Source organism: Carassius auratus, chromosome 7 (assembly GCF_003368295.1).
Source record: "Carassius auratus strain Wakin chromosome 7, ASM336829v1, whole genome shotgun sequence".
Lineage (NCBI taxonomy): Eukaryota > Metazoa > Chordata > Actinopteri > Cypriniformes > Cyprinidae > Carassius > Carassius auratus.
In genome coordinates this window covers 13,149,073-13,217,898 of record NC_039249.1, presented here as the reverse complement: position 1 = coordinate 13,217,898, position 68,826 = coordinate 13,149,073, and the positions used below count along the sequence as shown (strand labels likewise).

Below are 68,826 nucleotides of genomic sequence, written 5' to 3'. Positions count from 1 at the left end.
GCCGTTCAGACGGAGATCGCATTTCAAAAGATCAGATACGTATCGGATTCAGGACCACATACCCAAGTGGCCTGGGTCACATTTGAAAAGATCGGATCTGTGTCATTCAGACTGTCATGAAAAGATCAGATACAAGTATCATAGGGGCAAAAAAATCGGAATTGGGTTAAAGAGCTGCTGGAGTCATGAATATTAATCAGGTTGTGTGCGTTCGCTCGAACTGATTTGCTGAAATCAAAACAGGGATGATAATAGGTGAGTGCAAGCCAATGAGATTGCCGTTTGTGCATTAGTTCCACCCACTACCGAAAATCCGGCAGTTCTTAAAACTGGAGAGTTCCAAAGGAACGCCGTTATTTTGACAGGAAACTACAACAAAGGATATAATTTACATGTAGCTGCTCTTGCTGCTCTCACCAAAGCGATGGCGAGTTGTGCGCCTTCACACTAGAGTTTACGGTAGTCAAATACAGGTGCGCTGCACATCCATTGAAATGAACTGAAAACTATCACAGATCGTTTGACTGAGATTGAAACTCTGAAGCGTTAAGTCGGTGTGTTCGCCGAGTGAAAACATATCTGTGCTAAACTTATACTTAGCCTCCAACTCACACACTGGCAAGAAAAATCTGAGAATTTATTAGCCATTGGCTAATATAAGATCTCTTTAAGTCGCCCAGAGTGAAGATTTAGTCGCATATGCGAGTGACTAACACACAATGTAGAAGATTGTGAACTCCTCAAATGATGACAGATCTTTCATTTTCGGGTGAACCATCCCTCTATTTGGTCGTTTATGCTGCTCCTGACCACAAGATGGCGCAGTTGATTGATGTGTAAAGTCTGGAACACAGAACACAACATTAAGCCCCCTTTCCCATGCTCTTCCCAAAAACATGGGAAACAATCAATCATTGTCAAATCACATACCATAAAAAACCTTCAATAATATCATTATCTCTTTGAGTCAACAAAATAGCAAATGTAGAGATAGGAAATATCCACCATATACTGACTCAGGCCAAAACTCACTGCAATTAATCATTCCCTCATTGAGAGTATCCCTCATTGAAACATTGCTATATAAGTCCTTTTTTTCAGTCAGTGTCAAAGTATTTTGATTTTGTTATGGCTAAGAGCGGTTTAAGACTCACTCCATGCTCCAGATGATACATGGTGTCTTGAGTCATTCTGGCTTGACTTGAGCAATACATTTAGAAAGAGGAACAGTTTTTGAGCCATGGTGCCCACAGAACTAAAATGACAGGGACACTTGTGTCTGTGCCTATGTGTATGTGTTTTGTCTGTCCAATCATATTTACATGTTTGCAATCACCTCTATGTAACTGTGTGGTTTTACATTGTTATTGGTCATTCATTCACATAGAAATACACTATTACATTGCAGAAGCTATAAGAATTCAGTCTTGAGTGTCATGAGACTCTTAGTCATCCAAAGTCAAACATATCTAAGCTATTGGTGTAGTAATCCAGATGATTGTTTGTGCAGAATTTTTAAGTGAGGATTTAGCACATGACAAGCAGCCCATGAGACACCATCATAATATTGTGTCATATGAATATATTTCAATAAATATAAACATGGCTCAATTCGTTTTGTGTCAACCAACTCAAAAAGTGATTTATAATATTTTATTAAATATTTTATCACTCATGAAACTAATCAGGGGAACTAACTAAAATGACCCATATGATGACACAAGCCTTTGACCGGTTACATCCTGACACCATGTTAGTGTCAGTATATAAGGTCAGCTCAAACAATGCAGCTAATATAAAGCATTATGTTTTTCCTCAGTAGACAAGTAAGTTTTTAGACACTTATATTTTTCAATATAAGGGCCTTTCACACAGCTTAGATCCATAAATAAATGTACAGTACTAAAGTACTTGGGCGAATTTGAACAAACTATTTCCTAGTACCATTTAAAGGGTTGTATTTGCACCAACAGTGTGTACTAGGATGTGATGTAAGCTGGTCGACAGCGATGCCATTTATATGAGACATTCAACAATGTTAACAAAAGGAGGATGAAGGACACTGTGTTTTTGTTGTGTCTCACAGGTTTCACAATAATGGACATGTAATGATGTATAAATAAAGCGATTGAAAGAATGGAAAGAAGGAATCTCCAGCGACAACTGGCAGTGCTAGATTTGCTACAAGTGCCTGCACTTCAGCGTACGCCCAATTTATCGTTGTTCTTCATACTTGTAAAATAAGTTGACACAATGTTTACAGTAGGTTACACAGTGTTTTAAACCATGGCAGATGGGGGCGTTTTCGAACGCATTTGACCAATCAATGTCTGCGTGCGTCACGGTTAGTACCAGTTAAGCTGGTTAGACCCTGCTCTAGAGTAGGAACTAATTTGGTTCTCGAAAAAGGCAGTCCGGTACTAAAATCACACGAAAACGCACAAAAGTGGGTAGTTCCACAATTAGTTCTGGTACTATGAAGGTTCCAACGGTGCGAAAGACCCTATAGCTTCAGTCTGAATGAATTTAAGTTGAGTCTCATACAAAGATTTCATACAGCTTGTTAATCTGTAAAACAATGAAATAAATCGTACTAGTTTGTTTCCTCTGAATTTTTTCAATGTAACTCCAGTAGTAGAGAAATGGTTTGAAGTGTTGTACGAATGGTTTCCAATGCTCACCTTAGATCAGTGTGGTTAGTTGGATGTCCTGTTGAGTCAACATGACATCACTTCCACATCCATTTTACTTCTTTATTGTGACTGTTCCCAAGTAAATAGACACATAAAGAGGTGTGTGTGTGTGTTAGTGTGTGTGTGTGGGCACAATTGCATAGTGAAAACTTTTAATGCTAGTGTTTGGATAGAAAGTTTGAAATGGGGAATAGGTGACATTAGCCAAAAATGACATTAAATGGGGCCAGTTGTGATTTCATGATGTTGTAAAATGTATGTGGTCTTCAGTTTCTGTCTGTGACAGAGGTGGAGTGGTGTTCATCTCAGTTTCCAGTTGGCTTTCCTCAAAAGAGGACAACCATGTAGATTATCTGGTTGTTGTAAGGTATGTTGTCTATATGATTGTTTTTCTTTTTAGAAAGAACAGCTGCAACATACTGTATAGGTGTACTACTGTACAACTTCAGGAGAGGTTGCTTAGCCCCCAAAAAACTCTGTATTTACTGTATACTGTTTTTTTTTTAAAGAAACAGTTTCATCATCTCTGACACTATTACTTAATTCACTGACTCTCATACAAATTTTACATTTGCTGTTGTTAGCAGGATATGACTGGCCATTTTTAAAATGTATACCAAGACCAAAACTATAGCTCTTGCCATTTCCACATTTCCTGTTAGAATGTGCTGTATTTGTGCAAACCAATTTTAACACAAACACACACAAGGATCTTATCAGGTATTAAACTGGATGTAAGCAAATGTCTGAAGCAGGAGGATTTAGTCTACAGATTTTCTGCAGTTTCTATGGGCCTTTCCCTTTTCACTGCCATAAAGTGATCCATGGCTCTTTCTGCCTGAAATTGTACTGCTCTACAGCATTAATCCATTCAACTCACTGCTAATTTCAGCCCAGACTCCATTCCTACCACTCATAGTGTGGTTCTGTAGTAATGAACAACAAAAGTGTTTTTTGTACAGTATGTCTGTGTCTACAGTGTATTCTGAAGATTTTTTCTATCACATCCTACAGTGGCCACTGGTTAGTATGTTGGTCTAGGTGTCTGTTAGTGCAGGTGTGACCACTTGAGCTGGACCCAGGGAGGAAGTATTGAACCTTACAGGAAGTCTGCTTTGTTAAGATAAAAACATGAAGCCACCCTCAGGTCAACCGCCCCCTCCACAACAAGTACATGGACACAAATTCAAACACACCTTACTGTTTGATGTGGTTAATTTTGCACACCAAAACCACAGAGATAAAGAGCAGGTAATTTTATATATCCACTGTGTTTGAAACCCTCCGCTTCTGTATATTTAATTTAATTCAAATTTACCTGTTGACCTTTCCAAAGACATATTTGAGAATACAAAAAGACTTATAAATGAATAAATGGAGATCCCCTTGAAGAATATACACTATATTTAAATAATATTGGGACACATGACCATTACACCAACAGGGCTTTTAATGACGTTGCATTCTAAACAAATTAATATGGAGTTGGTCCCCACTTTGAATCTAAAACAGCTTCCACTATTCCAGGAAGGCGTTTCTACACAATTTTAGAGTGTTTCTGTGGAAATTTTTGTCCAATCTATTTATTCAGCAAAGCATTTGAGGTAAGGCTCTGATGTTGTACGAGAATGTCTGTCTCACAATATTTTTCCTAATTTTTGTTATATAATTTATTTAGGTGTTCGATGCGGGCCAGTCAAATTCTTTCACACCAAATTCACTGAAATGTGTACTGGAACACGTTTGAATAGTAAAGGGCCTTCCACAAACTGTTCCCAAAAAGTTGGAAGCATAGCATTGTCAAAAATATCTTTGTATGCTGAAGCATTTAGATTTCCCTTCACTGGATGTAAGGGGCCTAGCCCAACCCCTGGAAAACAGGCCTGTTCTGTTATCTCTCCATCACCAAACTTTACATTTGCCACAATGCAGTCAGGCAAGTAATGATCCTGGCATCCACCAAACCCAGACTCACCCATTTCCACTGCTCCAGAGTCCAGTAGCATGTGCTTTATCCCACTTGGCATTGTATTTGGCGATGTGAAACTTGCATGCAGCTGCACAGTTTCTGTGCTGATATTAATGCCAGTGGAAGTTTGGAACCTTTCAGCTATTGACTCTGCAGGACGTTGGTGGCGCATTCTATGACTATACAGTATGTGGCCTTCCACTTCCACTCTGAGACGGGATGAAATTTCATGAACTGACATATGGCAAAGGTGGCATCCTATCACAAAACCACAGATAAACTCACTGATCTCTTCAGACTGACTCTTTATACATGTCTGTAAATGCAAACAGCTTAGCTAGGTGCTTGATTTTCTGTGGCAGTGGATCTAATTGAATCACCTCAATTCAGTAATTAAGAGCTGGGTCCCACTTTTGTCAATATAGTGCACCTTTTTTAGGAGTATCTTATTTTTGAATGCACTTCTCTTTTCGAATGGGCAAATCCCCTGTAGTCATATTTGCTGTATGATGAATTAGTTGAACTATTTTTAAAAAGAGCTTAGTCACTATTAAGATAGAAAATATTTGCTACAAAGGTTGCACCAAAATTAAACTTATCATGAAAGCACTAGTGGTCGACCAATATTGGATTTTTAACACCCGATGCCGATATGTTGGAAAGCAGGGGGGCCGATAACCGATATAAAGCTATGTGTGTGTGTGTGTGTGTGTGTGTATAATTTTTTATTCATATTTAACAAATTTGAAATCATTTGACAATGGATTAAAAAAATAAATGTGTAAAATAACTATACTTATACTTTACAAGTTTAAAGCATTCAAAAAGCATGGACCGACTGTCACACAGAGAACAAGTGATCATGCTGGATAAAAATTTACATTTTACAAGATCTCACAGCTGGATTCGACTAAGTTTGCAAGGTTTGTGAAATTAAATATTCATTAGTCATTCAAAGATTTGTTTAAATGAAATGCATGTGTATTTGCTTAATGCTGATGGCAAACGAGAAAGTATCATAATGTTTGCCTTTCTCTTGCTTATAATATAAAATAAATCATTATAATACTTTTTGTATACATTAATTCCTTTGTTTAACCATTTTATCTGATTATTGGACAGACTTCTATCCATATTAAACAGAACTGTTAACACTGACAGTAAACGAAAGAGTGTGAGCACTGTGTGCGCTAAGGCGCTGCCGCTCTTAGTGCCATCAAAATAAAAGTTTAGTGCGCCATCAAAATAACACATGGGCCAAGCAGAAAAATTTATCGGCAGATGCCGATATTTGAAAAATGCCAAATATCGGCCGATATTTCGGCCTTGGCAATATAGTGGCCGAAAACTAGAAATCACCATGAAAAAAAGGCTTTAAATGTAATTCAGATTATCCTCTTTAAAAGATATAAGCTGTTTTTTTTTTTTATGTAGATAGCATTTGAACATTTATTTACTCTTGATTTAATTTGTATGATTCATATGAACTGAATGATAATGGTTGACTATGTATATGTGTGTTTATAAATATCTATAAATAGTTATTTGACCGTAATCTGTTGGTGGATTGTTTGTTCTGTAGTCAAAGTAAGTGGAAAATGAGGAATTGGGAATAAGAAGTGAGAGGTTTGGATGTTCCCCTGCTGGCCTGGTCCGAGGCCTGGTTTGTGTCATTGTGAAAGACAAGGAGGCCACCAAAACCTCCTCTTACTTGCAGACAGGAAATAAAGGCTACTCTGTGGCAGGTCCACTGCATGGTGTTAGTAATATTTTACATTCCCAACAGGTGCTCCCTTTTCGAGAAAGTTTTTAGAGATCTGAGAATTTGTGTTCCTAGGCATACGTACCCACAACACATATATAAATCTGACCTATGGCACAGACGGTTTGATATGCCTACTTTCAGTTCTGTGAATTCAGTGAGGCTGGGCCCAAAAAACAAATACCCTTAAAAATTGAAAGCTCATTTTGTTGCAGTAATTAAATTAAAAGAAAAGAAAATAGCTGAGAAAATCTGGAGAAGAACCTCAAGGTGCTAGACTGCATGCAGAATTAGAGAAGTTTCAAGTTCCCCAAAGAATTCTGTGATTTAAAAGACTTTCCTTGAAATTTCTATGCAGTCGGACCCAAACAAGTAATAAGTAGTAGCCAAAAATCTTGTGAACTTTTCTGAGTTTTTGTAATTATTGTCTACAGCACTGTCTTTTACATTTTGACATTAAAAGGAGGAGAATAGAGGAAGTGTTTTCCCTTATAACCTCATGGGCAAAATAATATATTACATTAAAAATATTTTATCCAAAGTGCTTATAATTGTAAAGAATCTCATAATTGTTTTGATTTTGATATTTATATAACATAACACACTATATGACCTCAATCAGAAAACGAAGTTTTAGGTACTTTAATTTGAAAGTAATATTTCAGTCTCCCACATTTTAAATACAATTCCCCAAATGAAGCTAATCATTTATTTAGTCAGTTAAAAACAAGGTTGTTGGGCATTATAAAAGCTTAAATTATTACTGAACTTGAATTAACAAATTGTGAATAGTACTGTATGATTAAGATGACAGATCTCACAACGGCTTTTTATACAGCTTCTTGATGTCAACATGAGCATGTGGACATCAATCTGGTGAAACTTCAGGCAAGGCCGGTCATTATTTAACAACATGCACTTTTGCAATCCACCACACAGCTTCCTGTTTTTCTTAATATACTGTGTGGTCATAAGAACCGATGAAGCTGAACTGGTCTGCCCTGTAAGAGAGAACAAGGTGCCTGGGGTCATCCTGGTCTTTCAAACCTTTTACATTTTGTCACCATTGTGAATATTATTTTAAAAGAACAACAAGGCTTGGATTTATTAAACCATAAAAAATATATCATTGCTTGTGTTTCAGTAAAAACACACATTTGTAACTCTCATTCAGGTACGCTGAATATGTGCTTCAGTTCTGCAGTCTGGATGCACACCATACAGCACAGCTGTCACAATACTTGCACAGCTAGGGAAAATCTCACCAAGGAACCTCAGTAAAGATGAGTCTTAAGCCAACGTTTTAAGTGCTTTGCCCTAGAAGCCTTGATAATTATTAAAATATTGTAATTTATTTTTGTTGTGGACAATTACTATGACCTGTCTGTTCCATCAGATTTTCAGCTTGCAATGTTCGTCAGTCAACTAAAACATTGGTTCAAGAAAGAAAATTTACATAGTCTCAAACTAAAGCTCCTTGTGGTAACTAAATGTTCTTATGGTTAGCTGCTTAAACTTAAGAAAATATGACACAAGCATAAATGTACAGACACAGGACAGCAGACAGATGTGTGAATAAAGTGTTATTAACACCCATGGTGCAGTATGGGTGCTGCATACAAGAACTGCAGTGTTTCCTGCACTACTGGTGTGTAATGTCTTTATTGTTATAACTGTACACACACACAGTTCTTCTGAAATCTACTGGAATCCTAGCCTGTCACTCGCTTGAAAAAGCTTTTGGATCACTGACTGGTTTTCATGTAGTCTCTGTTTGAAATTTCACAGAATATGTTAATAAGAATTAAATCTGGAGATTGAACAGGCCTCTCAAGGACGTTCTACGAGCAATGCCTGGAGCATAGTCTGAAGCTTAATGATCATTGGATTTTACAGTATTCATACCAGACTTTGCCAAAATATTCTGATGCTTCAAAGAATTCATGATGACCACTTCCTGCAACAGCAAAGAACCTAAGACTGGTCCACCTCAATGTTTGACTGAGTTCTTTTGCTAATAAGCATTTTTTCTTCAGTGCCCACAAATATTTTCTGGTACAACATAAGGCTGTGTCTCGGAAATCTTCATGTAGCTTTAGACTTACTATTTAAATTCTGTAGCATTTATGAGAGCTCTTGAATTCAGCACATTCATGGGTTACATACATGTATATGTAACAACTCTAGCTAATTCAGTTTTGTAAATGCAACACTTTTGTTTTTGCCCCAATTTTTCATAAGCTGAATTCAAAGATCTATGACTATTTCTATGTACACAAAAGGTCTATTTCTTTCAAATATTGTTTGCAAATCTGTCTAAATCTGTGTTAGTGAGCACTTCTCCTTTGGCGAGATAATCAATCCACCTCACAGGTGTGGCATTTCCAGATGCTAAATAGACAGCATGATTAATGCACAGGTTTGCCTTTGGCTGGCCACAATAATAGGGCACTCAAAAATGTGCAGTTTTATCACACAGCACAATACCACGGATATTGCAATTTTTGAGGGAGTATGCAATTGGCATGCTGACTGCAGGAATGTCCACATGAGCTGTTGCTTGTGAATTGAATGTTCATTTCTCTACCATAAGCCATCTCCAAAGGTTTTTCAGAGAATTTGTCAGTACATCCAACCGGCCTCACAGCTGCACACCATGTGTAACCACACCAGCTCAGGACCTCCACATCCAGCATCTTCACCTCCAAGATCGCCTGAGACCAGCCACTGAGACAGCTGCTGCAACAATCGGTTTGCAGAACCAAAGAATTTCTGCAAAACTGTCAGAAACCATCTCAGGGAAGCTCATTTGCATGCTTGTCGTTCTCATCAGGGTCTCAACCTGACTGTAGTTCATCGTCATAACCAACTTGAGTGGGCAAATGCTCACATCTGATGGCTTCTGGCACTTTGGAGAGGTGTTCTTTTCACCGACGAAATCCCAGTTTTCACTGTAAAGGCAGATGGCAGACAGTGAGTATGGCGTCGTGTGGGTGAGAGGTTTGCTGATATCACCATTGTGGATCGAGTGGCTCATGGTGGCGGTGGTGTTATGGTAAGGACAGGCATATGTTATGGACAATGAACACATGTGCATTTTATTGATGGCATTTTGAATGCACAGACATACCGTGACGAGATCCTGAGGCCCATTGTTGTGCCATTCATCCACAACCATCACCTCATGTTACAGCATGATAATGCAGCCCCATGTTGCAACGATCTGTACACAATTCCTGGAAGCTGAAAAGATCCCAGTTTTTGCATGGCCAGCATACTCACCGGACATGTCACCCATTGCGCATGTTTGGGATGTTCTGGATCGGTGTAAACAGTATACCCCGGACCCCCAATACAGTAAAACTGCAAAACTGCAAAAATCTATCTATCCATTTATCCATCCATTCATCCATCCATCGATCCATCGATCCATATATATATATATATATATATATATATCTATATCTATCTGAAAAACTATGCTCGTGTACATATATATATATATATATATATATATATATATATATATATATATATATATATATATATATATATATGTACACGAGCATAGTTTTTCAGATAGATATAGATATATATATATATATAACAGAATTCAAACCTCTGAGATCAAAAGTTCATTCTTCTCGCATATGCAAATGATACAAGTTGGTTAGGTAGTTATACTTCTGTGTAGACGTCTGCTTCACTCAGTGACTTTAAGGCCTCTAAAGGTCCTCATCAAGCCATTCACTTGCATTTACAGGAACTGAATCTGACAGAAGCCTCCTACTTCTGCTTTTCTCTCTGACACCCAGAGTGGGTTGCTTTATTTGTGTGGGTCTGTGTGAGGGTGTTGTTCAACCAAACAACAGGTTTGGTTAAAGTCAAGACATGCAAGACCTTTACCAGCCAACAAGAAACTCAAACAAATGGTGAGATTATTACTCATAAGAAGGGACTCATTATCTACCACTGATAACACTATGCTCCTTTTGCTGACTCTGAAACCATTTACAGTTCTCCATTCTCCATCTCCGGTTAATTGTTGTATTTCAAATTAAGGGACTTGCCTGGATATTTCTGTAACTGTTGCACACATGATATGTCTAGCATTGAATGCACAAAGGAATTATATTGCGTTTTAAAGGTCATAATCTACAACCATCACCGAGAAGGACGCAAAAAATCTCTTATTTCAGATCACTGAAATTGAGAAGTGAAATTTCTCTCACTTTCTACCTGCTTTTTTTCAGTCAGGAATATAATAGTGTCTTACATAAGCATGTTTCCAGAAGAAATAATAGTCTGTAATAGTATATAATAGTAATAGTAATAATATAATAATATAATATAATAGTCTGTAAATAATAGTCATCATTTGTCATCTTCACATTATTCCGAACCTGTCTGGCTTTCTTTATTTCTTCTGTGGAACACAAAGGAATCACATAGGTTTTGAACAGTGTGAAAGTGAATTTTTGTTTATGGGTAAACCCAAATACTATTACACTTAAACTCCATTGGTCAGGTTAGCGTTTTTAAATAAGCAAAACTTTTTTCAGCAGCCGGTGACACTATGCTGGGAAGGGTGTACAGGTTTAAGCAACACATTCGCAGCTTTCCCACAGTTGCGCCATGCTAAGACTGGCAGGGAGAATGAAGCAAGAGCTAAAGGAGCTGACGCTGAGTGGATGAGGAAAGGCAGTGTGGGTGGAACAGGGCACTAGAGCTAAACATAGTCAAATGCCTCAAACACTAATGAAGAGCCACCAACAAATTGGAGAATGAGCCAGATTATTTACATTTTTGTTACGTGAAAAACAAAAAGTCCATTTTGAAATATTTGTGGAAAATGCAAAGCCCGATCATATCCAAATTTGAATAAATCCAATCACAAGAAAACATCTGTGGGGCTCTGAATATAAAATTGGAAAATATGGCAATGTTTTCATAAAAAAAAAGTAATAATAATAATACATTTTCACACATGCATTAAACATTTGTGTGCACCTCTTGAAATAGCGCTGGAAAAAAATAGACTGGCAATGTAGCTGCGACACATGCAGCGTGTATTAATATATGAAGAAAACAGCAAAAGTCATCAGTTTTAGCCGGGTGTGCAGGCAGCTGTGCATCGCACCAGGGCCGCAGTAAGCTCTGTGGTTTGGACAGCTTGAATCGTGGTGAAACGAAGCAAATACAGTAGCAGTTTGAAAATAATTAAACTTTATTTAGAAGTACAGCGATAGGCTGAACGCAAGATTCCCAAAAGTGTTTAGTGCTTGCTAAACAGATGAAAGAAATTTTTGCAATAAGTGTTTGTACTGGTAAGTATGCAAAAAGTAATTTAACAAAAAGGGCACCGCCTGCAACGATATTCTAAAGTTAATATACAAATAAAAAACTAATGCTGATTTGCAGGAACAAAAATGTCTAAAATGGAAATTCTGCAATCACCGTTCCAAAACATTTTTTTTTACCCATGAAACACATCTGTGACCTTTTTAACAGTGAAACACAAAGATGAGGAATGATGATTGTAAATATGAAGCTTCAAAAGCACTTTGAAGTTCTATACTTCTAGTTACATCATACAAATCTTATCATACTTCTGAAGTCATATGCATACTTTTTTCAAATTCAGCCCAGAAATGAATTCATTAAGCATTCCAATATTGAACTGGCCGTTTATTCTGATGTGCATGCAAGAACTTCTTACATGCAAACCTAAGTGGTTCTCTAGCATCCAGAGTCTATTACATGAATTGTAATGTCTGAAAGTGAGTTAAACAAAAATAAATTATTAGAATAAAGTTAAATGTCAGTCAGAATTAATATGCAGTGCTCACTTGGTAACACTTTACAATAAGGTTCCAGATGTGAACATTAGACAAGTCATTAGGTATCACTGACCAACAATGAACAGTTCTTAATAAATATCATTTTATTTATTAGGTTATTGTAATTCATTCATATATTTAGTTATATTTATGGAAATGTGTATTGCATGTCTTAATGTATTAAATGCTGCAAATCCATGTTAGCTATTGCATACCTAATGTTATACAGAATCTTATTTTAAATTTTTGCACTCCATTTATTTAATTATTCAAATCAATTCATAAATGTATTTGTCAGTAACCTGACGAAAGGTTAAATCTTTGACCAAAGGCAACCAAGAAACTACCACTTTTTTTTTTTTGGAGGCAAAACGTGTGCAATAATTATAATATGTGCAAGTGTCTGTGTGATAACAGCATATCAGTAATAATCTTATGGGTCACCACAAGCAAGTTGACAGGATGATCATGTTTGCATCTAGACAATGATTAGCAACAATTTCTCATTTTTTGTATAGACACATACAATATAAATTTAGAGACGCAAGTTATGGCAAAACATAGTTGGATAATCACCTATGGGTTATGGGTTAATAACATAATTTTTCTCCTAATATTTTTTTTTCCTAATAATGCCATCTAATATTATACTAGTATCTCAATTTGTTGTAAAACAGAAATTGAATCAGTAAATGAATCATACAGAGATACTATTGTACATAAAATCTTATATTTAAAGGGCCCAAAGCTATGCTTTGGAGTTAAAAAGTATCCCATATATAGAAAGAAGAAGTGTGCGTGCAAACACTCACCAAGATAAAAGCAAAAAAAGTACAATCTTTTGTTATGTATGACATTTTTATCTTTATCTTCATGCTGCAGCTTAGCTTTGTGATAAGTTTGACATAGTAGATGAGGAGACTAAGCGGTATTTCATACAATGCACTATATTCCAAATCACTGAACATTTTCGATTATTTCAAAGCATTCACTGTAGACTACAGTAGACCAACTGCCTATATGTGCAACTTTCTCTTCCGTAAGTGATTTTAATGATATTGTTAATTGTATGACCAGGAGAAAGGCAGACAGAAGGTTTGAGACAGGTGGAAGGTTTGATAAAAATAGAAGATGTTTCATCATTGTCATTCAGGATGTTGTATCTTCTGTCTCAGCATGTGATGCAGATAGGAAATGCAATACCATCAGCCATCTTATCTGTTACCTTAGGTCCTCAAAGAAGCCCCGACTCCGAGATGTTAACATCAGTTTTTCCTAGTTTATTCATGAATCTGTTCATTTAATTTGAAGTCTATTGGGTAGGCTTAATTTTTGTTTGTGATATATTTGTCCTCAGATTTGCCTTATTTACTCACGGTTTCACCTGACAAAAATCATCTATCCTCTAAAAAAATAGGAAGCCTTTTTTTAATTGAGAAAAGTCTGGAAAGTTTTTACATAAAACATTACATTTCCAAAAATGGCACCAATTTTAGTGTATTTTCATCCCGCATTAAGGACTTTCTATAGAACAACAAGCACCATGGAGGTGGACAGGAAGAAGAGCGGTCAGCTGAGCTGTCTCTGATTGGCCACTGGGGGAGGTGACACTTTACGCCTATTTTGACTGCAAAGATAAAATCCCCACCTGCCATTACCCTAAAATCAGGAACCTCCAGCAAATACGCACACACTTACCCACACACCCCCAAAATAAAGAAGTAACAAACAGAAACTCTGTCCCTTTTCTACGGCCACTGCCAGGGTAGGTTGCCCTCTGCAGTGTATCTCTGGTTGGCTTCTTTTTTGGGCCTTTGGATACCTTTGAGGCCCCCCGCGTGATAAGGTGCGTGAGTTAGATCATTGGTTTCATTTGGTAAGAGGAAATTTAGTAGAGTTGAGCAATGGTACGAGGACAGTTTTGAAAGCCCTTGAGAAAGCATCAGAGTTGCAGATCGCGTGTCAGGCGGCAAGGAACCCATGCTGCATCCGTACAGAATGGAGGGGTACATCATCCCACCAGTGAGTATTTTTTATTCATATAATGTAATATAAATGATCCTAATATGCTGCCTCCGCTGTTAATACGTAGTTGCATACATAATGCACTTTTTGTTATATTTCTGTCATCGTGTCAAACGGCACTCCAAGTACTTCGTGGACATACACTACCGAATAAACAGCTTGATCTTTTGTCTTTTTTGTAATATTTGTTTGACATCCATCAGTCTTTTATATCGTTAGGATGTTTTGTACATTTTTTTTTGGTGTGGTTTATTTAGTTATTTATTTATTTTTTACAAATGTTAAATGTAATTGTGCCAACCACTTCAAATCAGTCTGTTGAGATTCATTTTTCTCGTATTGGATCTAAACATCTTGTGAAGTGGATCAATAAGAGACCCTTTGACAGTTTAGTTAATTCATCTGGGTTTGGATATTACCGACTGCTAATCAACAAATGCCTTTAAGTATAGCTAACATGCAGTGATATGTTTGTTGTAACAGGCTATGAATAATGAAAAAATAAAGTGTTCTCCAAACTGTATAATAATCATAATTTCTACATAGAAAGAAGAGAGTAGAGAAAGAGTAACCTGGACTGGCTGGATGTCACAGACACCGTCTGTACAAAAAGATTACTGGGCAGTTTTAACCAAAGATGTGAGGCTTTTCCAATATGGTACAGTGTATTAATATTTTGATACTGGCTCCAGTCATTCAGACTGCTAACCCTTCGTCTCTTATTTATTTGCTTAGCAGCAAACAGAGGAAATGTTTGAAGCAGAGATGTATCGACCACCAATGGAGTATCAGTATATCATTGATGACAGTCAGAATGGTGAGTTTGCATTTTATCCATTATTTCTTGTAACTGAAGATATACACACAGTCAAAAGGTGGTGTTTGTGTGTGTGTGTGTGTGTGTGTGTTTTACTCAGAAAATCTAATAACATTCCACAAAAGGATTCTGTTAATTGATATAAAGTAATGAAACTAAGTTATTATCCACAGTAAGACTAAGAAAATGCCCGTTTTTATTAAAATAATAATAATAATAATAATAAATAGTAATAATAATGGTGTTGATAGCTGTTGTCTCTGAGCCTTCACTCTTGCCCATTCACTTCCCAATGTTATTATTATAATCAGGTATGTGATACCAAAATAAAAGTCATTCAGAAATAATCAATCAAATAATCATAATCATAATCATCAAACAATGGTCAAAATGAAAAACCCATAAATCGGATTTTATCATCTAAAAATTGGTCAGTAAATTTAATAAACCAACAATTAATGTAACTGGATTAACACCTGTATTTAAACAGAAAATTTTAAACACAATTTTTTTTTTCCATTTAGATTTTTCCCCTTTAACACCAGTTAAGCAAAGTGCTTTGACTAAATGCCCTGCATTTTTAAAGATGTCTTCTTATATAAAATCAGTTTCATAGACATCACTTACACACTTGAGTGTTATAACACCTTAAGAGGCCCATGTAAACAGTATCTTGTTATATTAAGCTAACGGATCAAAATCACACCCAGGGGCAGCTGGGACTGAACTGTAAGGGGACGTTAGGAGAGCGAGCGAGTGGAACCGGGCGAGTGACCTAGCACAAAGCAGGAAACAGATGCCTCTTTCTGACAGACAAGAAAACTACAGACGTAGAACGACAAATATCCCCAAGGGCTTCTGTCCAAAATGAGACAATATAGCAATTAAGCTATGTAGGCGTCTAAAATAGCGTGATAAACAGTAGCAACAGTTTCTGACTTTCAGGATGAGGGTGGGTATTGCGTTTCGGTATTGTATAGGACTGTGAGAATCGTTTTTGATACAGTTTATCGTGACCTTTGGTTAGACCTTAGTGTTATTTAGTCTGTTATTTCGTCAGACAACTATATGCCGATTTTGGAAGAAGTTAAATGACAGGGAAACCGAAAACAGCTCTGAGTTTCATTATATAGCAGTAAAGAAGTGCCGTGTAAATTTTCCTTTTCTTTTTCGCATGACTTGTCAAACCATTTATGTATCAGCTATTTTCTGTTAATTAGAGGAATGTACACATATTTCTCCAGAGAATGCAATAAATGTCAAATACAGCTTGACTACAACATTTATGAATATAAATTTCGTGAAATAAGATTGCTTGCAGTGGTGATGTGGGGAAAATGATTGAAAATGAAAACACAGTCAAGTGACAGATGCACAAAAACCTTCTGTGGATTATTTTCTGTTTCTATATGATGAGACTTCAAACAGATAAATAAAAAAATCTAACCGTTAAATACAAATGGCAATAAAAAAAAAACATGCTTGAGGCTATTCAAAAACTAAAGGAAATGGTGGTGTGAACAGGAAACAGGGCGACACTCGAAGTCCCAGGGCTTACAGTGAGAAAGTAAATGTAATTTCTTGCATGCGATTGAATTGACAGACAGAATAACGTGACATGGTTGATTTATCAGTTGCTGGTATTAGTTTACACAAAGAGCATGTGACGCATTGTCATATTACTTTTGCGTGTTAAAAGATGCTTTCTGCTGACCCTCCATTTCAACTTCACTGTCCTTGTCTAGATCACGCTTGGGATTATAATACACATCATGTCCATCCAGTGGATTTCGAGAACCTGCCAGAGAGTCACTTCACAGAGCTACAGAGCGTACAGCCACTACATGCATCGAATGTGCATCGCTTCCCAGACGTTGAGTCGGGCCATTTTATCGATCCAGGCATGACTGGGCATCACCTGACTCTGCCCCCTCCACAGGTGAGACCCTCATTATCTATTAAACACCTGCTAATAAATACCACATCACTCTCATGCCTAATTGCCAACACTTTCTTCCATGTTTTGATGTCCTTACACAAATTTTGTGAGAGCTCCGGTCACATTATAACGGATAAGAGTAACTATTTTGTTGAATACAGTGCAGGAGACATTTAAGAAAAGAGAAATCTTGCTTGTATTTCTATAAAACTGGGTTTAATAACTTTTATCTGGTGCTACGTGACACAAGTGGGTGTTGATGCTGGTTAGGAGGTTGTTGAAAGCATCTGTGCCCAAGCTATTGCTCAACTAAGCCTTATCCTGACCAAAACTCAACACTGTCACCATAACTGCAGTCTGCACACATTTATCAACTGCCATTATGCAGAAAAGCCCCACTTACACAAACAAAACCACTCTTTATTGTGACACTAGCATACAAGCGCACAAATATTACAGCTTGAAGACAGTTAGAACGGGGCTTTGCACACTCACAAACAGACAAAATGCATGATATTAGCATTTATGTTGAAACCATAAGGGATATTAAACCTTTATTAGTTTGTTTTAAGCAGTTAATTAGAAAATAGCTACATTATGGAAACCTTCTGCACTGGCTTTGATGAAAAAAAATAAAATAAAAAAAATAAATAAAAAACATGGTCTGCTTGCTTGACCTTTTGGTGTAGTTTTTGCTGATATTTGAACAAAAAAAAGGATATATGTGTATATTGACTGCTCTGTGGGTGGAAAATCAAAGAGAACCTCTTGAAAGAGATAATTAAAGATCTCTTTTGCATAACGCAGTGATTGATTTCCCTTCCTTTGGTTGGACTTCTTCTTAAAGGCAAACTCTAACCATAAAGTCTATCGCAAAAAAAATAAGCTTTTCTTTTGTAGATGTCCTTGTAGGATGAAACAGAGATCTGTCCTTGTCAGAATGATGTACTGCCCATCATACAAACTCAGAGACATTGGAAGCTGCATGAAACTTAGAAAAAAAAAAAGTCCTGGATTTTAGCTAATTTTATAATAACTTTCAAAATAATAATTTGGATGTTTCGAAAGAAGTCTCTCCTGCTCACCAAGGCTGCATTTATTTAATCAAAACTAGAGTAAAACATTAATTCTGTGAAGTATTATTAAAAATTATAAAATTTTAAATAACTATTTTTTTTATTTTATTATATATTTTTTTCTATGATGGCAAAGCTGAATTTGCAGCAGACATTACTTCAGTCATCAATGTCACATGATCCTTTTAGAAATCATTCTTATATGCTGATTTAGTGCTTCAGAAACATTTTTTTTTATTATCAATGTTGAAATTTTTTTTTCTTCTTAGAACTCTTTAATGAATAAAAAGTTCAAATAAAATATATATCTTTGTAACAAAATGAAGGTTTTAATAACACAAAAACCATAAACACAACATAAAGAAAGAATCATCCTTTTGAACGTTAGTGTAACATTACCTTACCCAAATTGGTAATTGGTACATATTTTCTTGGCCATAAATAGTGTAAACCTTGACTGCAGTAATTTACCATATTAATCATAGTTCTGCCACAATTTAAGTTATTAAAGTTATAAAGTACTATGCAATCTCATTCAAACAGTGTAAACCATTTTTTTAAATTATTATTTTGATGTGAGCCTAATGCCAAGCAACCACATTTTTAATGCCAAACCATAAAAATAAGTGTTATTTTTTCCCGGAAACTGCAGTTACTATGGTAATTTCTAAAGGGGCTGTTCTGTGAATTCAGCAGCAGTTGTTCTGTAGATAAGTTATTTACACCTCAAACCCTAAGCAACGACAGCTTTTTTGCATTTAAGCCTTGTATGTACAAATATAACTATCTTGAGAAGAGCAATGCTGCTTTCTTGTCTGAGTAGATGCGTATCACTGTATCACACTGAAAAGTGTTAACTACAGATGCAAGTATTATATACATTCTAAAAACAGGCACGTCTGTAAGGGTTTAAATGCACAACAGCTACCATCTGACTTCTAGGCCCAGCACAAAATAAGAGTGTATGACTTTTGTCTTAGTAAACTCCTAATTTACTGTTTATTAATAGTTAGTAAGGTGGTTGTTAAGTTTAGGTATTGGGTAATTAGTTAACAATAGGCATGCTAATAAACAATTAATATTGAGAATTAACTAAGGTGTTACCAACATTTCCAAAATAGTATGACGATCATGTGTTTGTGAGGACGCTCTCTTCAGACTTTTCAACTGTCATGTCGCAAGAAATTGCCACCCCAGCACTGTGTGTGCAATCGCATGAGACGGCTATGATCCTTGACACTTTGGGTTTCTGTAAGGGCTTTTTTACAGTGAAGCGGTTTAACCGACTAACAACTGCTGTTAACAAACAAACACAAAATATTCTGTAGCTTTAAGTTTCACTGCACTGTTTTATCGGCAATATATAAAAACGTAATGTTCCTCTTTCTTAATGTTGAACAAGGCTGAAATCTCCAGATGACACATTTCGAACCACCTGATCGCACAGACATGCTTTCCTCGTGTATAGGGAATTCCCCTCGTTAAAATAAGGCTTTTTAAATGGTTCTTGCCATATAGAGATTGTGTTTGCTATATTGTTCTGGAGAGAAGTCTGTTAACAATGTACTGGTCATTTTTGGCCAGGATGTACATTTCAAGATTTTCATTATCTTCAGATGAGCATTTTGATTCCTGGGTACCAGTATGATAAATAGTTATATAATTGAATTGAATTAGTTGATTCTAATTGGAACCTTTATTTGTTTTTTTTCTATGTGTTCACTGACAATTATGTACTTTATGTCTTCACAGATGACATATTTGCCACGGCCATCCGTGTGTTACCCTCACAGTGTACAGCCGTCTCCTCTCCAGCGCAGCTCGGATGACGATGACCCCGGCAGTCGCAGTCCTCCATTAGAGGTGTCTGATGAGGAGTGTATGAGAGACCACATCACATCAACAACAGGAGGAGAGCACGGTAAGGACAAAAGCCGAGACCAATCTCACCTCATAAGGACATGTGGATCTTCTAGAATCTAGATGTAGGTGCTCATTTCCTTTGTTCTTCAAGGTAACAAGAAGAAAATTCGCTTGTATCAGTTCCTGCTGGACCTTCTGCGAAATGGTGACATGAAGGACAGCATCTGGTGGGTTGACCGAGAAAAAGGAACATTCCAGTTCTCTTCCAAGCACAAAGAGGCTTTAGCACACCGCTGGGGCGTACAGAAGGGTAACCGCAAGAAGATGACCTACCAGAAGATGGCAAGGGCGCTGAGAAACTATGGCAAGACGGGAGAAGTCAGGAAGATCAAGAAAAAACTCACCTACCAGTTCAGTGGAGAGGTACTTGGGAAGAGCCATACAGAAAGGAAGATTTACATGTAAACATTGGCCTATCAATAAAAAAAGCAAGACAGAGGGAGAAAAAACTTGGAGAAAACAAGAGAGAACCTTTTTCCTCTATGAAAAGGGCAAATGGACCAGAACTCTTACCATAGTTATGACCCTATGGTTTGAAAGTCGACGATGATATTTTTCCTTCCTTTTTTTACTATTCACCTTTGCATTAATTAAGTAACTTTAAGTCCTTTAAATTTCAGTAGCTTTTGTGATGCAGGACCAACTTTTTCACGTCTGTGTAGTGTGTACATATGGAGAAAGGACACATTTAAAGAGCAGATACATTGACCAAAATGGGTAGTTTTTATAAATTAGACAAAAAGCTATTCTCGAGTTAAAGACAGTTGCAAACTTCACCACCACGCATGATGGAAAAAAAAATCACAAAAATACAAAAAGCAGAAGTGAAAACCAATGACACAGGCTCACACAGCACGGAAAACTCTGTCACGTCTGGGTAACACACACACACACACACACACACACACACACAGAGACAGATTCTATGCTCATGTTTGTACAGTCTTTATCTCAGCATTACATTCCATCTGAGGAAAATGAAAAATCTTTATAGAACCATGACGAATAAACATTAATTGTGAATAGAAAAAGTGAGTTTGCTGTAAACCATTTGTTCAAAAGGCTGTTTCATATTTCAGGGTAATTTCTGGGCCATGCAATGACTCATTGCAATTCTTTAAATATAACCTTAAAAATAACAAGAATCAGAGCCTAAGAGCTGTGGGGAAATCTTAGCGAACAGAACAGACCCAATGCATAAAAAAATATTTCAAATGACCTTTTTACAATAATTGACACACATTTTCAACTCTATGCTAATGAGTGTTTGCAAGGATTGAACAAAATGTTCAACTCTATGCTAAGAACATATTTACACTTACGTATCTAGGGCCAGGTGGAGTGAAAATTAATAGTTCTGTATCAAATGGATGATTAATTACTTGGATATATGTAAAACCAAGTCAGCATACTGTTGTTGCCAAATTAATTTTAATGGTATTCTCACCAAACACATGAACTTTCAGGTCGCACACCTTCATCAGACATCCTTTGGGATCAACAGTATGCCAATTTTGTTTTAAACTTAATCCAATTTCATGGTTTTCTGTTATTATTACTTTTTTATTCTATTAAAAATTCCTGAATATTAATGTGCCATATCGGTTATTTTTGGATGTGCATGCTTTTCTGCACTTGGATTAAGTTTAAAACAATATAAATACAATACCCGTAAACCAAATATGAAAACCTTCTCGAAAAACTATTAGTGAAAATCCAGCTTGTCAGCAGCAGTGTAAACCGCACCCCTTACACAGAACACCTCAGCTGAAAGCAAAACAACCCCTGAGCGCCCCCTGTCAGCAACAACACTGAACTGCTGAAACGATATTTGAAGTGCCCCATTATGGATTTTTGAAAATGACCTTCCATGCAGTGTGTGAATTAAAACATCCTGTTAAGTTTAAACCATGTATAAAGTTATTGTCTCTCAAAATAAAGAGTTGGCTCTGAATCATTGAAACGAATCGGTTTTAAAATGAATCCCAAGCCATTTCATGTTGACATCAGCATGAAATATTGCATATTGCCAGCCAACTTGTTGGTCCTTTCGTGCTGGTCAATGAAAATGCTAATTCATTCTTTGCCACTAGGTGCTGCTTTTGGAGCGGTAAAAATAGCGGTTTCCCTGGTAACTCTGTACAGAAAGCAGCACTGCACTCACAAACACTGCTTTATCAGGCATTACAGGCAAGAGGAGATTAAAATAAGACCAATCACGGCAGATTAGCATCGCGGAAAGGAGGGGTTTGGAAAAATGAATCATTGAGCAAATCACTGGGGAGTCGTTGAACAAGTAAGGTAAAGATAAATGCATATTATAAGACAATGAAAGTGTTTTTTGACCTTGCATGTTATTAGGAACCAAAATATGAATCTTCCATTACCCATAATAGGGGCACTTTGATAATGTTTATTTGCCTAAATAGTGGTTACTATGGGATGGTGGGGTCCATATTCCTGGACTCACAGATCCATTCTTTGATTTCTTTACCCTTAGGGTTCATCTGATGAGCATACAAGCACACTCTACATTAAAAGTCCTTTTTACAGAATGCAAAACAGGTTTAATAAATCCAATCAGGAGGTCTTCTGTAAGCTGCTGGAGGGCTTGACAAGAGGAACATACCACTGTGGGTAAAGAGGTTGAACATGATTATCATTTGGTTTAAGTTACGCAGTCAAAAAAAAAAAGTATAATAAAAAAAAAAATAATAATAATAATAATAATAATAATAATAATATTATATATATATATATATATATATATATATATATATATATATATATATATATATATATATATATATATATATATATATATTAAATAATAATTCTGCTGAAATTCAACAATGGTATGTATACCTCTTCTGTCATCCCTGCTGTCCTCCTTCCCTCTGTGTTGAATGGAGGCTTCAAAAACCCTTTGAAATGCAACTTCACCAATTCATGGAACATTTTTAAGGAATCCTAAAGTATATTGAGGGAGGGAAAAACAGCTTTCAAGCTAGGAACTAGACTTAAGACTTTCTTGCTTGGAAACAGATTTTATGATGAAATACTTCACATTCACAGTCATATATTTACATTAATGGTACTGTTACATATATTTTTTTTTTATTATGTCGTTAGATCTCTTACCCATCCTTCTTTTGAGCAGATGTATGTGAACCATCTCAGCCCTGCAGCCACATGTGTGATCTCATCTGCATAAATGACCTCCAGCACCTTGACTGAGCTTGTGTCTCCCTGAGCAGCGAAGCGGGACAGAGTCTGGGGGTGCACATCTAAACCTCTGTGAAAAACCATGCGCAGATACAATTAAATAGATATTTTCAGATACATACATGAAAATAACAGAATTTGACAGACACGATATGTGTTTTACCTGGCCTCGTGGACCATGTGCACTATAGCTAGCCTTGCCAAAAGGTCATGAGACGTATCTGTTGCCGATTGCCACAAACCTTTTTCCAAAGAAAAAAAGACTAATAATGAATCTCTAACATCACCCATGTTGACACAAAGAGACAAACACATGAAAACACTGACCGTTGTGCACTGGTAAAGCACCAAAGAAGCTGCCGAGCTCCATAATCCTTTGCTCTAGTAACTGATAATGCTGCAGATGTCAAATGATTCAAAGTTACTAAGTTAGCTTTTAGCCTAAATAAATAAAAGGTGTAAACATGTAGACAGACCTTGGCTTCATCTCCTGCTACCTTGACAAAGTCATCAAAGAACTGGCGAGGCAATGGCTCACCATTGCTCAATCTGAATGTGGAGAATCTTGCGATCACATCCCAGGACAGGTCTATTGCCCATTGCTCTATATTAGCAAGAGAGTGCAGTAAAGCAATCCTACTCGCCTGTTGAAACATTTTTTCCTAATTACACTCTAGCTTTCTACTGAAGAACATAAACTAGTGTCTGACTAAAACAAAAGTTTACCAGTGTGCCACCCTTGCCCCGTTTAATTTTTCCAGGCTCCACAACAGTCAGATTGTCTTTTCTGTTGGGCTGCGCGGGGGGGCTGGCCTCCCCAGTTTCTCTTATTTTCCCGCTGCCCCAGTTCTCTTGCACTATCTTGGTCAATGAAACCTACACAATACAGAAAAACCAACAAGCAGTAGTTGTATGACGATTTATTTTGGCCAATCAGAAAGTGTGATGTGGCGAATGATACTGTTTAGTCAATCACTACACGTTGAAGGACATTTCCAAACCTTTTCCTGTGGGTCTGCCGTGTGGAGGATTTTGGTGGCCCACATGCAAAGTGTGTTTTCTGAGGAAGTTATTTCCACAGGCAAACTATCTGCAAAGAATACAGCACAAGCATGCATTGTGTACCATAACATGTCATACAATTCATATTTTTGTATTCTGTCATTGCTTACCTTGATGAGTTATTTTTGTCACTGGGATGGGACAAATGGACAGTGTGCTCTGGGTATTTATATACACTTTTCCATCCAATACACGGACATCATACACTTGGTTCTGGTGATAATAATATGAGACACATCAAGATTTCTAGCAGTTTGATCACTGTAAGCTAAATGTATAGATCACACAGTTATGAAAAGACAGCATGAGTAAATGACAGATTTGTATTTTTTTGGATGAACTATTCCTTTAACCTGGACCATCATAGAACTTGCCTGCAGTCCAGTGGAAGAGGAGCCAGTTTCAAGGCTGAAATCAAAGTAATGCCATGGGCAAATCAGTGCCAGTTTCCCATTGCCCAGATCCTCAATATCACCCTGCTCAAGTGGGCCCCCTGTTAAGCAATGGATCATTATATTCAGATATTAAAACAATTCTTTCATTGTGCTGTATTACAGTTACACAATATTTTCACCCCAAACCCATAATTAACTTACATCACTGTTTTGTCAGAAAATGCTTTTAAACGTACATGCATTTAAAAAAAATCTGGATAAATAAATTCAATTACAGATACAGTAAATATAAAACAATATGTCTAATGTATCACTAATGTTTCATCTAGGAAGTGGAAGTTACATCAAACCATCTAGAAAGAGGTTTCTCTCAGGCTGATCATACACAGGGCAACTGATACTTTGGGCAATGTTGCCATCATTAGGGAACCGGGTCTCATCTAAAACATCCAGATAAAAATGTGTTACCCATTCTAAATGGGAAAGTGGCCAAGCAGCATTGGTCCAAAAAAGCCGCCACGTGTATCATCAGCATCAAAACTTTCTGTTTAAACAAGGCTTGTGTGGGAAGTCAGAAAAAGGGCCAAGATGGTAATAACAGTTTGTGATGGTCGGATGACAAATTGAATCTAAAACCAAAACTGGTCCATCCAAGAAAAGTCACATGCCGTGCCTTGCCTTGCTTTGCCTACGTGACGCACAATAAATATTTGTATCTGACTAGAGTTAAAACTAACCTTCATGTGGGCAAGATGAATCCATAGCCCAGAACTGATCATCCTTTGTATGCACCAGGACTATATGCTCTCCATCATCTGAGTAAAACCTTAAAAATATCGTTATTCTCGTTATTTTATTTTTTTAAGAAAAAAGGTAAATGTGTATAACGTTATAGGAAGAAATATTACACTGACATTAATTTTCTTAGCGAAAATACAAATATCTATAATAGTCAACATTTGAAGTGGATCAAAACCTTTCATCAAAGTTGTCCTAAAACCAAAACAATGCCTGTTCTTGTCTTAGGACAACTTTGATGAACTTGATCCTCTTCAAATGTTGACTACAGTATATATATATATATATATATAACAGTATATATATATATATATATATATATATATATATATATATATATATATATATATATATATATATATATATTCGTTCTCTAATACATGCAAGTGGTCTCACTTTGAACCCCAATGCATTCCTCTAATTTAAGACATATTTCCCCTATTTTAAAATTACGTTTTAGTATAACATTCAAAACAGATGCATTTTAACAAATTCCTTGTCTAATTCCATTTTGACAGGCGCTTACTTCGTGCATGGTGACGTAAATTTAGATTTGTCTCCGACACACTGCCAGTTCCCCGCCTCGACAATGTCTTTCAGCGCATCAACTAAATCCTTCTCGAAGTGATCCATTCAGAACCTCCTTATACCTTCCACTACGTTTCCAGATCCATGTGGCTAGCAAAGAGTATAGAAGTCAGTATAAGGTCTTTGTGGCTATAATAAACACTGAAGGAACTGTTTATTAGTCTTCCGGTTACGTGTTTTTTTTTTTTTTTTTTCAAAATAAAAGTTACAAGTTTACGTCTTTATTCTTTTTCATTAGCTTATTTTTGAAGCAAGTGCTCTTTTCAAAAAGTATTGTTTTGACTATCACATATTGAAGGAATGGCTTATCTCTTCGTAAGCAAAATACTTTACGAGATCTCCAGTGAAACTAAATGGATCTCGCTGTACAGCGCACACGTGGAGGAGAGGAGTGGGTGGGCAGAACCCAGAATGACGGCATCATACAATGACGGGCATCCAGGGAAATTAGAAAATAGACACGCTGGCAAAAGAAACAACAAAGAAAGAGCATGTTGAAGTCCAAATTAAATGATCAAAAACAGAAGGCAAGAGTTTGGGTGTGGAAAAAGATCATGCAAAAATGTCAGCAGCAGCGGGATAATGATATCAAAGGGAGACACCTGTACGTGACATGCAAACTATGATAAGTATGGAAAGTAAAAAGAGAAATAAAAAGAAGGTGCAAGTCAAAATAAATAGCCTACGGATTGGACATTGCAAGCTAAACGAAACTTTTCATGGAAAACACCCGAGAGGACTATGGGACGCAAGTCAGGAGTCATCTTTATATCATGTAAAAAATATATACAAGAAAGGCAAGCGTTCAAGAATCAGCTACGGGAAACAGGTATAGTTGAAAATAATGAATAAATATCGAAATAATGATCAAGGACGGATATATTGTTAAATTGTCTAATGAGGACTGGACTGGAAGGACGCATTTGAAACAGCAGATGGCAGTAATGCAACACTATGAATGCCAACTTCCATTAAACTCCAACGAAGAAGAAAAATAAGAAATAACTGCGCATGCGCAGTTAACAAAGTCCGCGTTTTGATGCTCCCATGGTGTTGCTTCTGGAAATGATTGTAGTTCGCGTGGAACAATAACAGTTTTTTTTTTAAGTTTTAACACGATTACAACACCATGCCGATCTCTTGCTCAGCTATTGATTGCTCAAACCGGTTTGCCAAAGGGTCAGAGATCAGATTTTACAGGTAAGTTAACTCAACGAACGTAACACGATTTTTTGACACGCTTGATCTTTGTGTAAAGCTTCACTGTTTACATGTGCATGCTGTAAATCCAGATAGAGGTTTTACAGTTAACACATGACTCGGCGTAAGTGTAAAATACCTAAAATACTACTTTCTATCTTGAGGCAGCACAATCTATACGCTTATTGTGGCGCGTTGTGTTTGTCTGTGCTCCTCTTTTTACTTTCAATATACATAACGTTAGTCTTTCAGAGATGGCAGCAGAAATTGATATTATGATGTCATAACATAATTAACTAGCTTGTGTTATGTTGCCATAAAAAAGGACTTGTACCAGCTGATTATGATAGGTCCGCATTTTAAATCTCGGTGATTTGCACAGCTTGCTAAGCATCAGAAGCCTTGGTAAACTGTATTGGGAGCAACAGTAACCAATGGAGTTGCAGCCACCGTTTCTTTCTCTCTCTTCAGGTTTCCAATCAGCAAGCCTCAGCTAGCCGAGCAATGGGTACGAAACCTTGGGAGAAAGAATTTCGTTCCCACTCAGAACTCCTGTTTGTGCTCGGAGCATTTCCAGACCGACTGCTTCCGTGACTATAATGGAAAGCTGTTTCTCAGAGAGGATGCTGTGCCAACTATTTTCGCAAGCTCTGGAGGAGATGGCACAAAGGTGTGTTTCTTTTGCATTTAGTAGAGTTATTCTTGTAATCCAGTTCAACAACATCAATGTAACTTCTTCAGCAGTGCCAATCCACTCATTGTTTTATTCACTGTGTATTTCTCACAGATTGAATTACGGAAAAACAGAGGAGGCTTAGTGGCAAAGGATGCAAATGATGCCAGTCGGTTTGGTTCACTTTCTGATAAAGACCGAGCCAAACTGTTCTCAAAAGACCGAAGACAGCCTATAAGAGACTCTAGCATTAAGGTAACACATGAACCACTGAATATGCAATTACTAACACTGGATAATGTATTGGAAAAAAAAGAGGCAGATTTGATGATTTTCAAACCATTCCAGACATGTAGTTTGTTTAAGGAAAACCAAGTCTGCATAAATCTTTTTATTTTTTTTAAATAGTATAGATGTATAGATGAAGCTGTAGCATTTATTATTATTATTATTATATTTGCAATGTAAGACTAGACTAAACCTTTCTGGTCATTACTTAAGAGCTTATGTTATAGTAGTTTTTTTCTGGCATTTTTAAAATGATTAATAAAATGGAATTCTCAATTAATTCTTCATTATTCAAAAGTATAGTAGTCAGTTTCTGCCATGGAATAAAATAAATACAAACTGAAATGCTGAGTTCTCACAATTCCGTTTTCTTTATAAATTCTGAATTTACATCTCGCTCTTCAAATTTTTTTTCAACCTGTTTACTGCTCTCAATTCACTTGTTTTTTTGTTTTGTTTCGCCACTGTATTTTCGTACTATAAGTCGCACCTGAGTATAAGTCGCATCAGTCCGAAAAATACGTCATGATGAAGAATAAAAACATATATAAGTCGCACTGGACTATAAGTCGGATTTTAGAACCATGAACCAAGACAAAACATTACCGTCTACAGTCGCGAGAGGGTGCTCCTTGTTTTCAGTGGTAGACTTCAGGACCACTGAGCAGCATAGAACACCCTCTCGCGGCTGGAGACGCTAATGTTTTCTCTTGGTTCATGTCAAATTAATTTTGAAAAGTCGAACATGACTATAAGTCGCAGGACCATCCAATTTATGAAAAAAATCGACTTATAGTCCGGAAAATACGGTGTGTATATAATAAAGGTAATTTGACTTCTCTCACAATTCAGCCTTTTGTTATCAAAAGTTTAAGGTGTATATCTTGCAATTGAGAAAAGTTAACTAAAGTCACAATTACCATGTTTTTTTTTTTTTTTTTTTGTGTATCAAAAAAACTAAATAATTTAGAAAAATTAAGAATTTGTGTTTTTTGAGAAACTCTGAAATGTGGTTGGCCACAAGGTTGTCAAAGCATTGCTTTCTAAAATAATTGGTGCCATTTTAAAAAGGATCAGCTATAGTTCAGCTGACTACTTTTTCTTTAGTCAATCAGCTGTTTTTGTTTCTTCTTTGTTATAGAGCAGAGGTGTGAATGACCGGAGACGTGCAGGGAAGGTCTCTCTAGGTGACAGGTATATGTCTTTCTAGATTCTCAAACTCATGAACACATCACCTCAGCCATAATAAAGATTAGCATATAAATCACGATTGCAGTTAATTAAATTCCAGTTGTATTCAGAGTGTTTGATGGTGTCTTTTAAACATTGGAGAAGAAAAAAAATAAAACTTACCCCATTTTTTGCCATCTTTCTTGTCCCTGCAGACAGACCATGTCTCTCAAGAGTAAAGTGTATGACAGCAAAGGTCTGTTGATCTCCTGTGGAAGGGATCTGTGCGACTGTCTGGATGTGGACTGCATGGGTTGCTTTTACCCCTGTCCCGAGTGTGGATCGCGGAAGTGTGGAGTGGAGTGCCGATGTGACCGGAAATGGTTGTATGAGCAAGTGGAGGTAGAGGGAGGAGAGATCATTCGCAACAAGTTTGCAAATTAGCCATGACACTACTTCTACTTCTGAGCAAAAAGACCGTCACAGGCTTGGTACATGGACATTGCAGAAGTACCTGCTTCATTTGCTATATTGTTTATTTTTTAATGTAAAAGTTTAATGTTGTCTTGTGTTTTTGCTGCTGTCACAGCTGTGTTCATTTTTGTATTCTTTCCAGGATTTCCGCTACTTTATGTTGTAATGCTGTAGCTCTTTCTCCCCCTCTAAATTTTTCACACTTCCAAAAATAAAATCTTACTATAAGGAGAATGCATGGTGCTGATTCAAAGGGTTTACAAATATGATCTTTTAAACTCATTTAAAATTATTTGGGAATATTTCTCTTTTATCCGAATCACTCTGTCTACACTTTATCTTGTTTAAAACACCAAGCATAATATGTAGCCATTTTATTATTTAATTTGTTTTGAAGTAAAACAAATACACATTTTTAGCTCTTTGATATACTCCGTAAACCGACTGTGATGATATCCAGAAACCTGTTGGTTTACTGCAGGGCACTTTGGTGTTTGTTTGGTGATATCATATATTAGATATTGTCTAAGATGTTTTTCTAATTGGCCCATTTGTCTCAGCCTGCACATTCAGCGCGCTCCACCTAGTGTTGCAGTGCTAGGAGCCAGGAATGTCAAGATGAAGAACAATCTGTCATAGGCCCAGTTTGCCTTGTAGCTCCACAACAATAAGAATGTACAAACAGCAAGAAAGTTGACTTGAAGCAGGGATAATGTATTGCAAAAGCGCTCAAATGAGGCAGATTTTGATGATTTACAAAACATCCCCATCTAGACAGGCAGTTCATCTAGGGAAAACTGCCTGGGTGAAGCTTTTTGCTGTGCAAATAACTGGCAGTGCAATTTTAAAGATGAAGCACTGATATACTTGTTTAAATATTACAATACTTGCAACGTAAGGGGAGAGTAAACCTTTTATCGCCATAACTTGAGGCCTTGAGGTATAGTAGGGATTTTTTGAGTTTAAAATCAATTAGTCAAGTGAAATTTAGACTAATCCTTAAAATATTGAAAAGTGCTTGCAGTGTAGTGTCTCTTGTTTTTATCATCTGTTCCTCTTTATTACCATACATGTGATGTGCCCTAACCCATTTCTCTATTTATATGTAAGACATTACCCCTTTTTCCGAAAACTCTTTGATATTCATGCTGATTCACTACTAATTTGATTATGTAAATGTAGGATGGTTTCAATGAGTTTGCTCAGCGTATCGGAGAAAGCATCCTCACAGAGAGAGATTTTTACAGTTGGTCTCAGAAGGACAATTATAAGCTCTGGTAAAAACGCACCAATTTCACAAGCAAAATTAACGTGTCTGTGTGTGTAAGCGCTTGGGAACAGATGGTTTATCACAGGAAATGAGTTCTGTTTACGCTATGTGAGAGCTGTTTTAATGGAGCAGTTTGTGCCTGACTGAGATTATTGATATCGGAGCGCACAGAAGATTCCAGAAACACAACGGGATGAAACAGCACCTCACGGATGACCTGTCAGGAGCTTTGAGCCAAAGCATCTTTAATACAGATTTAAAAATTCATTAGATTTAGCCTTCAATGGGTTCTTGCAGTATGTTATATTTATTGATGCTTGCAAATAATATTAAAATGTTATATATTTTGTTTCATTCCATTATGCAATTTACATAGTATTATGAAATATTCAGAACTGTACAAAAGGCTTTCAAAGTTGCAGATGGGGTGTTTAGTTTCCTTGTCTAATGTGCATTGCAGCCGAGTGTCTGCTGGCTGAGGACTCCACAGTCTGTGATGTCAGAGTTACACTTGCTGCATTCACAGCTGAGGGCCACTGGGTAAGTGAAAATGGAGTCAGCCCTGGCAGGGCAGCCTTTGAACTCATAGGTCTCGTACGTCCATTCTCTGAAGTTACAGGTGTTCTGGTAAGACAGCATCAGTGGGCTACGGTAAACACTTTCCTGCCAAACAATAAATAGAATGCATTTTAGTTACGCTTTATCTGGTGCAAGAGGAAGAATGAATGTTGTATAAATAAATAAAAAAGGTCTGCATATATACTATATAGAGAAAGAGACAGAGAGAGAGACATATAACACAGACATACGGTAGATCATTTAATGTTGTTAAAACAGTCTCTTATGCTTAGTAAGGCTACATTTATTTAATAGAAAAAACAGTAATATTGTGTAATATTACACTTTAAAATAATAGTTGGCTATTTTACCATATTTTAAAGTGTGATTTATTCCTGCGACGGCAGAGCTGAAAATTTAGTATCAGATCATCCTTCAGAAATCATTTGAAATTGCTGATTTGGTGCATAAGAAACATTTCAATGTTGAAAACATTTGTGGCATTTAATGTTTTTTATTTTTTATTTTTTTGGGAAAGTGTGACAATATACAAAGTTTGGGGTAAAAAATAATAATAATAAATGAATAGCCTACTTTTATCCAGCAAGGATGCATTCAGTTACAGAAAAAACTATTATGTTACAAATACATGTCTATTTTAAATAAATATTGTTGTTTTGAATTTTTTTTTATTCATCAAAGTATCCCGTATCAACAAAAATATTACACACACAAAAAAAGGATGGATCATGTGACACTGAAGACTGGAGTAGTAACAGCTGAAAATGTATATATATATATATATATATATATATATATCAATTCACATATATGTCATATGTGCACAAATCACTTTAAAAGCAAGGTGATAAGAATAATACTTAATCCTACCTGTGTTTTGCAAAGCCCGGCACAGGCAGTGGTGTCAATTGTGATGCAGCTGCCACATTCCTCACTTTCCACGGTGATGGAGATATTGGTGAGCCGACAGCTGGACCTGCATTCCGATCCTGACATCATTAGCGCCGGCAACAGAATCACCATAACAACGAAGCGCATCCTCATCTGGGAATCAATGCGAAAGTGTGCAGCTAATCTAATAGAGGTACTGCAGTGGATAAATTATTAGCGTTGCATTTTGTTTCCATCTTGAGCTTTACTACTTAATTATTATTTTTAATTATTATATTTTTTTAATATAAAGAAAATCACTATTGAAAGTACAATCTAACTCACAAAGCCTGGGCATAAACAAACAGCTGGCTAATTTATTATTAATTGAGCAACTAAGATGAATCAATTTAAATTTGGTTTAGGAAAAGCAACTATCAAACACATTGAAACTGAAGACAAATTACTAATATACAGTTCATGCTAATATCAATATAATTGCTAAAATACTAATATATAGTTCATGTCAGTCCTACCTGCTGGAGTTTCGCTGAGACAAAATCCTTTCAGCTCAGTTTATGTGGACACTTATACCCTCCTGTCAGACGTGACGCCCACATCTAGTTGAGAGCAGCCATGTCTTATCATACTACTGCGTTTGCTTTTGTGGAGGTGGCACAAATCCCCAAAAGCCCTGTGGCCATGGCATTCAGTCTGGAAGAGGCTTAGACAGAACAGGATCCATGTAAAGGCCACCACTGATGTTTTCAAGGTCAGTGTTCTGCAGCACAATTCCTGGATTGAAAATCACTGGAACAACAGCTTGTCATCTCTAAGAGATCCACACACGGTTGCTTTAACAATTTATTCCTGGAGGATATATATATATATATTTAATAGAAATCCATAAAATTTTAATCTCCACAGCATCAGTTCAGTTTTTACCTGGCGAACTTTTGAAACAGTCTCTCATAACAGATGGAAGTGATGTTTTTGTTTGCTTTAACCACTCTATCTATTGATATTTGAAAATTATATTGGGATTGAGATGCTCATTTGAAATGTGTAATGGATAATTTGATGCATTAAATTGATAAAGGATGCAATAAATTGATCAAACGTGACAGGTTTTTCAAATGTCTTTGACAGATCATAGACATTTAGAATTTTAGATTTAAAATACCTTTTCATTTAAGAAATATCTGTTTCAAATGAAAGCTGTTCTTTTACAATTTATATTATTTATATTATTATTCTTTTAAATAATACTGAAAATCATGAATTTTGACAAGAATATTAAGTGGCAAAGTAGTTTGTTTTTCTGTTCAACTGTTTTTCAAATGTTGATGACAATAATAATCATTATTATTAGCAACTGATCACCAAATCAGCATATTAAAATAACTTCTGAAGAATCGTGTGACACTGAAGACTGGGTTGATGGCTGCTGCTTTGCCATCAACAGCAGCATTTATTTTAAACTAAAATCTCATAAATTAAAAATAATATCGTTGCTCTTTTGTTGATTGCTTCCATTGTCCTCATTTGTAAGCTGCTTTGGATAAAGCATCTGCTAAATGGCTATATGTAAAAATATAAAAAACCCTCAAATTCAAAATGTTTACTGTCGCTTTTGATCTGTCTAATGCACCCTTCACCAATTTAATGCATGAAATCACCCATTACTCTTTTCAAAGCTTGTGAGCATTTCAATCTCCATTTCATTTTCAAATACGAATGACAAAAGATATATCTAGTGGTTTGCATAAAGACGTATTTCAAACATAAAATCTTCTGAACATTTTATATACAGCATAGTCTTTGAAACTGTCCTCTGCAAAATAACTATTCTAGCATTCACTCTATTTGGCAGCAGGCCTAGTCATTAATGCCTTGACCGTTCTCTATTTTAAAGTTTAAAGTGCCCTGGATTTTCATTTTGATTCTGTTCATTGTCTTTAACAGATCTCAGTCTGGCTCTACGGCTTTTCATCTCCAGCTCAACCTTGACAAAACAAAGCTCTTTTATCTTTCAGCCGCCCCCAGTCTCTTTCCATCGCTTTTGAAGGTTGTACAGTCATTGACTCCTGATGTGTCCACATCTTGGAAATTGTCCAAGATGACCCACTGACCTTCATCAATCATGCTGCGACAAGTGCCCTATCCGAATAAAGCTTTTTAATGTAGAGAAAATCTGTCTTTTCACTCCCATCAGTGCATCCAAAATGCTTCTGTCTGACTCTGTATATCCAGTAATTCTCACATTTACTCAGGTCTCAATGTACCTCTCACTGCTGCTCAGTCATATTCAGCTCATTCCTGGCATACAATGCAGTCAGCACCATTATTGGAATAACTATAAGCCATTATCCAGTCGCACACCCACAACCTTCACACTACATTCAGAATCTTTACTCCCTACACATATAAAGCAGCCATACTGTGTGCTTGCACACAATGACTAAATGTTGTCTTGTGAAATACTGCCCCCTTTTATTTTGTATAGTGCCAGCTGCAGATCCAATACAGAATAGACAGTAAGCATAGAAAAAAAAGCATAAGCCAAGTCCAAAACAAGCTACTTAGGTGGATTTATTTGAATAATAAAACAACAAGCAAGAAGTCAATTTGTCAAGATAGTAAAGGTTGGTCAATGCACACTATTTTAACAAGAGAAAAAGACAATGTCTGCTGCATAACTAATGAGCTGGATCAAACAGCACAATCATCCTGATAGCACACACACATTTCCCCCCTACAACAGAATATGTCAGACATGAGTTTTTGTTGAGCGTTTCTCTGTCTTGCGAAAAAAAATATTTGTTTTCCAGGTGATAAATATAAAGGATTTGTTGCTTAAAAACAGTGCTGCTGATGAAACTGCTTTTCTAAAGCTATCTGTTGTAACATAGAGAGCAATGAGAAACAGGCAGGTGGCTAGTGGGAGTTATCATTTGCATTTTGCTAGCATACAAACATCATATGAGTTTAAAGCATTAGCAACCTCTTCTGAGTTTAAAATTTAGTTGAATAAAAAAAAAAAATATATATATATACACATTTACAGTGCCACTGTTTCCTGTATGATTTAATGCTAATGACAATCCACTCACATATGATCATATTCTAGATAAAATAAGATAATTTGTCCCATATTACCATTGTTCTAAAGCCAAACTAAACTGATATAAAATATTAGATGCAACTTATTCCAATAAGATGACAGCTTCTTTTTTAACATAATAAATGTGTGTGTTATATTTTACAACAAAATAAATTGAAAACTGTGATGAATCCTGTGCCTCCTTGTGTTTAGAAAGAACACCAGTTATTGCAAATTCTAATAAATGTCTTATTTAATTTACAGTAGTTACATCAACATTTAAACTTTGACATCTCAAAGATAAATGTTTTAAATATTTCATTTTCTCCTCAAGTTTTCAGCAGATCCAACTGAAAACTCCCCACCCCCCCAAAAAAGGAGTTGAATCTTTTATTTATGTTCTTTGCATAAACACTAGCTTGTTTAATGGAGCAAGGAAGAATGAAGTGCACAGTTCTCACAAAACAATCACATTCATCTTTTTTTATGTTGTGTTTACATTCTTAACTTTTTCCAAACGGTGGCTATACATAAGCAGGCCGTGACAGAAAGTGTATGAGGCTTTTTGACAGAGCCACACACCGGCTGCTTAGCGTGTGCAGCTCGTGCTCTGCAGTAGTCCCCCGGGTAGGCAGTTGCGATGAACTGGATGTCAACAGATGCATAAGGGGCTGTCGAAGTTTGAGAACTGCAGCAGCACACCGGTGCGCGCCTGCCACGACCACAGGGGGGCGATCGAGGTCTTTCCGCGTTGCGCAAACGTGCCTCTCGCGGCGGAGCGCAGCTCCCCAATAACACGAGCACAATGGTCAACGGGCGAGACTGAGCGGCAGACAGAGTCGCGCTGCGCATACTTACCTAAGGCTATTTCACATGGCATCCTAAAACTTTGATACATCTCGATTCTGACGCTGCTCGTGTGATTTATGGAGCCACGCAGCATGCTCTCCGTGGCAGCACCTGCTTTTTGGTGAGTGCGAGTCCAGGCTTAATGCAGCGGTGCATGTTTTTTGGGGAGGGGGAGATGGGCAGGTGATGAGAGATCCTGTTGAATAAAGACCCGACGGCGAGCCGTGACCAAAACTGTCATCCTTCGAATGCGATCACACCTGACTGCTGAGGTGTCATGTTCTGCGTTTGGCAACGTCGAGGAATATCTGAGCGCGATGGAAATCTGCACAAACCTGGGATGTACATCCTCAGCCATCTCTACCTTGTTGTATTGAGGGTGGAAGCTGAGAAGACATCCTCATATGATTTCCTACGTAAGTGGCTCGAGATAAAGGAACGTGGAGTGCATGAGAGGGCTGATAAATTGCGTGCGACGACTGTTTATAATTAATTGTCAAGAGATTTTGGATCAGTAATATCACGCGCAGTATCCTGTTTCCATTCTTGTCTGGCCTGTTACAATAACGATGTGCCACAGTAGTATTGTTATTAATATTATTATCAATATGTAGCTTAGGATGTCTTTGTTAATGATGACTTTTTCCAAATGTTCTGCTCATGTTGGTGTAGATAGGCTCCATCACAGTCTGCTTGGGCTACATTTCGATAAGCAGTTTGCATTCTACAACACGTTTTTCTTTTCTTTGCAGCTGTTGCTGGTGTCAAGCGGATTCAGTGATTCATTCATAGCCACCGAAGGGGCAGAGGACGGAGCAAACCTACACCCCACCCCTCCCTCGCAGCGAAGATGGGAACCAGTGATTTCATAGGGGAATAAAGTCTCTTCCGAGCACCTCAGATAACGGAGCTCTCCTCCTGCATTCGGTTTCCTTTTGGATAACACATGCGCGCGCCGCGCACATGGATTCTAGAACTGTTGGACACCTTTTTTTCTCATTATGATGACGATTATGATGATGATGTCACCAGAAGCACGTCGCTTCGCCACAGTTGTAAAGTCCAATCACAATAAGTAAAAGTGCACTGAAAGAGCTTAAAGCACTTCCGAAGGCAGCGGACCTGCAGTGCCAGTGAACTGCATTTATGAACTTGAGGCCGTCTTTAGCTCAAACTCGTTCTTCAGCCCGTTGACCATCATTCGGAACGCTTTATAGTTTGAGAAGATGGAGTTTGCTATGGTCGGCGCGGACAGCGGGGGCTGCAACACCCACCTGCCCTATGGATATGCCCAGGCACGCGTCAGGGAGAGAGAGCGCGAGCGGGAGCGGCAGTCTCGCGCAGCGGCGGTAGCCGAAGCCGGAACGGTCGGAGAGGGAGGTGGGTCCGGCGGCCATCCCCACAACCATCCGCATCAGAGTCGCACCGCCTCTTCAACGAATACCAACAACAGTAGCGCCGGGACCGCCTCGCGCCCCTCCTCCTCCTCCTCCTCCTCCCAACAGTCGCAACAGCAACAGCAGCAGCAGCAACACCACGAGCCGCTACAGCAACTTCTCCGAGAGCGAAAAAAGCAACGAAGCGTCGCGCGCTGGAGACGGAACCGCGCGGCACTCGGCGGGGATCTACGCCAGTCAGAGTTGGCGCTCCTAGGATCCGAGGAGGACATCATGATCGAGGAGGAGGAGGCGGAGGGCGAGGAGGAAGAGGAGGACAGGGGAAGCAAGAGATCGACTTTTGTCTATAACATGGATTATGAAGAGGAGACGGTTTCGTTAACAGACAGGCGTCCTCAGTCCGGCTACGAAAATGTTTACAACGAATATGGCTGCTGCGAGAGAGTTGTCATCAACGTGTCAGGCTTGAAGTTTGAGACCCAGCTGAAGACACTCGCGCAGTTCCCAGACACGCTCCTGGGCGACCCTGAGAAGCGAATCAGGTACTTCGACCCTCTGCGTAACGAATACTTCTTCGACAGGAATCGACCGAGCTTTGATGCCATTCTGTACTTCTATCAGTCCGGGGGGCGCTTGAAGAGACCCGTCAACGTGCCATTTGACATCTTTTCCGAGGAGGTCAAGTTCTATGAACTCGGGGAAGAGGCGATGCTCAAGTTTCGCGAGGATGAGGGCTTCGTGAAGGAGGAGGAGAAGCCGCTGCCCGAGGACGAGTTCAAACGCCAGATCTGGCTGCTCTTCGAGTATCCGGAGAGTTCAAGTCCAGCCAGAGGGATCGCGGTCGTGTCAGTGCTGGTCATCGTCATATCCATCGTCATCTTTTGTTTGGAGACATTGCCAGAATTCAGGGACGACAAAGAATTCCTCAGCCCAGGTAAAAACTCCACGCAGGCGGACAATGGATTTACGCCGTTCAACGACCCATTTTTCATCGTTGAGACGGTGTGCATCATTTGGTTCTCGTTTGAGATCATTGTGCGCTTCTTCGCGAGCCCCAGTAAAACAGCTTTCTTTAAAAACGCGATGAACTCCATAGATATCGTCTCTATTTTGCCTTACTTCATAACTCTCGGCACAGACCTCGCACAGCAGCAAGGCAACGGGCAACATGCAATGAGTTTCGCGATCCTGAGGATAATACGACTCGTCCGCGTGTTCAGGATCTTCAAACTGTCTCGGCACTCGAAAGGTCTCCAGATCCTGGGGCACACTTTGCGCGCGAGCATGCGAGAGCTGGCGCTGCTCATCTTCTTCCTCGTCATCGGCGTCATCCTGTTCTCCAGCGCGGTGTACTTCGCGGAGGCGGACGAGCCCTCGTCTCAGTTCACCAGCATCCCAGACGCGTTCTGGTGGGCTGTAGTGACCATGACCACGGTGGGCTACGGGGACATGAAGCCCATCACGGTCGGGGGCAAAATCGTGGGCTCGTTGTGCGCCATCGCTGGTGTCCTGACCATTGCGCTTCCAGTCCCTGTCATCGTGTCAAACTTTAACTATTTCTACCACCGGGAGACTGATAACGAGGACCAGGCGCCCGTTGTGGAACAGCCCCCGCCGGGCTGCCCGTACTTTCCGGATTTCCTGAGAAAATTCAAAGGTTCCCCATCGGGGTCGTCTTTGGGTGACAAGGCGGCAGAGTACATGGAGATGGAGGAAGGAGTGACAGAATCTCTGTGTGGGGCAGACACGCAAAGCCCGAGTAGAGGGAACGGTACTGACTTAGGCGGAAAAAACAGTTCACAATCACGAACCCTACAGACAGATGTATGATTATGGACGAACGATAACCGCCTCGGGAGGTTTTCATAAAGATGACTGCACAAATGAATCAGTTAACAGCACACATGCACAACTTGAATACATATAGGCTATCCAGTACGCACGTGCGCAACACAACGAGACACTCTCTCTCTCTCTCTCTCTCTCTCTCTCTCTCTCTCTTTCACACACTCACACACACACACACACACACACACACACACACACATATACATGCATACACGCACTCATCAAGTTCTGGACCTGAGCTGAAACATTTTTGCAATGTGGCTACTTTTGTAGTGAAACATACCCTGTAATCACGTGACAGGCAACGCAAAAACCACCAGCTTTACGTGACGTGGAGGTGTGTCTATCTGCCCACGACTCCCGGTTCATTAATGAAGGCAACAAAAAGAACTTGCATAGGCACTTTATGAGTTACATTTGTCAGTAATTGTAGGTAAAAGAGGCGAGTTCTTCTTATCTAATGCTATTATGCAATAACGTTTAAATTGTTTGCACTATCATCAGTTATGTTATGGTCTCCCAGTTTAAAGCAGAGGAAAGGACCAGGTAACATTGAGGTAGAGAGGGAGGACACTGAATTGAAAAACAACTCAGCAATCATACTACGACTTGCATTTTGGATTAATTCGAAATACTAGCAAACATATGCTGCAGTCTTCTCTGATGAAAACCAATTCAGCTAATAGTAACGACTTATTTTAACGTATTTGAATTATTATGATTAATTAAAAGGCAGCATACTGCGTAACTTAAGGCAATGTTATCTTAAATCCCATTATGGCAGCAATGTGTCAGTATGGCAGTGTTCAGTATGTTCTACACTCTGGTAAAACTCCTTTTAGCACACACCCTGTGTAGTTATTTGTGCTTTGTCCACAGTGACTGAAGAGTCATTTATTGTCAGTCCCTTTTGTGAGTATTGGAAAACAAATCAGTCATGTTAGTTTTTGTTCATTAGCACAATATTTGAAACAAACAGCATAATTCATCCATCATGCGATGCGAGGATTCAGTCTTTCTAAGCATCACAGTCACATTATGGCATACAGAGGCCAAAATAACCGGTTCGCATTGTCTCACAAAGTAAACACCTTGTACAACAGAGTCAGCGACACCATGGCTTGAAGGATCCGTTTGGCCACAGTTTTCAAGTTGCTGTCATGGGAGTATATTTCAAGGGAATGCTTCATGCAACTATTTGTCTTCATCCCTTTACCAAATGACACTGCATCCCTTTATAAAAATGCTGGCGGAAATGTACAGCATGGAAGGGAACATGAACTTGGTGGACTTCATGCACAGCAAATTCTCATCCTTTTGGAGTGCAGGATGACCACTGAGCATGTGCAGTGCTTGCGGAAGCCAGGTAAGCGATTTCTGCATTAAGTTTTCTCAATCACACAGCAATCATGTTGTCATCATATACTCTCAGTTTAGTAACACAGCATCCAGGTGTTTACATATCTGCGTGAATCTAATAGTTGTCTGTTAAGGCTAGGAACAGGTGCTCCACGTGATCTCAGCATGCATGAGATTTCAACTCTCATTTTTTCTCGTTTTATAATAATGTGTCAACAATGACTTGAATTGCTTAGCAACAAGGGGCTTATTGTCAAAGAGACGACTAACTGTGCTGTGTTCCCTTGGAATCCAGAAATCCTCATTGCTCATTAAGTGTTCCGAGCTTCATTCTCTGATGTCATAATAGCTGTTACTGTTTTTTGTAGACATGATAATTACAATTTAATCTCCAGTAAATGATATTTTGTCTTTAATAAGACATACTCTTAGAACACGCTACAGGGAGATGACTGTGGCCTCCCTCGCCGTGCTCATCTCTCACAACACGATTACTTGGCCACTGTGTACTTGTGTAAAATATGCACACTTGATATTAGATTATCATAAGTGCCTTCTGTGGCATGTCAGTCTAGTGCCTTGTGGGCTTGTTACAAGAAAAATGGCTGTGTAGGTTGATGAAAACGTAACCGACAACTGGCATTTATCAGCTGTTAATGCTGTCAACTCTATAAACTACGCTCACTATGTACAGTGTCCTTTTTCAGGAGTGATCCTCTTACAGGTTGTAGTAGATGCACTACTGATAACGGGTTATACAATGACATTCAATTACAGGCAAACTGCTCTGCCTTTAAGTAAAAATTAAAATAAGCATATTATTACAGTCTTAATTATTTTATCCATATAGTTCAAAGAGTTTTAGGTATTGTTATGAACAGTTCATTGTTAAGAAGTCAGTCTTCACAATCTTCATCACATTTCATGATCCAAATGTAATAACTTCCCCTTGGTTGCTTTTCTTTCCTGATGTCACTTAATCTGCACAGAAAATCTGATCATTTTAAACAATAGTCTAATGCATCATATTAGGGATTTAAAATGGGTTGTGACCATTCATTTATGTTGACTTCAATATTCAGTATTTAAACATTCTCTATGCTAAAGTCTATCTATCTAGGCAAGTAAACCGTTAAAAGATCTGATAGATAATTTGGTGCAAAACCATGCAAGGCCTTATATGTAAGCACAAGAATTTTGAAATCAACACGAAACCTCACAGTGAGCCAGTGTAGGGATTCCAAATTTGGAGTGATGTGCTCTCTAATTCTGGTCCCTGTCAGGATTCGAGCAGCTGAATTTTGGACATACTGCAGTTTATTTAGGGTGGTTTTTGAAATACCTGCAAGCAAAGCATTAAAAATATATTGATGGTTCTTAAACATGCAGTACTTTTGCACATATATGCGTCGATCCCCATATTCATGATAACCCAGGCTATTACGCAATCATTTACAGGTTAATGTTGCATAGCCTGTGGAGAGGTGTTGCACTAGCTCTGTGTCTTCATTTTCTGCTGTAGATCATAATGAATTGCACCAATACTTCACAGCACTAGTTATTTGCTGTGCTGAACATTTTTAAAATGTTTGGTTTTGGCTGTGAAGTATGGCTGTGGCCCGTCTTGAGCTCTTTTAAGTTTCTCTGGGCTTGAAGGTTGTTGTTAATAATCATTGCGTCCAAAAGATGAATCTGCTTCAGCTTCAGAGGATATTTTCTCAAAACAATCTGTTGTGCTGCAGTCCAGGCATTTGTTAAATGGATACCAAACTAAAAGTTGGCTTCTTTCTCAGACTTTATTATTTGGCATCCTTCTCTCAATCTGTCTTTCCCTTTTCTTTCTCGGTCCCTTCGGTTTGCCTCTTTATCTACAAGGCAGAAGCGTATCCCTCCACTTGTGGCAGCCTCCTTCACTTCTTGTAAAATAACTTACAGAATCACAGCGATGAAAAACAGAATGTAATTCCTGTGAGATCAGTGGACTGTTCAGTTCACAATGCATGTTATTTGTTTAAAGTGTAGGTCCATGTGTGTGCGCTCACTTGTCTGCGAGAGTGTAATAAATCAATAAAACCCCTTCAACCACATCACCTTCATAAATATCAGGCTCAATGCCACAGTAAATGGATATTAAACTAGATTTCCTGATATCAATCACCCATGACTACGAAAGACATTTTGCCATATTGATAGATCAGTGTAACAGCACTCATTCCCACAACACTGACTCTCTGTAAATATCAAAACTGGCATTTGAGCAGTGTGGAGAGCCAGAATAATGTGGCTTTAGTCCAACCGAAAGCAATCAGCGTTACTCCACTCATGGCATTAATTAGCTGCCGACGTGCATGTGTGTAGTATGACACAGACGTGTTGCTGTACTTGGCTTGATCACCATACCCACACTTACATTGGGGCTTAGTGGATAATGGGAAAATAAACAGCACTATAGATTAGAAACTGAGTTGTCAAGGCAGATTTTTCACTCCATAATATTCTCATCTTCTCTCAGTAGAAACAACAGTGTTGCATGTGTTGAATCAGTTGGGCAGAAAAACGCTAGCTAGTTAGCCTTATGTGACCTTAAAATTAGCAATTTTATTTCTGCTAAGTGCTGTCCTCTAAACCGCTGTTAGTGTCAAGTGCATTGTGTGGCCCCAAGCACAGGTGGTGTGATGCAGATGACAAATTGTTCTATGTAGCAATGTTTAACTTCTTCATGACACAGAGGTACATGTTCCTGCCCAGAGGGGTTCAAACTGGATTTTTAGGATCATAGGGCTTGCTAGTGTCAGTGTACAGAGAGGTCTGTGTTTGGATGCGTCCCTCAGCTTAGAAAAAGTTCAGTAAGAGGGTCAGTGATGTACAGTTTAAAAGGAAGAAAACCTCTTTGTATTTATGTTGGTTTTGAAATATATCAAAACCTTTTTTTTTAAGCTTCAGTTTAATTAGGCATTTGAGCAGTGTGGAGAGCCAGAATAATGTGGCTTTAGTCCAACCGAAAGCAAAACCTTTTTTTTAAGCTTCAGTTTAATTACTCATGTGATGCAAACATCAAGTAAAATATGATGTGAGTGTACACATCTTAATCATTATTTCAAACAAGGTTTTAAAATATATTTATCAAGTTATGTACATTGCATTTTGTTGTGTGTGTGTGTGTGTGTGTGTGTGTGTGTGTGTGTGTGTGTGTGTGTGTGCTCTTGTTTTTGTGACATATCAGGACTCAACTCTGTATAATGACATGGGTATGACACAGGTATTACAAGGAGAGGGTGACTTATGAGTACATAACCCATGTCCCCATTTTTCAAAATGCTTATAAATCATACAGAATGAGTTTTTTTGAAAAAGTAAAAATGTTTCCTGTGAGGGTTAGGGTTAGGTGTAGGGCTGGTTTAGGGCCATATACAGTTTTTACAGTATAAAAACCATTACACCCATGGGATGTCCCCATTCCCCACTTTTCACAAAAAAAATAAAACGTGTGTGTGTTGCAACACATGACATTTTACAACCTGAACTAAACTTGCCTCACAATGCAAAGGTCAAATCATCTGATATTTTAAGAAACGTATTGACCTTGACACACTATAAGGCCGAGGGTCTGCTGGGGTTCACTCTATTATATCGTTTCCTGTTTTATGTTTTTTCCCCAGCACATTAGTTGCACCACATGACTCGATCAGCACAGTTGTTTTTACCCCTATATTTCTGACTTTTTAAGGGTAAAAAAAATCAGCCTAACAAAATTAATTAATTAATTTGATTACAGAAATAAAACCGTTCTAATCATAGAATATATGTATTCAAGTCTCTGCACATGAAAATTGCATTGTAATGTGCTTTTTAAATAAATTATTTGATAGGACAGAAAATAAGTTACACTTCTTTGACCCAAAAGCTGATTCAGTAAAAGATTTAGTGCTTCTAACAGAAGGGTCTTTCACCCTAAAGTCATGTCTGCTGAGGTTTGTACACTCATATTTTCCTGGAATATAGACAGAGTGGCTCTGCACCTGGGTGTGTGGAAGAGCGACTTGATGAACAAATCTTCTGCTTATATTCCATGAGTAAGATCAGCTTCTATAGTTGCTCGGTTCTATTGATGTCAGCATATCTCTCCTTGACATGTTTGTTTGTGTGGTTGACTTGTCATGGGCACGCACAAACACACACACACAGACAAAAACACTTCCCTTCGGGGTTTAATAACACTCCCGTAGGGCAGGGCACTGGAGGTCAGGATGTGTGTGTTGCTGAGCAGTTCTGTCTTGTTGGGTTGTATTCCTCTCATCTGATGGCTTATGCCCGGAGGGGTCAGGGTGCATTGTCTGTACTAATAGGACTGACCCCTCTGATGAGAGACCCAAGACGGGACACACGTAATGGGACGCTCTAACAAACTTCACGACCTTAGCGGAGGTCAGCACATCATCACTTTAATCTGCATTCACATACAGCGTGAAGAAGAGCAAGTGAATGAAAAAAGCAATCAAAAGACAATTCCAAAAGCTCCTGAAGCTATTTAGAAAATCATTTTTAGGACAACCTCCTTCGTTAGCGTAGAATGCGAACATGCAATTACTGAAAACATTTCCATTGGAAATGAAACAGGTGTTCTTCTTCAGCTAATCTGTCATTTTATATTGAATTATATGTGTACTATTGTATATGTGCTGTTGGTTATGTGACCGGTCTGGACCTTCACTCTGCATTGTGTTGATAATTTAATGAGACTGGACAACAGAGATTCCTCATTCTGAATGAATAAAAAGGTAAATTCATGGAAAAAATGTTAATCTGTGGCCTTTCTCTACAATTACAGAATTGTACCTTTCCCCAGGCGTGCTTACTGCAAACTGTCTTCATATTACAATTTTTAAATGAACTGCATGTGATTAAATCAACAATATTTAAAAAAAATTCTCAATAACATCATTCTCAATATAATTTACATAAACATGGAAAGAAAACACACCTGAATGACTGTAAAAAAGGATAATTTTAGCCACAAATCTATATCTGGTCTATAAACACTAAAAGAAAATACATCCTTCATGTTACACAATCTCTATTAGTGTTTCAATAAGATTAAACTGTATTAAAAACAAACAAACACATAAATCACAATAAATTATACTTTTTAAATGTATTTTAATTTTTTTTTTCTTTTTAGCCAGCGCTCCAGCAGAACTCAGCTTTCCCCAGCCGCGCTTGCCGCCAAATGAAGGAAAGCAACCGGAACCTAATTCTTAAAGGGGCCACGTAATTAAAAACGAAAAGTAATTATAACAAATATAAAATAATTGATAATAACAAAGGGAGAGATTTTGTGTGAAATCTATAAATTAATATAACACCTGTTACAATTATCACAGTACTGTGATTGATGGTTACTTGAGTTGTTTTTCATTTGACCGACATATGCTGGAGAACACACTTCAATAATGCTTAACGAATAGGATATGCAATCCAAATTAATTCTGCTCAGGTCTGCTAAATATCTTAAACAGTACAATCTGAATATTGTAAAAGATGCCACTTGAAGTTTTGAAAGACTACATTTTGATTTGTTGTCAGTTTTGAGTACGTATAAAACACTGTAATTAACATAAAAAAAAACTGTAATGATTGAAGGCAATCCCTAACAAAGACATTTCTAGCACAAGTAGCATCATTATATCATTATATCATCCCAATTGAACTCCACCTGTGCTACAAAGATTTTGGAACAGGAGGGATCTCAGTATGTTATTCTCAATATCTCAGTTTTAATGGACCTGTTCATTTATATATATATATATATATATATATATATATATATATATATATATATATATATATATATATATATATATATATGTAGTTATTAGAGTTGACAGCAAGTCGATTTGATTCACAGTTTCCTTGTAGGTTTCTTAAAAGACTTGTATTTCCACCAAGACAGAGGAGATGGACAGACTTTTTAAGACTATTTATTGCAGCAAAAGTAACTTGAAGGGAAAAGCATTTCATACTAAATACATATGCTACTTAGAACACAGCAAATAATTTAATAAAAGCAGTACGGCCTGAGATGGGGAAAAATACCAATCAATATATTATCATATCTAAATAACATGTCTGCTTTTAGTTGTTTGGTTTACCTTTTTTCCACTACCTTTATGTTACTAGTAAAATTGCACTATTTGTATTTTACAGATAATGATTTAAAGTAATTTTGTGAAAAAAGATGTGAAAAATGCATGCATTTATTCAAATGCATGTACATTCATATGAGATAGCTTTTATAAAAGCTGATATATTTGACATACAGTGGGCCACTTAATACAGTGGGCGCAAACTTATTAAAATTACATGACCTTCCAATTATTACACACTTTACCCAGGTAACCCTACTTTTACACTTGTGGAATAAATTATGTCACTGACTGTGAATAGGGCAGTTCTGAGTGGTCAGTGCAATGAGTTGGACCAACTAAATGAATGGTTTGAACACACCTGTAGCAGTTACAGGTGGTGGAGTATTGGCAAAGCAAATGATTTGTTACAGCCCTAGTTATAAGTTGCATCTCTGCAAAGAAACATTTCCCAAATGCATAAGATCAAAACATACAACGATTCAGTTTCTTGTCCTTCCTTGTCAAGTTATTCAAGCATTGATTCCCTCCAAATTACACCATCTTTCGTGACATTGTAGTGTCCTGGGGAGGTACTGTGGCCTTGCATTATAGTCTCCAATCCACAGAACACACACACACACACACACACACACACACACACAGGAAAAAGGAATTACAAACTGCATCAACTGTGCCCTGATGTAATTCTTGCTCTGTTTGGTGGTTATATGCAGACAGCAAAGTCAAGCGGCAGTCAGTGACCTTCTGACATTCATGCACTCGGAAATACAGCATGGAAACTGCTGAGCTGTAAATGCAGCAAGCTGCCGCACAAGCAGTCTCATAATTTCCCGCAAGTTGTCTATGGATCTTATAGCAGCTGATATAGTGTATCAACTTTTAGCATTTGCCTCGCATCCTGGTCCGTTTTACAGCTATTTTCATTTCTCCTCTGTGCTGAGCAAGGAAATCTTCATTGTTGTGATAATTCTGGTCTGAATGTTTATCTTGGTGGGTTTCCTGTGCTTTAATTAGCTTGTCATGCTGCCCCCAGAGAGCAGGCAGAGAAACTGCAGTTTAGGCCTCTGGAATTAGCCAGCACTTCCTGTCTCACTATGGGACAGACATACTGCTGTTAGCATAAACGTAGACTAATGTGTTTTTGTATAATTATTTATAGTACTGTTGTGGAGGGTACAAGAGTATCTATGGCTTTCTTTGAGAGCTCTTTATTCGCTTCATTTAGTTGTTCTGCTAATCAAATGTTTAGTGTGGATTTGCTTGTGGAGGACCATCACAGGAAAATAAATCTGTTTTAGCAACAGAATGTTTTCTTGTTAAACTATAAAAATGTATTTGCTGCTCTGGTGATGTAGTCCTCAACAACAAACTGTTATGAAACACATTTGCTTTATAAAATGTATAGCTTAACGGCAGAGGCACTGGCAAAATGAGGTGACAATAATGATATATGATAATGTTATTAAAATCTCATCCAGCTTTACACTGTGGATGTAATATGGTGACACCATAACCGTTCACCTGCTATGGTGTTTATATTGAAGTTGTTTTTGATTCTTCCCATCATAAATGCAAGATGAGTTTACAGTAATTCAGACTACAAAGTGATAACTCTAGATTAATCAACACTCAAATGAGAAATGCAACACATTAAATCAAATCAAATCATCGATGTATTAGAATGACTGTATTGTATTTTGTCTTGATTGCTTGCATTGCAAATCTCTGTCAAACTGTGCCTACAAACTTTACATATCAATTCACATAAATCTATTTCCACTCTAGAGTTACATACAGACAGATGGATGAGGCCTAGCAAGAAGATTGACTTCTCTCGTGTTGTTTTGTCTACAGGAATGGAGGGAGAGTTATTCTTTCCTTTCCATTCTCTCTCTCTCTCTCAGCCTCTGTACAGCTATAGAGCTGTCTTAGTTTGGGGGACGAAAATGTTAATGTTGCCATGGAAACCTTAGCTAAAATCTATTTTATGGTACTAGCTCCAGAGTTAAGTGTGTGTGTGTGTGTGTGTGTGTGTGTGTGTGTGAGCGAATGAGAGAGAGGACTTGCTTGTTCCTTGATTGAAACAATGTTTTCTTTATTCTTTTTTTTTTAGTTAAGTTTTGCTCTAACTAGATGATTGGTGTTAGATGATTCAGCATAGACAGAGTAAGAGTTAGTTTTGTGGAGAGGTTTTGTCACAGAAGTAGGCAGTGAATTAAACAAGGCATGAACTTAATTCATTTTTGATGTGACCCAATATTATTAAAAAGTAGCGTGTTCATCAAAAGAAAATATGCTAGCATTGGTTTCTTGTTAATACTAGTGTAATTAATAAAATATTAATTAAAATTCAGAATGAATTTACATTAGATAAAAGTGTGGGAACACTTAACTTGACACCTTTTTAATAATAATGCATCATTGAATCATGCATCATGGGTTATTAAAGGGTATAAAGCATTATAATTATTCATAATGTGAGTTGTAATACATTATATCTTGCTGTAAATAATTATAAGTGAACTTAAAAAGCATAGTGTAACAATGAATCGATAAGTTTTATAATGTATTAACTGTGGTTACAATTATTCATGAAACAAACTGCTTTTAGAATGCATTATATATAAAGGCTTTAAATAAAGTGTTACCAAAAGTGCCACTCCTTGTAAACGAAAGTGGGGTTATGAGGAGCCACAAGTTATATCTGAAGCGACATATACTGTGTCCAAAATTAACATCTTGCCAACTGCCAATAGATAGTGGATTTAGAAGACTGTAGAGAATTAGTTGTTTTTTCCTTGCAGATTTATGGCAAACATTGAAAGGCCATCATGTCACTCACAGCATCAGATATTGGCTAACTTCTACTCTCTATGTGAAATTATGTTTCCTGTAATAAAAACATTTTGGTGGCTTAATGCAAGTAATGTCACAAATGCATCACATCATGCAGTTCAGTAGAAAAGCTTAGTTGATAGATGTGCAGGACAAGAAAGTCACTTAATGAGCTCATCTTTTTATGGTAGTGTCCGGAAAGATCACACTTCCATCATTATTAGGCAGTCACTTTAGGAGAGTGCTTGTATGTCTCATTTGATTCCCTTATGTCACTTACATCAAGTAGAAATCAGTCAGAGTTTAACTATCATTCTTGGCACTGAAACAGTGCATTATGTTACAGCTCCTAATAAAGCTAGCAGTCAAATGCCAAGAAAATCCATTTATTTTTCATCTATACGTAAGGTATGTTTACACTGAACTGTTTAATGAGCAGAGGGGACATAAATATATTTGCAGAGTAATCACAATTGCAGGAAACAGTGTGTCAGATGCAGAATTGTTATCATGAGAATTTATAGGGGAAAAAAACATACTGGTTGTCATGGAAACAGCAAAGTTTAAGACACAGAAGGAGAGGGGTAGATTTCTACACCGTTTTATCCACAATGGTCATTCTAACAAGAGTCCTTCATTTTCTTCACATGCTCAAACAACAATCTAACATTTTCAGCCCCTGCCACTGGAGGAGCCGTGCCCCTGGCTCTTCTTAAACAGCTATGAGATGCAGGTGTATTTGCCCTCCATCCCTCATGCTGTGTTCTCTCGCTCAGTTACCTGGGTATTGTTTATAGTGATTCCATATTCATTGCAGTGCGGCAGACGCCACGACTCGGCTCATGATATCTCTGCCGCTCCCTCAGGCTTTGCTGTGTGCAACATGTGGAGCACTTAAGTGCTTTCCTGCTCCTTACTGCAGGAGAGAAGGCTAGATCCCCAAGCACAGCTCATCACGGCAGCTGCTGCCCTCTTTCCACATGGATTTTGACAAGTTTCTCCCTGTCGCTTAAATAATGCAAATTCTCTTGCCCCAGCTTAGCACAGTTAACCACAGAGACACTGTGTGTGAGTTATGACAGCATCTTTGTTCTGTATGAGCTGACTCTCGCCTATACCAATTAGCCGGTTTGTGTAATGAAGATAATTGAGCACTTTTAATTGTAATATTATTGCCAATAGAAAACTTTTACTCATCATTTGCACCATAAACATCATTTACATCTTCATGTCATTCCAAACCTGTATGACATTCTTCCTTGTGTGAAACATAAAATATTTGAAGAATGCTGGTAACCAAATAGTTTCAGTTCCCATTGACTTTTTGTTGTACATATATATATATATAAAATACAACAAAAAGTCAATGGGAACAGAAACTATTTGGTTACCAGCATTCATCAAATATTTTATGTTCCACAGAAGAAAGAAAATCTACAGGTTCGGAATGACAACAAATGTAAATTAAGACAGAATTTAAATTTTTGGGTGAACTATCTGTTGAAGTAAATCATAGAAATGTGTTAAATTGCATTTCCTTATGGTTCAGTAGTGAGCAGTTTCAAGCAGTTCCCTGCACAATGCATCATGGACTGTTTGCTGCCCAGTTCACTTGTCTAATCAGAAACAGAATACTCAAGAAAAAAAAAATGTTGTTTAAGACTTGATTTTGTTCTTCAGGAATTGATTGGATTGTTAAAAGGGGGTGTTACAAATCAGAATGGAACCAGGGGTCTGTACCATGATGGTAGCTGAACAAATTCAGAGTTACAGGATTAGTTTTGAGTTGACAAAACCAAACCTCTCCAATCTGACTTTATTGGTACCATGATGCTGTTCATCAACTTTCTATGTCAATTCGGGCTTTAATCCTGAGTTTGTGGAGCACGTGCACATGAATGTGTGACATCACTGGCGAACAGCCAATCATGAGCCTTGCAATACAAAACAAGTTTGACTTACTTCTCGCGAGAGACCCAGCGAGATTCAAAACTGAAGGTTAAAGGTTTTGCTAAAGGTTGAGAGATTGAAGAATATGACAAATTTAAATGTCATTTGAAAAATGAAGGAGGACTAATAAAATAAATGATCTTGCTTGTAGTCACAAGTGAAACTTGTTAACTTAGTTTATACTGTGGCGAGTGGGGCGGGGCCGAGAGGCGTGGGAACGAGGAGTGAGGCCAGGTGATTGAAGATGAGCTGCACCTGCGCCCCACCGCCAGTATCAAATCCCACGTAGGAGATGGAAGGAAATAAAACTGGAGCGATGACTGTGAAGGAGGAGAGAGGACCAGGCCCAGACATTATTTTATGTTTTGGTTTTTATTTGCGCGCACCAGTCGTCCGCGAGGGGCTGGTGCGCTGTTTTGTGTTTATTTTGAATATTAAAGTTTCATTTTGATTGTGCGCCGGTTCCCGCCTCCTTCTTCCCGATGATAAGGAAGTTTTTATTATTACAGTGGTGCCGAAACCCGGGAGAAGGAGGCGGGAACCGGCATTTAAGCATAAGTGACCTTTAATTTGGAGCAAGATAAACTGGAGTGACTTTGTGTCAGACATGTGTCACTTCTCTCACATCTGATTGGTTCACCTTCAGTTTGAGATCTTGAATCCAGAACATAACCTGCCCCGGAGCAGGTTAGCCGTGCAGCGTAAGATACCATGGCACAAACACCGATTAAAGCCAAGCTACTTTTATAGTACCTAAAACCCAGGGTTGGCGGAAACTAAGCTGAAACATAGCTGGCTAGCCACTTAATCCAGCTTCATGGTACAGGCCCCTGGTAGTTTAAACAAATGAGGGATTTGTGATATCAGCCAAAAGCTAAAGTCTTTCCAGAGGCAGAGAATCTGAAGATTACAGGTTAAGAAGACAATTTAAATCATTTTAAATATATAAAATATTTTTCAGATTATTCTACCCCAGTGCAATGTAATATTTGTTTACAAATCCTTAAAGGAAATCATACATTTTATTATGTGAATCTTCTTGGGAAGTCGTGGCCTAGTGGTTAGAGAGTTTGACTCCTAACCCTAGGGTTGTGGGTTCAGATCTTGGGCCAGCAATAACACGACTTAATAATAATAATATATTTATTTTGTATAGCGCCTTTAAAAGTAGCTTTCTCAAAGCACTTTACATACAAGCATAACTCCAAATGAATAAACACAATGTAAGTACAAGAAAAGAAACGCATAAAATCAAGTTCATGTAAAAGCAATCCTAAAATAAAATGTTTTAGGTGCCCTTGAGCAAGGCATTGAACCCCCAACTGCTCCCCGGGCACTGCAGCATAAATGGCTGCCCACTGCTCTCTGTGTGTGTGTGTGTGTGTGTGTGTGTGTGTTCACTGCTGTGTGTGTGCACTTTGGATGGGTTAAATGTAGAGCACGAATTCTGAGAATGGGTCACCATACTTGGCTGAATGTCATGTCACTTCACTTTTTAAGATGAATGCTTTATATACTTTAACTGTAATTTACAAGAACAAAACAAACAGTTAACTGTTTCACAATTATTTGTTTAACAAATAATCCTCAGTTAAAGTGTCATGATTCCCTTTATAACTGTTAATCTCTCACTTTTAGACACCACTAGATTCCTGTTCCCTCAGATCATTCCAGTAGATTCTTGTTTAGTTCTTGTCTGCCACCACCTAGCTGTCCTGATTTCATTTAGATGAGGCTTGAAAAATGGCAGTAGACTGCAGTGCTCATTGTGAGCATGTGAGGGAGATTTGTCTCAGTCTAGAAATACTCTTAGGCTTCAAATACCATTGTAGATGAAGTAGGGTGTATAAGAAGTGGATTGTCCAGAACAGTAAAGCGAACGCATGACACTTTCAGGCAAGACACTTCATAAAATGATGTTGACACACTGTAAAAGTGACATTGCTGTGGAATAGTAAGCTTAAAAGCAGTGTGAGCAGCACTTATGTAATAATAAAGTCAAAATGTCCATTAAATCTGTGAATTGGTATATACTATAATATACTTATATTGGTTTTGTCTTCATTTGTTTAGTCCTCAAAAATGTTCATACTTTAAGGATTCTTCTCTTTCTTTTCTTGAAAATGTAAACATTTATTTTATTAGTTTTTCTTTATCTGTAAAGCCACAATATATACAGCTCTGTGATCCAACTGCTATTGCTTTATTCATTTTTATTAGCTTGACTGCTAATGTAAATGGCATCTTGAGCCCTGAGAGTGTTCATTCATCTGTCACAAATTGCAATAACCAAACACGAAATGCATAATGCTATGCCTCAGTGCATATGACAGAACCGAGTATTCCTGCTACAGATAGTGTCAGGTAAAGCTTTATTGATTTGTGCTTGTGTATGCATGTTTATGCACATGCATATATGTGAGTTTGTGTTTGGAAGAGGCAGAGAAAGCATTTTAAGTCCAATGACTGTGCTGCTTAGACGCTGACAGCTGAATCATAGGTTGCTAGGGCAGAAGGAGAAAAATCAATGGCTTTTAAATTCACTTTGTGAGGTAATATCAAAGGCAGTGACTGTTGAATCACAAATAAGTACACGGCTGCTTGCAGGTGTTATGCAGAGGCCGGGTGAAGGGAATGAAGTGTTATTTAGAGGGTGTTTTCAGCATGCACTGGGCAACAGCATGATGAAGATGCCTGTCGCTGATAAAAAAATAAAAAAAACTCTCTCAAGACCTCCCACTCACCTTCACTAAATGCTGAAAAATGTCTATCAGCCGCAACAGCTTGAAATCTCAAGCTGACAACCCATCAGCACACAATATTGTTGTTTCATTGGTTTTGAATGCTAATATGGTGCAGTCGATTGTGCATTCATTGTTGATTTCATCACTCAAAATGTAAATATTTGTATATTTAATCCTATATATTTATTTGCGTTTTGGGGCAGAATTATCTATATGTTTGATGGGCGGACTGTTCAAAAAACCTGTTTGACAACAGTCATTATTTTCCAATTCTGTTTGGTGATGCTGTAGTGCATAAATGATGCACTTTTCTTTTAAGGGCATGTTTTGGAGTAATTACATATGGCTACATTAAAAAATATGAGACACAGTTGGGTGTTGGCATTGTCTTTTCTGTTAGTGACACCTTCTGTTGTGTTCTGCAGTTTATTGCTTTAATCATCCACTAGCTTTGCAACAGAACCTGATATCTTGTTGATTTAACAAAACATATATCAGTTATGGGGGAGGCTATGGTTTAAGATTTGACGTGAAAGTATTTAATCTTAAGATCAAATCCCCCTTTCACATTCCATTAACTATCATCATTTTGCCCTTGAGCAAAGCACGTTATCCCGTGTCAGTATCTACACATTCATGTTTACTTGACATTGTATAACTTCTTTTCAGTGGAACACAAAAAATGGGGCCATTGGGCTCTGAAAATACAATAAAAGGAGCCTATTTTATTTCGTGGGCCATGTTTTCATTATTTCAAGTCTTTTAAATCAATACAACAGCTATTTATGAAGTACAGGCCCTAAATTAAGCAGGTGTTCACAGAAAAGTCTCAAATTTTGCAGCTTATGTACTAGTGTGCATTGAATTTTAGGTTTTTTTAAGAAACCGTACTGAAAACATGAATTAAAAATGTCAATAATTATTAACCTACAACTCACAAGCATTTGTTTTATTAGGACAGCAGTAGTACAGGGTATATTTAATGTAGTGGTCTGTGACATTGTGTTAGTCTTGCATTGTACCCCCACTCGCTGGAAGGCCAGACGTGTTTCTCATGGCTGTACAGCGAGACATAATTGGCATTAGGCAGAGCCCGTCTGAGGCATTAGATCTGTCTTCCTCTAATAGGGATGAAGGTCATTGGCAGCATAAATCTAGCGCATGAAAAGAGATGAAAACGGGCACGGGATGACTGCTGATATCATTTCTGTTTCAGATACGTCTGTGTGATTGATGAGGCTGAAAGCAAACAATAAATCTCCTCTCAGGTGAGGAGAAGCAGCAAGGGAACTGACACACTTGTGTCCCTCCTTTAGATCACCTGCAATCCATTTCGGCTCTGAATGATCAGACATATTGGCATTCGACTATATCACAGATAGAGAGAGGTGTGAATCAAAGCAGACACTCTTGACTTCATAATCTCTGTCAGCATCTGCATGTTTGTTGGTTAATGGATTTATTAGTAATGATTATATAGTCTGTAAGAGACACTCTGTAATTGCTGTCTCATAGATCATCCAGCACCAATCACTTATATTGATCTTCCTTACAGACATCAAATAAATGCTGTTTTTCCATTCATGAAGGAATAATGAAAAGAAATTGTCACCGTTTCTGCAAAAATTTTGAATAGCACAACTATTTAAAACAGTAAAGATGATATATATTTTTTGAGCACCAAATCAGCATATGTGTCCCTTGACCATAAAACCAGTCTTAAGTGTACATTTTTCGAAATTGAGATTTATACATCACCTGAAAGCTAATGCTTTCCATTGATGTATGGTTTGTTATGATAGGACAATATTTGGCCGAGATACAGCTATCTACAAAATCTGGAATCTGAGGGTGCAAAAAAAATCTAAATACTGAGAAAATTGCCTTTAAAATTGTCCAAATGAATTCTTAGCAATGCATATTATTACTAATTATAAATTAAGTTTTGATATATCTACAGTAATAAATTTACAAAATATCTTCATGGAATATGATCTTTACTTAATAGCCTAATGATTTTTGGCATAAAAGAAAAATTTATAATTTTTTTGGCTATTGCTAAGAATAAACCCCAGTGTCTTAAGACTGGTTTTGTGGTCCAGAGTCATACATTATAATGATATCTGAATGATGAAGTGATACTGAATATGTGAGTAATAGCTGCTAAAAGAAATCAGCTTTGCCAATACAGAAATAAATTAGATTTTAAAACAAATAAAATAATATAAATATTGAAAAAAAATTAAAAATAAAATTTTTTTAAAAATTGTAATAATATTTCACATAGTTTTTATTGCATTTTAGATCAAATAAAACTGACTAGGTGAGAATTATTTGTAAAAAAAAAAAATACAATATATTAGCGACTTAAACATAATATATATAATATATTAAATACCTATAAATCAATTAATCACCAAATCTACAAATCATATACATTTTCTGATATGGGTAAATTTTGACATAAACTGAGGTGAATGCAAACCAAATACCAGCTTACGGAAATGAAACAAAACATCTTAATTGTGTTTTTTTTTTTTTTTTTGGGTATGTGAAGTTGAGTCCAGTGCCAAGAGAGAACGCTGAATTAACTGAAGCTTGATGATTTAATTGAAACATTATTTTACAGAGGAATTAGTCAGACAGTGATGTCCTTATTTGGACATGTAACTTCCCAAGTGTTTATGTAAATTTCATGCACACATCTGTTTGTACATTTTATAATTTTATTGCTAGAGGGAAAGTGTACAATTAAATCTGTTAGATTTTATCCATTTTCACTATTCCCCTAATTTAAATCTATTAATAAACACTGCCTCTGAGCAACACCACTGACAAGTCTTTTTTAACGTCATTCTGAACATTGCCCTTTTTAGTCACCATGCTGCTACGAGAACGTGTTTGTTATCACTGCCAGAAGCATCAGCTAAAAATGGAGTTTAATAACCCTGTACAAGATAAAACGTCCATGCACTGTCGCAAAATTGGCTGCTCATCCACTTGGGAATGCACTGTTTCGTTTTCCTGAAATGACATGAACGTTAGAAAGGTATAATGGCAAATAACCTCTAATAACAGCTCTCTGTATATTCACTTTGAATTGTGCTTTAGTCTACGTGGAAGAAAAATAAGATGTGTTTGTGGTTCTGAATAATTTATCCATTGTCTTAGCTACTTTCTTTCTGTTTTTGGCTAAATGTATTAGCTAAATTTGTGTTCTTCCCATTTTCAGTATTCAGCAAGCCGGGTGTGTGTTTGACATGGCAAGTGTATGTGTGCTCCAGTCTCATTTTTACCCTGGTAAATGAACACTAATATTCAAGGTCATGCTTCATTGTGCAACTAAATTAGTAAAAGGGTTTTAAGAGCTTAATACAAAGTCCTGTGTCACATTACAGGTTGTACAGTGTATATTCAGCGTACAAATTGATCTACAAATGGTTTTACATGTGTCATATTTTGGCTCTCCGACTGTCAACCCACTTAGTTTCCAGGATTAGAGATGTTTGTGATGGATGAATCAAGAAAGCGATCTCTAATTGTAAATGCTCTGCTGTCAAACTCGAGGCTGTCCGTAGAGAGAACAAAACTTCCTCTGATTAAAAATCAATAATTGCTCGACAGAGCATAGCACCTCATGTTGCCGTCTTCATTGTCTCTCGGAGACCCCCGAGGTGCCACTGACTTCATCAGGGATCGATTCTCACTCCTGTGTTCTTGATCAGAGGCATTTGGTGAAGAAGAAGGCATTCTGTGTAGATGCCTTAGTTGTACGTGCTTGTGTTTGTGCCCTGTTTTGAGGGGGCGGAGGACGTCTTTGCTTTAATGATGTTCCATAGCCCCCGTCCCTGTGAACGGGATGCCGCTAATTCGCACTGACGGTCTGTCATAGAGTCAGATGACTCAGAGGCACATCAGGCACATGTGCCTCCATTGTGCCCCCCCCCCCCAAATCAGAATGCCAAGGGTTCCAGCGTTACACTCCGTCACATACTTAATACATGCTCTGCCTGCTACATGGATGCCAGCCAAGAGAGGGACAAGAAGAGAGAGAGAGAGAGAGACAGAGGGGAAAAAACAACAACAGCAGCTATGTAGGCATTCAGGCAAGTAAAAGAGAGATACATTGCTCATTGCGCAGGACAGATCTGCAGTGATAAATGATGTGGATTTCTGCTGTGGACATTTTGTTTTTGATATATATATTTTGAATATGTATGATTGTCTAGTTGCGAATAGCAGGTTTTAAATGGATAGTTCACCCAAAATAGAAAATTATGTCATTAAAATTAGCTACTCACCCTCATGTCATTCCAAACCATGTAATAATTAGAAAATAAAATGCTTTTGATCATCTGAGACTTTTGTGACCCTGCATAGACAGCAACACAAGGCCCAGAAAGGTTGTAAGGACATGGTAAAATAAGTTCATATGACATCAGTGGTTCAGCCTTAATTTTATGAAGCTACAAGAATAATTTTGTGTGCAAAGAAAACAAAAGTAATGACTTTATTTAACGATATCTTCTATTCAGGGTCAGTCTCTGCCGCATGTTCATGACAGTACCACGATGCATGCGTGTGCATATATGGCATGCTACTCTTGTAAACACACGCTGACTGACACGGAAGAGAAGAAATTGGTAAATAAACTTTTTTTTTTTTTTTGTACAAAAAGTATTCTCGTAGCTTCACAACATTACTGTTGAATCGCTGATGTGATGTGGATTATTTTAACAATGTCCTTCCTTACTACCTTTTTCTGTGCCTTGAGCGTGTCATTCTGTTGCTGTCTATGCAGGGTCAGAAAGCTCTCGGATTTCATCAAAAACATCTTTATTTGTGTTCTGAATGAAGGTACATATATACCTAGCAAGACTACTTGAGTTTCATTATGGCTGTGTTGGTATTCAGCTGTTGATGTTTAGACCAGCAGTGCAATTGCTAATGTGATATTGCTTTTATACAGTTCAACAAGCACAAAATTAATATTAACTCACGTTTTAGACTCTTATACTCTTAGTGACTTTGTTTTTGCTCCGCCCACAAAAGTTCAAAATAAAGCCACAGTAATTAGTTATTCAGCTGTTTTTGTGGCATTCTTGAATGAATGTTTGTGTTTGAATGAATCAATTATAGTAAGTCACTCATAAATACATTTGTTCCTAAATAAATATGTGTTTGAAAAGAAGAGGCTGAATGAATGATTCAGTGACCTTCTCATAAAGACAGTAGTAACTTAAAGCCTTCTTGAATGAATCAGTTTCCCCACCCCCAACAAATTGATCAAAGAATGATAAACTTGTCACCACCTACTGGTGTACTGATGAAATCTGCAGAAAGATCCCAACACTAACACACAGGCTAAGTGAATGAAGCAATGAAAAGTCCTAGTACTGTTGGACTGTATATCAACAATCTTGGAAGGCAGCTCATTCAGTCAGATTGGAGAGTAACTCATTTGCATACATAATAATGAAGTTTGATTTTGGTTACAAAAACGAAGAGTGGTGGGTGAGTATACAAAATAGAATTATTGTAAAAAGCACTTAATTCTGAATCGAAATGTTATCTTTCTTTTCTGTTGATCCCAGCTGTACAGTAAATCTGAGTGATGCAGCTTCAGCCTCGTCAGAGTTCATGGGATTTGTGGTTGTTGTTGGATCCTTGTTCACAGCACAGAAAAGGCAGGAGCGCTAAAATTAGCTACGGAATGAAATGTCTCAGAAAAAGGAAAATTGGACTCAATTACTGGAGAATTCCTTATTCAGTCATGTTTTGACCTCTACTGTGCCAGGAAAATATGAACGTCATTTAGTAGCGGAGAGAGGAAAAAGAGGAGAGCAGCAAAGAGAGAGTCAGATGGAGAATGTGTATGTTAGTCGGGGGCTCTGAGGGGTACGCTTGTTTCCTGTGGCATGAATCAACTCAGAATATTGTGGACTGATTAGACCATATGCTTGGTTGTTTTTATACGTCTGACTTCTCAGCACAGAAACAGATCTCACACATTTGATGGCTTGCCAGCCCAACGCTGTGCCAGTGTTTGTCAGTGTTTATTTTTTACTTCATAGTGTTTATTGGAATTTCAGCTGTAAGAGAAGAATTAGAAATACAAACAGGCATTTCAAGTAGCTTAGACATGCTTGCTGAAGTCGGTCCTCCAAAATAAATAAGGCTATTGCACTCACAGTTACATTATTCACTACTCAACTACACAACTGTACAGAACACAGTAACTGCACACTAATGATCTTCTGTTCGTTTTTAGGTTTAAATTCTTTTTAGATTACTCTGTTAGATTATATTATTAAAATACATTTTGTAAAAAGTCACTTTTTATTTTTGTGGTAGACCATTAATTTTTTATGATTTTGAAACGTCTCTTATCCTCTCTAAGGCTGCATTTATTTATTTGAAAACATACAATAAAAACAGTAATATTGTTTAGTATTATTACTATATATATATATATATATATATATATATATATATATATATATATATATATATATATATATATATATATATATATATATATATATATATATATATATATATATTACTGTGATTGCAAAGCTGATTTTTTTTAGCAGCCTTTACTCCAGTTTTCAGTGACACGCTTCAGAATTCATTCCAAAATGCTGATTAGTGCTCAAGAAACGGTTGTGAAAACAGATTTGCTTCTTAATATTTTTTTGGAAACTGTCTTAAATTTTTCTCAGGATCCTTTTAAGAATATAAAGCATTTATGTACATTAGGAATCTTTTTTGTAACATTATAAATGTCTGTCACTTTTGACCAATTTAATGCATCCTTGACACCTATTTCTATAATATGTAAGTGTAAGTTAACTCGCTATTATCATTTTTCTTATTTCTTCTTTTTAGAGAATGAAAACATTTTTTACTGTTCAAAATTCTTTACTTCTCATTTATAGGCAAACAAAGAAAAATTATCATGCCAGCTAAAGTATCAATAACTTTGAAGAATATATCAGTCATTATTTTGCTTTTTGTATCATGTTTGACTGTTCAATGCAGAAGAGGCTCTGAAGCATAATTTGTGGGATGTTCTCCTACATATTTTTGCAAAAAGGGCCTGACAGTGTTCACTGGCTGGCAAAAGCTTACGTTTCTAGACTAAAAGTGATGTGTTGGCTGTGTTCTGGTGTAATCAGTCTATCATTGGAGGTTGGATTATTCATCTGTTCTGTTGGCCATCTTCTCGGACTTAGATGAGCAGCCTATGCAGTGTCTTGCCAATTTGGTATGTGACATGGCCACTAGCATGTAAAACCAATGACTCTTGTTCTTGCTGCAGCTGGCATTTTAGGCATTATGGAATACAATGAGAATGACTATTGTGGACTTTCATGCGTTCATGGAATCAGCTTATGTGGCATTGTTTTGTATGGACATCTGTGGTTAAAAGTACATGTGACTGGCAAGTCGTCCTGCTGTAATTCAACAAGTTGTATTTTAAACGACTTAAAGGGATAGTTCAACCAAAACTGAAAAAAACGGTCTCACCCTCATGTCTTTCCAAGCCTGAATGACTTTCTTTCCTCCATGGAGCTCAAAGGGAGATGTTAGGAAGACTGATATCTTTTTCCATACAGTGAAAGTAAATCTTCTCTTGAGGTACATTCTCAGAAGTGGTTTTTCAAATTCTATTTATGTTTATATGTGTACTAGTATGCTTTTGTGCTGAAGGCACATCTCTGGAAAATTTTAGCTTAGGCAAATAGCAAAGTGCAGGGATGGGTAGATGAGATGGAAGAAGTAATTTTACTGTTGTAAACTTGTGATCCAGAGTAGTGCTCCCTCCTGAGTAATAGTGAAACCCGAGGTAATTTTTTCACAAATTTCCTAAAAATGTTACCTATTTCTTAATAATACTGTACATGTTTGCATTTTTATATTGGTTTGTTTTAACCAAAATGTCAAATGAAAAGACATTACAAAAGACATTTACATTAAATATAAAACGGTATTTATTTTTTACATCAGTCCTAACAGCTGCATGAATTTTATTCTCATATTATGAAGATTGCATTCTGGTTTAAACTAAAAGTTTGGGGTCTATAAGATTAAAATAAAAATTGTATTCAGCAAGGATGCAATTAGTTGATCAAAATGGACAGTTAAGACTTTTAAAATTGTTACAAACAATTTCTATTTTAATTGAATGCTGTTCTTTTGAATATTCCATTCATCAAAGGACTGTGAAATATGTATCATGAAATGAAATATGTATCATGGTCTACCGTGATTTCTTAGTTACAACCCCAAACAACAGTAGTGCAACATAATAAAAATGACTTCTCTGCACCCTTCAAATGCTCTTTCCTTCTGAGTGAGTAGGGCACTTTTGAATGAATTCACCCCTAATCTCATTAGCTTGTAGCTGTTGATGAGTAATGGTAAAGTATGCTCTTTACAGGTGAAGGTTGTCTGGGTTAATGTGCCGGACAGGACAGTCTTCTGTGTGTCACTTGACACTGCACTTCTTTGTCACTGTAAATACTGACGCTGTAATGACAAGACTGAGGGAACTCTTACTTTAATTTTCTACTAAGCCAACTGAAAGAAATGGACTAAAATCTGATGATAGACAATATAAATGATACAAGCTGTGTCAGTAGTCAACATTTTTGTTGTATCCTTTCTGTTGCAGTGTTGTGAGTCTTGCCTATGAGAGACTTTTCCGTCAGCCTTTGGACTCCTACAGAGGGGAACGGCCATGGCTGCCAGTCAGCGGATGGCAAGTGGACGGGACAGTCCCGCCGACGCAGGTGTCACTGAAGATCCTGCTGGACATCAGATAGAGAGTGGACACTGCAGCCTCTTCGACGAGCAGTAAGACAGGAAAGTCCATCATCAAGCCAGGTGTCAAACTGCTTAAGACCCGCCCCAATAAATGCCTTAAAGACACAGTACACTAAATCTTTATGTAGAGGAACCTGCAGCAGGAGACTTCTTAAAAAAGCTTGACATGTTTTCTTTTTCCTCTTTATGAGTGAATCAGTGTCTTGCAAGAACAGATGTGAATATTTTCTTATAATAGAGAAATATTTGTTTGGGTGTAATATTGCCACTTGTTTTTTTGTGGTAGGCCTGGTGAAAGCTGTTAAATATAAGTGAAGGGAAAGTCTACTGTATGTCTGTCTGTGGCAGCCTCTTCCATTTAGTTTTATCTCTTTTCATTTCTTAAACCAAAAGACTGCCAGCTGGAATGGAGAAATTCAGCGGCAGTGCTAAATGATGTCAGTCTTGACGGGTCACACATCTACAGTATGAATGCAGGGTCAAATCACATTCCCCTCAGCACCTTCAAGAACAATCCGCTTTTAGATTAGAAGAGCTGTTTTTCATCGTAACCCTAAATGTATTTTAAGGGATGGTTCACCCCAAAATTCAGAAAATATGCTCATCGTGTTATTCCAAACCCATATGACTTTCCTTTTTCTGACAAACAGATAAGTGTTTTTTGTCCATACAGTGCGAGTCTATACGTTTGCATGGACCTAAATGATCAGTTTCAAATTAAATTTGTATCAAATGGCAAGGTATGGTGTAAACTTGAAATAAATCAATGAACAGGACAAAAATAAGCACATAAATGTTTGAATCCAACCATTTTCTCAGCTGGATTCAAAAATACCATGTGAACAAACTAATGCTTACATTAATGTTTTACATCTTATGATCATGCATATGTTAAAGTGTCTTCCAGGTCTTACATATACGTCGCTTTTTCAATATTTGAATTGGATTGCAACATTTAGGGTTCATTTTAGAATCGGACTGAAACTATTTCAATTGCTTCACAGAATAAAAGTAAGTCATTCAGGTTTGGATCAACATGAGGCTGACTCAATGATAGAACTTCCCTTTTTATGTAAACAGTCCCTTGAACACCCAGAGGCGTAACGCATCAGTAATAGTCTTTGGACTAACAGACCTATGTTTGGTGGCCTTGATGGTCTCTAAGGTGCAGATAAATTATGAAAGTTGGTATGTGGGTGCCATCAGGTTTGGTGGACAGCTGGTTATTCATTTGAGTTGGTGCATTACTGGACTGATGCCCAGCACTCAGATGGTGAGCTGAGTCTGCTTCTCTCTGCCCGCATCTACTTTAAATATCAGAGTTGGGATTATAAATATTAGCTATCAGTTAATCGCAACAGAAATAACACTACTTTGCTGTTGTGAACTGGGAATTTTGGTATTGCAGTTCAATTCGCCCCTTTTGCAATACCCTCTATAAATAGTGCCCTCAAACAGAAGACTGCAAATTACAGTGCCACACACCAACAGCATGACAATAAAGCCACATATAAACAGATCTTCATATTCCCAGTTAACTAAGACTCTCTCTGTTTGGAGACACAGCAACTGAAAGAGTCGACTGCCCCGCAATCCTCCGTCTCTCTTTCTTTTCATTTGTCTTTTGCTTTCCCTCCCTTGCCTATCTGACATGCATCCAAGCATGCAGACTTATGCACACAGTTGTCTTCTCTTTCTCTGTCCGTTTCTGTCTGTCTGTCTGTCTGTCCTGTTGGAAGTACTCCGAGTAGACAGCGTGTGGGAATTTTAGGATAAACGTGTTCTGATCTTATAGAATATAAACACAAACAGTCTCTAGAATTGACCAGCTGCTTCGTTGTCATTGAAATCCATTCAAGTAATCTGTATGCAAAGTTCTATGGAAGTGTACTATCTATTTTTTTAAATCTAGCCTTGAATATTATATAACCAAAGTTGAACCCTGAAAATCTATGTTCTATGTTCGGACCTCTTTTTATTTCTTGAAGAGATTTAGACCTAGTGAAAATAGATGCACATGAAACACGACGTATGTACATAAGCAGATCTCTATTTTATTGTGTCCTCAAGGTCACACGTCATTTTAGGCAGATCTACTTTTTGACTGTTAGCCTTATTGAGTCCCGGGCCCTTGTTTTTCTCTCGTTCTCTTAATTCCTAATGGTTCTGTGCACCTTGTGGAAGCCGCTCCTGCTGGTTGCAGACTCTCTCCTCAGCTTTCTCTTTTTTAAGCGTGTGTTAGTTCGTTGACTGGACTCTCTAGCAGGGGACCACTTGCTGAGTGCTTTTCATTAACTGAAGCCGAGATCATCAGGTGGATCAGCGCCATGAAGCAACTAAACGTGGAGCATTGCGTCACGTCACATGTGACTTTGATATGTAAATACGTGTTAGTGCTATTATGATGTCACCACGACATGTCGCGCTGTGCTTGTTACATTGGGAACAAAAGAATTCCTTAACATCCACAATGCGATGCGCATGGCTCTTTCATTACACACTGAGTCAACAGCCAAGAATTACCAGCCAACCATGAGGAGACTTTGTTACCATGGAGATGCTCTGCCAGTGCTGACTGGTCAGCTGGCTTTGGAGGAAAGGAAGCTTTACCCTGTGAAAAAAATTACCTGCTAAACAACATAGACCATTTCAGCACATCCTCTCATTGATTCGATCAATTATTTTGTTCATATTCAACTTGCTGTGATTAAACAGTGGCTTATGCGGACTGAATTACACAGGAATATGCAATGCAATGGAGAGAAATCTAAAAGCTCACTTATTATATGCACACATAATATTATCTGAATTCTGTTTGACTGTTAGGGATGCACTGAGAATAATAATAATAAAAAATGATTGTCATGGCTTATAGAAAATTAATGGCTATTTTCTCTTTATAATTTTTTTACATTTAAAAACTAAAATCAAATGTTTTTGAGGTGTTACAAGTGAATTTAGGCCTCACAAAATCGTAACATAGAAAATATTAATTTTAAGATTTGCTAAAAGTGACGTTTAACAGTGTTATTGGATTAGTGTTTTTTAAAACTTCAAGTGAGCTTTAGATGATGGCTAAGAGTAAATAAATGTAAAAATGGTGGAAACAAGCATGCAAAGATATATATTCATTATCGGCCGATATTGATCCAATACAGGGGTGTCCAATCCTGGTCCTGGAGGGCCAACGTCCTGCAGAATTAAGCTCTAGTTTGTTCCAGCATACCTACTTGGAAGATACTATAATGCTGAAAATCTTAATTACTTTGGTTCAGGCATGATTAATTTGGGTTGGAACTCAACTGAAGGACAGTGGCCTTCCAAGAGTGGGATTTGACATCCCAATCCAGTTTCTAAATTAAAAGATCTCCGTAATATTTACTCATATATTGTGCATCCCTATTTGATGGCAAAACAGCCAGAATCCTGCTACTGTGTGAGAGATGCTGAGACAAAATGAAGAGAATCCTTAGAAATGCAACTTAAAATATAGCAATCATAGAATACCTGAGACCTTAGCACACTAATGTGATATTTGATGTACCGTATGAACAATAATAATAGATAAAAAAATGTTGTGGCTTTCATTACAGCATGGGATATATTGTACTTTGTGTACAAGTGACTGTCTGCTCATTGTTAATGAATTTCAGTGAGCTCACATAAGTTCTTCAGAATCATTTGCCATTTTCTTTCACTTTTGTAAAGTGTCGTAATGGACAGAGTTACCTGTGTAACGCTTGGCTGCTCACCCTTGTCTCCACACAGTAACAAAACAGCAGGAGAACATGGCTGACTGGAAGAGATCTCTTTCAATTACCAGATCACCTTACTTCTAGTGTCCGTCCTACAGCAATGTATGCAGCTACAGGTCACTAACACAAAAACAGGCAATCGCACATCAGAAATATGAATCTAATATCAGATCTTTTTGGTAATCACAGGTGGACCTCTGTGTATTTCCGCTTTGATGAGAGGTGTGTTGGTGTGTGTTGGGTCAGCTTTTGTGCCTCCTAACAAGCATGCAGAGGGAGATGCGCTCGGTGAGTCTGTGTTCTTACGCTGAACAAACAATCCAGACGACAGCAAAGTGTATAGAATTACCCCCTCAAAGAAGTAAATAAATAACCAGATGTTCCTCTATTCATGTGAGTTTTGGATAGACTTGCCCTTTCTTTCTGCATGATGCTTTGGTTTCGAAAACTTGCATCCTGATTGATGATGTATTTGTGTTATTTATTTATTACTGTTTTTTTTTTTTTTTGTATATTGGAGACCCTGTATCGTTTCCTTCTTTCTTTCTGTTTCTTTTTTCGGGGGTTAATTCATCAATCTTCTGGATTTTTCTACATGCATATCATTTTGTAGGCAGCAATATGAGATGTGATGGAAATGAAATTATGTGCAATGTTGAAAATTAAAAACAAAACATAATATATTAAATAAAAACAAAGAAGGCCATTTTTTTATCTTTCCTCTGTGTGTGTGCATTTTTGTATGAATGATTTGGGTAATCTAACTCTTCATATTTTATTAGCAGTCATCCTGCTCCACTTCTGAGACTCAAATCTCCATTTGTGTGCGTGGCAGTTGATGTATAGCATGAGTCTAACCCGTCCCTCGCCATGTGCTGTCTTCGACTGAGGCCTGTGACCAAGGACAAAGTTTTGCCATTATGGGACATTTTCTGCTGCAAGGCCCACAGACTTGTTTTTTTGACACCTGATCCTCCAGTCATTCATGTACGGCAGCATCTAAATATTTAACAAGGAAGGTGCATAAAGCAATTACTAGACTCTTGGATTTAGTCCAGACGCAGTAGCCAAACTCCCACTGAAGACAATGTGCCCGAGCTCACACCCTCCAAACAAAATATCTATCTAGGGGTCACACGCATATGCTCAAATGCGCCGATGTAAACACAATAGCACTTGAATGCTGATGTGGTCCTTCCCCTTTTACACACAGTCACTTGTCCACACCAGTGCACCAAAATAAATGAGGTGTTAATTAGTCCCAGTCTTATCTGATGCCTTTGTCTGACTTCAGGGAAAAGTCACCAGTGGCTGGAGGACGAGAGTTAACAGGTACTAGGGTACAGGTGACCTTTCTACTTAATTATAGATC

The 68,826-nt window shown here is 37.6% G+C and overlaps 5 protein-coding genes across 8 annotated transcripts; 3 read left to right on the top strand and 2 right to left on the bottom strand.

Moving 5' to 3' along the window:
* The first annotated feature begins 13,933 nt into the window (after positions 1-13,933).
* Positions 13,934-21,075, top strand: spi1b (Spi-1 proto-oncogene b). 4 transcript variants are annotated; one of them, XM_026267418.1, is made up of 6 exons: positions 13,934-14,286; positions 14,836-14,928; positions 15,028-15,106; positions 16,852-17,045; positions 19,874-20,042; positions 20,136-21,075. In XM_026267418.1, exons 1-6 carry the CDS (start codon positions 14,245-14,247, stop codon positions 20,447-20,449), a joined length of 891 nt encoding a protein of 296 aa, XP_026123203.1. In that variant the 5' UTR covers positions 13,934-14,244; the 3' UTR covers positions 20,450-21,075. The 4 variants fall into 4 exon arrangements, with proteins under 4 accessions (XP_026123203.1, XP_026123202.1, XP_026123205.1 ...); XM_026267417.1 differs by having other exon boundaries at positions 15,025-15,106; XM_026267420.1 differs by lacking the exon at positions 14,836-14,928.
* A 150-nt stretch (positions 21,076-21,225) lies between these two features.
* Positions 21,226-26,295, bottom strand: si:ch73-314g15.3 (Rieske and Ferritin_like domain-containing protein). The gene is made up of 12 exons (XM_026267416.1): positions 26,051-26,295; positions 25,464-25,552; positions 24,706-24,824; positions 24,442-24,544; positions 24,271-24,359; positions 23,996-24,145; positions 23,746-23,913; positions 23,597-23,666; positions 23,433-23,511; positions 23,186-23,339; positions 22,910-23,014; positions 21,226-22,675 (listed from the first exon to the last, which is right to left on the bottom strand). The coding sequence occupies exons 1-12, from the start codon at positions 26,155-26,157 to the stop codon at positions 22,625-22,627; spliced, it is 1,284 nt and encodes a 427-aa protein (XP_026123201.1). The 5' UTR covers positions 26,158-26,295; the 3' UTR covers positions 21,226-22,624.
* Positions 26,296-26,545: 250 nt separating this feature from the next.
* arl14ep (ADP-ribosylation factor-like 14 effector protein) lies at positions 26,546-30,151 on the top strand. The gene is made up of 5 exons (XM_026267421.1): positions 26,546-27,312; positions 27,784-27,982; positions 28,100-28,240; positions 29,415-29,467; positions 29,659-30,151. The coding sequence occupies exons 1-5, from the start codon at positions 27,242-27,244 to the stop codon at positions 29,885-29,887; spliced, it is 693 nt and encodes a 230-aa protein (XP_026123206.1). The 5' UTR covers positions 26,546-27,241; the 3' UTR covers positions 29,888-30,151.
* Positions 30,152-31,474: 1,323 nt separating this feature from the next.
* Positions 31,475-33,402, bottom strand: fshb (follicle stimulating hormone subunit beta). The gene is made up of 3 exons (XM_026267422.1): positions 33,173-33,402; positions 32,637-32,810; positions 31,475-31,850 (listed from the first exon to the last, which is right to left on the bottom strand). The coding sequence occupies exons 2-3, from the start codon at positions 32,808-32,810 to the stop codon at positions 31,632-31,634; spliced, it is 393 nt and encodes a 130-aa protein (XP_026123207.1). The 5' UTR covers positions 33,173-33,402; the 3' UTR covers positions 31,475-31,631.
* Positions 33,403-35,909: 2,507 nt separating this feature from the next.
* Positions 35,910-40,678, top strand: kcna4 (potassium voltage-gated channel, shaker-related subfamily, member 4). The gene is made up of 2 exons (XM_026267414.1): positions 35,910-37,004; positions 37,341-40,678. The coding sequence occupies exon 2, from the start codon at positions 37,815-37,817 to the stop codon at positions 39,813-39,815; it is 2,001 nt and encodes a 666-aa protein (XP_026123199.1). The 5' UTR covers positions 35,910-37,004; positions 37,341-37,814; the 3' UTR covers positions 39,816-40,678.
* Positions 40,679-68,826: the final 28,148 nt, after the last annotated feature.

Bases quoted from the DNA above. Each gene is read 5' to 3' on its own strand.
- si:ch73-314g15.3 (XM_026267416.1), bottom strand. From the start codon at position 26,157: ATGGATCACTTCGAGAAGGATTTAGTTGATGCGCTGAAAGACATTGTC. The intron at 25,553-26,050 runs GTAAGCGCCTGT...GATATTTTTAAG, and splicing joins TTTACGTCACCATGCACGAA to GTTTTACTCAGATGATGGAG. The intron at 24,825-25,463 runs GTTAGTTTTAAC...ATTGCTTAACAG, and splicing joins TTCATCTTGCCCACATGAAG to GGGGCCCACTTGAGCAGGGT.
- fshb (XM_026267422.1), bottom strand. From the start codon at position 32,810: ATGAGGATGCGCTTCGTTGTTATGGTGATTCTGTTGCCGGCGCTAATG. The intron at 31,851-32,636 runs GTAGGATTAAGT...ATTGTTTGGCAG, and splicing joins CCGGGCTTTGCAAAACACAG to GAAAGTGTTTACCGTAGCCC.
- kcna4 (XM_026267414.1), top strand. From the start codon at position 37,815: ATGGAGTTTGCTATGGTCGGCGCGGACAGCGGGGGCTGCAACACCCAC.
- arl14ep (XM_026267421.1), top strand. From the start codon at position 27,242: ATGCCGATCTCTTGCTCAGCTATTGATTGCTCAAACCGGTTTGCCAAA. The intron at 27,983-28,099 runs GTGTGTTTCTTT...TATTTCTCACAG, and splicing joins CTGGAGGAGATGGCACAAAG to ATTGAATTACGGAAAAACAG. The intron at 28,241-29,414 runs GTAACACATGAA...TCTTTGTTATAG, and splicing joins TAAGAGACTCTAGCATTAAG to AGCAGAGGTGTGAATGACCG.
- spi1b (XM_026267417.1), top strand. From the start codon at position 14,245: ATGCTGCATCCGTACAGAATGGAGGGGTACATCATCCCACCA. The intron at 14,287-14,835 runs GTGAGTATTTTT...ATTTCTACATAG, and splicing joins AGGGGTACATCATCCCACCA to AAAGAAGAGAGTAGAGAAAG. The intron at 15,107-16,851 runs GTGAGTTTGCAT...GTCCTTGTCTAG, and splicing joins CATTGATGACAGTCAGAATG to ATCACGCTTGGGATTATAAT.